This window comes from Engystomops pustulosus, chromosome 3 (genome assembly GCF_040894005.1).
Source record: "Engystomops pustulosus chromosome 3, aEngPut4.maternal, whole genome shotgun sequence".
Lineage (NCBI taxonomy): Eukaryota > Metazoa > Chordata > Amphibia > Anura > Leptodactylidae > Engystomops > Engystomops pustulosus.
The window spans coordinates 12,427,609-12,494,263 of record NC_092413.1 but is presented as its reverse complement, the minus strand read 5'-3'; the positions used below and the strand labels follow the sequence as shown (position 1 = coordinate 12,494,263).

Sequence of the window (66,655 nt, the reverse complement as noted above, 5' to 3'; positions counted from 1 at the left end):
ACACACAGGACATGGCAGCTCGCTGTGTATGGGGGATATAGTCACAGAGGGGTCAGAGTGCCCATGCTGACCCCTGACCACTACTGGCTATGATAGAAAGGTGTCAGGACACAGGACATGGCAGCTTGCTGTGTATGGGGGTTGTAGTCACAGAGGGGTCAGAGTGCCCATGCTGACCCCTGCTGGCTATGATAGAAAGGTGTCAGGACACAGGACATGGCAGCTTGCTGTGTATGGGGGTTGTAGTCACAGAGGGGTCAGAGCGCCCATGCTGACCCCTGACCACTGCTAGCTATGATAGAAAGGTGTCAGGACACACAGGAGATGGCAGCTCGCTGTGTATGGGGGGTGTAGTCACAGAGGGGTCAGAGCGCCCATGCTGAGCCCTGACCACTGCTGGCTATGATAGAAAGGTGTCAGGACACACAGGACATGGCAGCTCGCTGTGTATGGGGGGTGTAGTCACAGAGGAGTCAGAGCGCCCATGCTGACCCCTGACCACTGCTGGCTATGATAGAAAGGTGTCAGGACACACAGGACATGGCAGCTCGCTGTGTATGGGGGGTGTAGTCACAGAGGGGTCAGAGCGCCCATGCTGACCCCTGACCACTGCTGGCTATGATAGAAAGGTGTCAGGACACAGGACATGGCGGCTCGCTGTGTATGGGGGGTGTAGTCACAGAGTGGTCAGAGCGCCCATGCTGACCCTTGACCACTGCTGGCTATGATAGAAAGGTGTCAGGACACACAGGACATGGCAGCTCGCTGTGTATGGGGGGTGTAGTCACAGAGGGGTCAGAGCGCCCATGCTGACCCCTGACCACTGCTGGCTATGATAGAAAGGTGTCAGGACACACAGGACATGGCAGCTCGCTGTGTATGGGGGGTGTAGTCACAGAGGGGTCAGAGCACCCATGCTGACCCCTGACCACTGCTGGCTATGATAGAAAGGTGTCAGGACACAGGACATGGCAGCTCGCTGTGTATGGGGGATGTAGTCACAGAGGGGTCAGAGCACCCATGCTGACCCCTGACCACTGCTGGCTATGATAGAAAGGAGTCAGGACACACAGGACATGGCAGCTCGCTGTGTATGGGGGGTGTAGTCACAGAGGGGTCAGAGCACCCATGCTGACCCCTGACCACTGCTGGCTATGATAGAAAGGTGTCAGGACACACAGGACATGGCAGCTCGCTGTGTATGGGGGGTGTAGTCACAGAGGGGTCAGAGCGCCCATGCTGACCCCTGACCACTGCTGGCTATGATAGAAAGGTGTCAGGACACACAGGACATGGCAGATAATAGCAGATAGAGGCACAGCAGCACAGTGTTCATGGAGATATATTGACCCTTTAGGAAACGTATGACATTATGTTGGTGAGAACAGGACATGATAAGGGTGAACAAGACAAATAGCGGCGCCAAGCAAACATTGTGTGCAAGAAGTGGAGCCGCCTCCCGCCTCCGCACAGCAGAGCTGAGTAAGTGTCATGCACTTTGTGGGAAAGATAAAGGACATGTCCCTGGTTTGTGTATCTGATGTCTCAGTACGGCAGTTATCTTCATTACACTTTATCTTGTAGCCTATATTTTAGGACACGGCTGATCCCCCTGTAACAGACACCCCTGCGCCTCTATTCAGCTCGGTGTCGCCAATTGTTCGCAGCGATAGCGAATATCTCAGTCCCATTTACCAAGATCAAGATGGTCTTTCTTTGTCGGTCATCGGGATTACGTGATCACAGCCAATGACTTGTTCTCAGAAGAAAAGAGGGGGACACACTGCTCCTCTCTGATATCAGCCGCCCCTGCACGATTACACGGACTCACTGCGAGACAGTGACCGCACCGCGCTGCTCTATAATGTCACCAAATTTGTAGAAGTTTGCTATGGGAAAACTTTTTTAAATGTCCAAATGACACCTCTACGTCCATAGCGAGCTTCTTGCATCACTGCATGATCTGGCCAGTCTGTGTGTAATTCTGCCCTACCGAAAACAAGACAAGGGGGCAGATTTACTTACCCGGTCCATTCGCGATCCAGCGGCGCGTTCTCTGCTCTGGATTCGGGTCCGGCCGGGATTTATGAAGGTAGTTCCTCCACCGTCCACCAGGTGGCGCTACTGCGCTGAAAGTCATCTCATCGCGCCGGAATGCACCACCTCGGACCAGGTGAAGGTAAGCGCTCCCCAAGCGACACTTTTTCGGTTTTTAAATGCGGCGGTTTTCGTTCGGCCACGCCCCCCGATTTCCATCGCACGCATGCGCCACAATCCGATCGCGTGCGCCACAATCCCAGAGCAATTCAGGTACAATCGGCGCAAATCGGAAATATTCGGGTAACGCGTCGGGAAAACGCGAATCGGGCCCTTAGTAAATGACCCCCAAGGTGTCCAACATCACCACTTGGTGGTAAGAAGCAGTACTGCAGCCAAGATCATTATCCTTTAAACTGCTTAAAGGGAACCCTTCCCCAGGTTTTACCCCATTAACCCAGCAGCCCCTCAGGTAGGGGATGAAATGTCCTTTCTAAAATGTCCTCTTTTATGTAAAATCTTACCTGTTTAAAAATCTCCCTCAAAGCCATGTGATAATGAGCAGAAAAGAGTCAGATTTTACCTGATACGAGTCAAGTTTAGTGGTTAGCTTCATTTCAGAGGCTTATATCTTCGGTTCTTTAGCACCTAATAATAATTCTTTGAATTCATATTAAGGATAAGAATCTCAACTTTAAAATGGTATCAGACTTGTGGGTCTGTTAGCTACAGAGCTGAACATACAGGCAGTTAAATAATAAAAAGGAACAGGATCTTTATCTGCAACCTACATTTCCAACTATTTAGCTGCCCATATCTCTGCTTCTGTAGCTCATGAAGCCATAATCCTGGTGTTATCCTAAAGATTAGATTTTTATCTTTAATATGAAAAGGCATACAAAGCAAACAAAAAGCACCTTTTCCAATACTACATAACATAAGTTAGGGGCTTCTGAGGTGACACTGCCCCTGCAACCACAAAAGTTGACTCATCTCTTGTAAAAATGAGTTTGGAATAGTCATATATGTCTGGGGGGAGATTCTTTTGGGTAAGATTTCACATAAAAGAAGGAGTTGTAGAAGGGACATTTCATCCCCTAGTTTGGGGATGCTAGTTTAATGGGGTAAAACATGGTGACAGGTTCGCTTTAACCCTAAAAGGGCTTTTCTGATCACAACAAGAACAGGGAAAAACTCTATGGCACTGATGGAGATAGCGAGCTGTTTGTGCCATGGAAAGTGAATGGAGTGGTCATCCATCAGCTTGATTCTTTTGAGGTACAATGGATCAGCATTCCCTTCATCCGTTGGGATCACTGCTGGGAATCCCACCCATAAGCAGGTTCTCTTCTAACTTGTATATCACCGCATGGTGATGGGCAGGATCTAACCACATGGTGATGGGCAGGATCTGACCACATGGTGATGGGCAGGATCTGACCACATGGTGATGGGCAGGATCTGATCACATGGTGATGGGCAGGATCTGATCACATGGTGATGGGCAGGATCTGGCCACATGGTGATGGGCAGGATCTGGCCACATGGTGATGGGCAGGATCTGGCCACATGGTGATGATGGACAGGATCTGACCACATGGTGATGGGCAGGATCTGGCCACATGGTGATGGGCAGGATCTGGCCAGTAAAGATGCTGCAGCACATCACTTCCTACTTATTATAGCGACATACATCATTTAGTGTCCGTGCTGGGATTGCTACTATATTTACTAAAATGGGACTAAGCTGCAGACAGATCACATGAAAATGGTCACATAACAATTATATTTATAATACCTAGTTGCACATACGATTTTTACAAAAATAAATTTCTTATCTTAAAAAACTAGACATTTTGGGCCACATTTATCACTTTTGTGCGCCTAAGTGTAGTAGTTGCGCCTAAATTCTGGCGCACTGTTTTGCCAGAATTATCACAAGCTACAACCATCTGTGATAAGGTAATTTTCTGACTCTTATTAATCACTTTACTTTAACACAGTTTAGGCGCAATTTTGGCGCAGTTTAGGCACAATGTTAGATTCGGGCACTTACATGTGATCCTGCTACAAGCTCCTCTCTGCTTCTCCCACAGCCCAGAATGAAGATAACACTCACAGCAGCACCCAGGTGTGTGACACCCTGCACCCAGTGACCTCCTCAGCAGTGGCTTCTGGAGGGGATCCCCCAGTGCTGGTCTCCTGCTGCACCCCTGTCATTCTTCACAGTATCCCCCTCAGACACACTGGTGATACTGTGCAGAATTACATGGGGGACACTTGTCTGTAGTATCTGCAACATTCTGCAAAGTTCTGCAAACATTCTGCAAAGTTCTGCAGACTTGTGCAAACTTCTCTCCTGTCTTGCTGTGAGCTCAGGAGTTTGCAGAATATTTTGTAAATAGAAGGTGATGAACTGTAAATAGAGTCTGCAGCTCCTGTCTGCAGAGTATCTAATGTATCTATTATATGTTCCAGTGTCTGGCTGAGCTCTGCTGCTAGAAATGAGCTGTTCTGCAAAGGGGCTCAGTGCTTTCTTCTCAGATAACGCCACCTGTTTTTGCGCCCGTTTTTTGCGCCTAAATGAAAACGTTGCAAGTGATGAATATCATTAGGCGCAGCAAAACATCTGGATTGGTAAGATAGATGAGGGAAAGCTGGTCATTTTTGCTGCGTGGCTAATTTGACGTTTAATCGCAAAAATGGCGCAAAAACGGTGCGCCTGAATGAAAAGGCGCAAAAACAACAGAAAAAACGAGTGATACATGTGGCCCTTTATTTACTACATTAGGTTCAGTTACATTTGTGGATCAGCTGCCTGTATAATAATTCAGATCCCCCACTACCTTCTTCCTTAGTTGCTGGCCCCCGTTACTCTGCGGTGAGTGACCACTATAGTCAGTGATTGGCTGCAGCGAGGGGAATCCCCTGCGATGAGACTCCAACATTAGATCAAGAAGTGACTCAAGATAATGTCAGCTGCTGTAGAACCTCATAATACACACATCAGCAGCTGCAGAACATCATAATACGCATCACAGCTGCTGCAGAACCTCGTAATACACAAATCGGCAGCTGCAGATCCTCATAATCACATCTCAGTAGCTGTAGAAACCTATAATACACAACTACTTTAAGAACTACCTTAGGGTGCGGTCACATGTACCAGCTTGCATTGCAATCGGTAACCAGCACCCGGTGTTTTGTATCGATTAAATGCACGACACCGCGTGCTGGTCACTGATCGCATGCGTTTCCATAAAAACACATATGCGATCGGGCAGTAGCACACCTCTGTTCCCTTGCATTACGTGTGACACATTCTATAGCAGCTGAGATGTGTATTATAATGTTCTGCAGTAGATGATGTATGTATTATGAGGTTCTGCAGCAGCTGAGGTGTGTGTTATGAGGTTCTACAGCAGCTGAGGTGTGTATTATGAGGTTCTGCAGCAGCTGAGGTGTGTATTATAAGATTCTGCAGCATCTGAGATGTGTAGATTATGAGGTTCTGCAGCAGCTGAGGAACGCTACCGGGCCTGATTAATTGCACTGCTCCATAGTCCCAAATAGGGACATCTTTCCACCTAAGTTCGTGCAATTAATTCCCCACCACTAGGTGTCGCTGGAGTCCTGCAGCTCCCAGCAATGGATATTTCCCCCCTTCCCTGTCTGGGATCCAGGATATGATACAATGATATGAGATTGTTATATTCTTCAGACCTTTGTGCCCCCATTGTCCCCAAATCTCCTGCAACCTGGGACACTCTCAGACCTTACACAACTACCCCCAGCTCAGTGCAGAGCCCCCAGGCAGTCAGAGCTATACACATCAGAGCCCCAGGGGTTAATGCATTCATGTCTATGTAGTGGGCATGGCAGGGGGTCTCTGTGCAGTGGGGAGGGGGGTGCAGGGGATGCTGTGCATGTCCTCAGGCTGCAGGATAATGCAGGGATTACTCCAGTGACACAGGAAGCAGTCTCTCCATAGCTTCCTGTGCAGGGAGCAGAGGAGGAGCTGCAGACTCTGCTGCAATGTGCACCCACAGCTGCCTGGGAAGTGGATGTGGGGGAGAAGGATGTGAGCAGCCAGCAGCATGAACACCCAGGACACAGCAGGTAAGCAGCCTGGGATCTCCTGCCGCAGGTGCCTGGGGGACTACAAGTCCCAGCACTGCTGGCTGCACAGCACCTGTCCCTAGCACAGGCTGGAGGAGGAGGAAACATCAGGGAATCAGGAAAAACTTTTCCTTTTGTCCCAGAGTGAAGAAAGAAGAAGTTTGTTGCTCTTCTTGTGGAGGAAGTGAGATCTGATACAATGTTGCAGGGAGGATTCTAATCGACACAAATATTATTGTTATAAGGAGTGACAGTGTGTGCACTGAGGTGTACAACTACAACTCCCAGCATGTAATGGAAGGAACAATGCTGCATAGGGGACTATAAATCCTATCATGTTATTGTCTTCATGTATTGCCATTTGTGTTTGTGCATCTGCTGTACAACTACAACTCCCAGCATGTCATGGAAGGAACATTTAAATCCTATCATGTTATTGGTGTTTGTGCATCTGCTGTACAACTACAACTCCCAGTATGTAATGGAAGGAACATTGCTGCATTGGGGACTATAAATCCTATCATGTTATTATCTTCATGTATTGCCATTTGTGTTTGTGCATCTGCTGTACAACTACAACTCCCAGCATGTCATGGAAGCAAAACTAGAAACAATGCTGCAGCGAGGACAGTAAAGTGTATACATATTATATTATGTTTCGATATTGTAATTTGTCTCTGCTGTAGAACTACAACTCCCACTATGTCAGGGTAGGCGGCTGCTGGGACTTGTAGTCTGAACACTGGGAGAATGGAATTAATTTACAAAAAGAACAAAAATCTATCTCTTTTAGCAAGGATGATGATCCAACTACTGCTCAGGTGTCTGGGAAAGTTGGGTGGCAGTTTTTGTGGCTGGTTGTTGGATTGGTTTTACCTTGCTTTTCCTGCTCTGATGTTCACTACTGTGGGAAAGCTGGGTTTTTGTGGCAGGTGGTCGTTGGATTGGTTTTACCTTGCTTTTCCTGCTCTGTTGTTGACTACTGTGGGAAAGCTGGGTGTGTTAAGGCAAATACGGTCTGAATAGAATAGAAATTGCTTAAATTACAAATTTGTTAATGAGATTATGTTGAGTCTTTGCAGTTGTTCAAGGTGCATACACAGGGATTACGCAGGAGGTGTATTTTTTATTTAATACATTTATTTTATATTTCATGTATTATATCTTATATATAATAGTATATAGTATATTTATATACTTTAATATAGTCTTGTTCTCTTTGAGGATTCTGTACATTCTTTACTCCATTCTCCGTTCTACGGAGGGAAATGTTTTACGATTTTTGTATTTTTAACATCTGCTGCATTTTCATATGTGTTTTTGTTCTAAATAGTATTTCCTGGTACTGATATCATATGGCCGAGTGCCCCCTGCGTCTGTATCATCAGTTTCATATAAGACTTTGATTAACACTTTATCATATGGTCCTGTGATGTTCTGGCATGAAGGGACCTATGGTAACTATACGTTGTGGCTTGTGGTACCTATGTAATGATACAGGTACCTGTGATACCTACATCACCTGCAGCTACATGTTGCGGCCTATGACCTATAGTACTTATGACTGCTGGTGATAAGTAGACCCGCCTTCCGTGTTCTGGGGGTTGAGTTCTGCTGCGTGACCCGGACACGTTGCCAGATTGGTGGCCGAACAGCCAATCCGTCCAATTGACGCCCCTAGTAACCCATAGCCATGGCTGTGATTGGCCTCATTGATAGTTGCTATAAGTGTCAATTTGTCAGGTTGGCTGTTCGGCGCCAATCCGGTTATATGTCCGGATCGCTCATCCAAACCCGAATATCGAGTATGCTCATCTCTACTGACTGCACATTGCAATGATGATACCTAGGACACCTGTGGTACCAGAGCCCATTGATGTGTAGGGCACCTATGGATATCTACACGTTACACTATATGGCCACAACATGGTTCAGCCATTGTACCTGTGACTACACACTGCAATATGGTGGCAGGTTACAACTTGTCTATAAGGCCTCAGATATCCAAACTTGTCTTGTGGACATAGCAACCAAACACAGCACAACTTTGAGAAGAATGAAAGCTGCACTCTGATTGGTCCAACTTTATGTTAAAAACTTTCGCAGTTATAGGAAATCTAGCAGCTGATTTATAACTTATAAGGAATTTCACTGTCAATCACTGTGTGTGGGCGGGGTAATCAGGACTCTCACTGCCAATCACTGTGTGTGGGCGGGGTTACCAGGACTCTCACTGTCAATCACTGTGTGTGGGGGGGGGAGTAATCAGGACTCTCACTGTCAGTCACTGTGTGTGTGTGGGGGGGATAGTCGGGACTCTTACTGCCAATCACTGTATGTGGGCGGGACGATCGGGACTCTTACTGCCAATCACTGTGTGTGGGCGGGACAATTGGGGCTCTCACTGCCAATCACTGTATGTGGGTGGAGTAATCAGGACTCTCACTGTCAGTCTCTGTGGGTGTGGGGGGGGGGGGGTAGTCAGGACTCTTACTGCCAATCACTGTATGTGGGTGGAGTAATCAGGACTCTCACTGTCAGTCACTGTATGTGGGAGGAGTAATCAGGACTCTTACTCCCAATCACTGCGTGAAGGTGGGCTTAGTGGGCTTCTTACTGTCTCTTCTGTAAGCATTGACTCAACTTTTTACTGAACCAAATCACATATAACCCTTAATATCACAAGGCTCAGCTTCTTATCCTCCATTATTTTAGTGGTTAGCACTACAACCTTGAAGCGCTGGGGTCCTGGGATCAAGTCCTGCAAAGAGTTTGTATGTTCTCTCCATGTTTGTGTGGGTTTCCGATGGGACAGCAGACAAATATAAGGGAATCGCATGAAGTTCTGTATAATTTCTGTGCCGCCATTATATTACAGATTCCTCTTGATGTCATGCGCAATGACGCTGAGTTTGTAGGTAAATATTATCGCCTCCATCCTCTTGGTGCTGAATCTCTGCCCTTGTGTCTTGCAGGATCCCTCTCGATGTCCTGACTGATCTGCTCTGAGCCTCTGTGCGGACTCTCACATATCTGTGAATACGCCCCAGACATTCCTGGCAGGTACGGAATTCCTTGTGTGATATGAATGACAGGCGGTTGCGCGGCTCATGCGCCCATTGTCTGCGCTATTTGCTGATCCTGTGACATGTATATCTGCCAGGTGCATCTGCGGAGGTCGCTCCGCACCTCATTCCTGCCTTATCAGCGCCTCATCTTCTCCTGCGCTGCACATTATCGGACAGTAATAATATATCAGGATCTGAAAATCATGTAAAGAGCTTTTCCTGGCTGGAGACCTCTATCCCTGCCGCCCACATGGACTGATAAGATAATTTAGAAAAGCATGGAAAAAAATTCCAAATTTATGTGATGTCTGTAGGAGTCTGTAGAAATGTAAAATTCTACTAGATTTCAGTCTTGTCCCACTGTATAGGTAGAAAGCATGGAGTTCATCCAGAACTTCCTGGTTCACATGTGTAATATTTGTGTATCATGTAGATTCATACACAGTCCTGTTCTTTATGGTTGCCTGACTTATCCCTATTGTTTTTATGGTGCATCTGTAAAAAATTGGGACAGCACACAGATGGCAACCCATTGACATAAATGCTAGTCAGTGGTCCGTAAAACCGAGCAAAGTGTAACGTGTCCCCCGGGGGCTATACCACGGATCCACAGAATGCGGCCATTAAAGTCAATAGAGGAGATTTCCAAGTGTCGTTGCTCATGGCAACCAATCAGCGTTCAGCTTTCAATTTCCCACAGCTGTTTATGAAATGAAAGCTGAGCTCTGATTGGTTGCCATGGGCAACTAGAACAGTTCTGCTCTCAGACCCTTCTGATATATATCACCGCACACATAGGCCTTACTTTTGGTTAGGTTCACATCTGTGTTGACATTTTGGTTCCTTACTTGTCGTATATTGGGATCATGTTGCAGTAAATGTCTTTATATGGCATTCAGCATCTTTGGAAAGTTGGGTGATGGTGATTGTACACAGGTCATTGCGTGACCAAAGTGCGGCTATGATTTAGCTCAAAATGTGGTGGCGTTTTAGTTGCAAATTCTCATCTGCAGTTTTTTTTCTTTTACTGTTAACCCTATGCTTAAAGGGATTGTCCTGGGATTGAAAAAGATGGCTGCTTTTTTTCGAAAAACAGCGCCACACCTGACCGTGGTCGGTGCTGGTACTGCAGCTCAGCTGCATAGAGATAAAAGGAGATAAGTTGCAATACCCCGCACTAACCATGGTCAGCACTAACCACAGTGGCACTGTTTTTGGAATAAAGCAGCCATGTTTTTCAACCTCTGGACAACCCCTTTAAAAAAAAATCTACCATCACAATCCATCATGATAAACCAGGGGCACTTACTCATGAATATTATAGCCCCTACAAGTCTGGAATCACTTCCTACATCTGGTACTAAAATCTACTTTTTGGGGAATGGAGTACATGTCCCTTCTCCTGCTTTCTATCTGCAGTTTTAGGACCTTCGGAGAACCTTTAAAGGTCCTGAAATGGCTTTTGTGTACATGTGAATTCAGATCAGGAACAGATGGGTGAAGGTCCTCCTCAGTATAAAATGTGGTGGTGGCCATGGGCTTCCTAGGAAGCCTTGCCCCAGGCTACCACCCAAACCACTTATATTATAATGCACTATTGATGCTAATGAGCCAAAAGTGCTCTGGGGGGGCATTACCAGAGACCCTCAGTGCTGTAGCTTCACAGGGTTTTACAATGAACAGAACATGTCTCTCCCTCTGACTGTGCAATCAAGCAGCAGCAGGAAATACAGGGCGGAGGGGGAGATCTGCTCATTGTAACAGCCTGTGAAGCTACAACACAGAGGGTTTCTGGAAACACTTACCAGAGCCCTTCAGACTCATTAACATAATTATAAAAGTTTTTGTGGGGTTCCTGTGCCCCCGCCCCCCCCCCAACAATTTGTTTTCAGAGGATAAGTTGCCAAACTTTGGCTTGTGGCCCTTTCAGGGTGGGAGAGATGTCTCAAGGGTTCGTCTTTGCTTGTCACCCACGTGATCACGGGTGCAGTACTCCCACATGTCTGAGGACCCGTTACATCGTCCGGACGTCTATACATACAGATGTTGGCGCACGTTCCGCTTCTTTTGTCTCGGCCGATGACCCCGTATGGAACATGGAATCATCTGGTTTGTGTCTTTCCTGCGGCTTGTACAGGATGGGTTGTGTTTTCCTGATCTCATGGGAAGCGATCCGTGAGTCTGGGATAAGGGGAAGCTTGACTTATATATATATCGGATGGGAAGATAACGGGAGGACGTCTGTTAGCTGCAGTTGCTTGGAATGTGGAGGATTTGCCTGTTATTAGGCGAAATTAGATCATTAATTCTTCATTTTTTATGTAAAAGGTCTCCAATACTCTACATCCCTACAGAATACATTGAGCTGTTTGTGAAACTTTCTGGGCTGTTGCCTACGCTAACTCGCCCAGCGCCATCTATATCCACGTGACTGTATCTTCTGCTGCACAGCATCGCTCTGATTTGATGTGGCCGTGAACGGTACTGCACCTAATTAGTTATCTGGAGCTGAGCTGCAGTACCACATACAGCCACATGTGGCGCTGTGGAGAACACTTCAATACAGCATTCACTTTATCCAATTGCTTTTCCATCGGTGAGACGACTACTAATTTATTCTATTGCATCCATTATACATCTATTATATCCACCAATATTATCTTAGATAACTCTAATGTATAGGGATCATATTCCCAATAATTATTTTTTCGTCAGGGGAACGAAGCACTGTGGCCTACACGAACACGGCGCCCCTCATTGACTTTGTCTAGTACTGCAGCAGAGCTTTATTTAGGCTGTAGTACCCAACATAACCACATAGACAAGAGTGGCACTGTTTACCATAGTGGTCTTCATTTGTGGGGTTGCACTCCTACCAGTAAAGGTATGTACTAGTGACAGTCCTGCAATGGTAAAGGCATATTCTTGGATATTGTTATTGATCATATATACATAGGTTAGGTGATCAATATCAGGTATGATGTCTGGCTACCACGTCCGTCAACTATTTTGAAGTGTTCCAGTTCACATGCCTATGACATAAAGTCCATTCTTCATGTGGTCTTGTTCATGGACACGTGAGTGGGATTAAGGTGCAATACCGAGCACAACCACTACACAATGCACGGCGCTGTGCTTGGTGAAGAGGCCACAGCTTTCTTTTCTAAACCATGTGGGTTGATAGGTGTCTCCTCCCCCCACCAATCTGATGTTAATCACTGATCCCTATTATTGAATACCTATCCTAAAAATTCTGGAATACATTGGAAACCATCAGTATGTGATCTGTGGAGGTCCACTCTCCAGACCCTATATCCATTATCAGACCAAAGTGCTGCAGTAACCTACACAGTCTTATCTATGTCTGTATGTGTCTTCTATTGAAGTGCATGAGTTGGAGCTGCAGTACCATAATCGGCCTTAGGTACAAGAGGGGCGCTGTGTTATGCAATGCAATAAAGTGATAAAAATACACAAGTGACTTTGCCTCAGTAGCAACAACCTCCAGATTTTTCCTATTTCTTCCACCCCGTGTATAGATGCTTAGACACGGAGCTCTTAGTACGGTCTCAATTTTTTTTTGTCTTCCCAGTTTGCTGTAAGGCAAAAGGATTAAGTTACAAAAATGAATTTTTTTTTCCAGCCGTCTTTGTTATGAATTCCTTGTAGTGAATGGTTGTCATAATAAAAATGGGGGGGAAAAAAAGTCACTTCGATTAGATTCGGCCCTGTGTGCAATGCTGGAACATGTTACATTGTGACGAAGTCTGCAGCGAGCCTCATGTCGAGTCATTGTTCCTTTGTGTCTCTGATAAATCGGATAAATAATCCTGCGTTGGGCTTTCCAGGGCAGGGATGTGCGGTATAGAATGGCTGGGGAGGATTTGGCAGGCTCTAAGTATTACCCGGCTAACACCACTTAAATCTTTCTCTAGTGGAGCCGCGCGTTAGTGAGAAAATACCGCTGGAACCGTTACAAATTTCTGTTTGTCTAGCACTAATGGTCTGCAAATGTTACGATTTGTGCCGGCAAAATAATGTTCTTAAGTAATTTAAAAATTGTCTCAGTGTTGGATGAAAGCCTGAATTTTTGTCCTAAAAAATATGGCTGCTGTCTTTGTGTGAGCGCCCTGGGGGCCGACTGAGTACCTTACATGGTGAAAGTATAGTAGAGGAATGAGGGTTTTGTCATCTACTTTAGCAAGGGTCACTAGACTTGTGTGCAATGAAAAAATAGCTTGATTCTCTTGACACGGTCCCTCGGGGGCGTGAACAACAGTCATCATTTGCATAAAGTGGTCAATAATTGAACTCTTTGCACTGACTGTAAAAGTTTTCTTCTTCTTGTTGGTTATGTCACGCTGTATATGAGCACAGCCAAAGAACTTTGTAAGGATGTACAGACATTTGTGGCCTAGAACTCAGTCCCTGTGTTATCCCAACAGACCGGCCAAACCAGACTAATCTGGACTGAATTAATTAGTTGCGGGAGTTGAACAATATTAGGAAAACATGGCTGCTTTACTGCAAAAACAGCACCTCATCCCTCTGTGAATCAGATTTTGTATTGTAGCTTAGCTCCAATGTCTCTGTTCCTCAGGGGCGTGAACTTCTGTATGATTTGCATAAAGTGGTGACATGAATCGCCGTACTTTGAGAATATATTTATGCCTCGGTATTAAATAGACATATGAGTTTAGAAATGAATGCCCAATGTACAATACCACATCAGTCTGTGAGGTTTTTTTGTTTGTATTTTGGCTTTGCTTCATTGACTCGGTTCCTCAGGGGCCGGAACATTTGTATCTTTAGGATAAAGTAGTCACATGATACAACTCTGTATAGAGAAAGATTCTCCAACAGATCACCATTGATGTAGGAAGACCTATCTTACACCTTCCCATTTACAAAGAGTCTGTATTTACATCTCCATATTAAAGGGGCCATATGAGTTAAGAGGTTAATAGCTGTTGACTAGCACCAGACTGGTCTGTGAGTTTTCCTTTAAATTGTGGTTCATCTCTTCACATAAATCCGTTCCAAAATTTTAGTCAAGCCTGGAGCTTCAGGAGAAGTCTTACCTCACTAATGCCACACCAGGGAGGCAAGGTAAGCCATGCCCTTTAATTAAGCCACACCCCTTTTTAAGATAGGGGAGAATAGAATGTGAAAACACACAGATGTTTGTGTGTGTATATACCAGGTGTGTATACTGTGCCTATAGTTTATATTTATAACTTGTAAAGGGGTAAGAGTAGTAATAATAAGAGATTAAAATCACGTAAAACATGAAACATTATAGGGACCACAAAAACATTACAAGAGGGGCCTCCTTCCAAAATGATTGAAATATGAATCAGATCTGTGCAGGCATATATGCGGGGGCACTGTTCCATTACAGGCTATACAAAGTTTTTGAATATGGTTGTGGTCAAAAGTGGTACTGCAAGCTATAGATTTCAAGGAAATTTTGGATGAACCAGTCACCGATGACAGTGGGTTGTTATATTTTGGGAACTGAAGGCACATATCAGAGATAGGAGATATCATCTACTCTAGCAAAGGTTGGTGAAGCAGTAACAATACTTTTGTGTAATTAACAGCTTGATTTTGTTCCTCGGGGGCGTGAACACGAAGTGGTCACATGATTGAACTCTGTACTGAATTTGAAAGTTTTCTCCTACTTGTTTCCTGTTTCAGATTTATTTTAGCTACCTGGAAGCTTACATAGGTAGAGTTTTTTTAGTATTTTATTTAGTTATTTTTAGACAACATACACAAGAGTATACGCTGGAGAGTAGGAGACAGATGGATTGTGTCTTGGGTTTGTTCTTCCTGCGGCAGCGGGTGAACATGCTTAACCTATTATGTATGGCTTATACTTGTAGCGAGGAAGGTCAATGTGGCATTGGAGTGAATACTAATGAAATACATCGGACAGAATGTTGTAAGTCATTTCGCTTTACCACCCCCCCCCAACCCCTGGCCCCGCCCCTCCACTCGTCCATTGGGATGGTTACGGAAAAGTTGCAAGCTGTAAATAATTGAGAATAAAGTAAAAATTCACAATAAGAGATTTCTTGGCTCACAGCTGTGTATAATTTCATGCTATTCGCTTTATGCGTTTGGTTTACCAGCAATTGAAGACAGCTTTTTGGCTGGAGGAAATGGGGGCAAAGGAGCTGCCCCTCACAACTCGGCTAAGTAAATATGTGGCTCATTATGTCGGTCCAAAAAGAATTAGCCGCATGTCATAGATGTTTATGTGTGTATATACCGTGTGTGTATACTATGTCTATAGTTTATAACTTGTAAAGGGGTAAGAGCATTAAGAATGAGAGATTAAAATCACGTAAAAACATTATAGGGATCACAAAAACTTTACGAGAGGGGCCCCCTTCCAAAATGATTGAAATATGAATCAGATCTGTCCAGGAATATCAGCAGGGGGGCGCTGTTCCATTACAGCCTATACAAAGTTTTTGTATTGGGGTGTGGTCAAAAGCGGTACTGCAAGCTGTGGATTTCAAGGAAATTTTGGATGAACCAGCCACCGATGATGGTAGGTTATCATAATTTGGGAACTGAAGCAAATATCACATATAAGGGATAAGGATATTTATTAATTCTGACTGCAAATAGCAGTCTACACACATTCTGTGTTACCAAGATCCCTCAGATCCAAGTGGTTCCAAATTTTCACGTGTCTGTTCTGTTACTGATGTAAAGATTTAGGTTGCGCTTAAACAACATACATTGTCACAGTGCTCAATTAACCAGTACCATCACAGTACAGAACAAAATACCACCGCAGAAAGTCAAATAATATCTTGCTACAGCAATAAATACTACATCAGCAACCAAATACAGGCGGTCCCCTACTTAAGAACACCCGACTTACAGACGGACCCTTCTGCCCACTGTGACCTCTGGTGACCTCTCTGGATGTTACTATAGTCCCAGGCTGCAATGATCAGCTGTAAGGTGTCTGTAATGAAGCTTTATTGATAATCCTTGGTCCCATTACAGCAAAAAAATTTGAAACTCCAGTTGTCACTGGGACAAACACCTGGAATCGGCTGTCCAGTTCTGGGCACCGGTCCATAAAAAGGATGCCCTGGAGCTGGAGAGGGTTCAACGTAGAGCCACAAAACTGATAAGGGGGATGGAGAATCTTAGTTATGAGGAAAGATTAAAACAACTAGATTTATTTAGTCTGGAAAAGAGACGACTACGAGGGGACATGATTAATTTATATAAATATATGAATGGTCCATACAAAAAATATGGTGGTAAGTTGTTCCAGATTAAATCAAATCAAAAGACGAGGGGGCACTGTCTCCGTTTGGAGAAAACAAGGTTTAATCACCAGAGGCGACAGGGATTTTTTACTATGCAAAGCAAACCTTTTGCTTCTTCCATTTTTACTATGAGAACGGTCAATCTGTGGAATAGCCTGCCTCAGGCGCTGGTCACAGCAGGGACAGCAGAGAGCTTCAAGAAGGGTCTAGATGCCTTTTTACACCTAAATAACATTGATGGTTATGTTATATAGGATTGTTTCCCCTAAATCCCTTCCTCATCCAATCCCTTCCCTTCCTCGGTTGAACTTGATGGACAAGTGTCTTTTTTCAACCGTATAAACTATGAAATAAAAAAAAATTGTCTAGAACTTCAATTATAAAATATACAGTTTCGACTTGCATACAAATTCAACTTAAGAACAAACCTCCGGACCCTATCTTGTAGGTAACCCGGGGACTGCCTGTACTACATTCACAGCAGACTAGTATGGGCTTATTCACATGGCTGTCTGCGGGGACATGTACGTCCCCATAGACGGCAATAGCGGCATGGCGCAGATACGGTGCCTCACATGTGTGGCACCGATCCGGGCCGCACACCACAAAAAGATAGAGCATGCTCTATCTTTCGGCGTGTGTGCAGCCATGTCACCTCCTCCTCCTCTCCAGCACACAGCGGTATGCTCGCAATGGGGGGCGTACCGCGTGTTAATGTACCCTAATGCTGGAGACCCCGAGCCATCGCGTAGTGCTGGAGACCCCAGAGCAGGCAAAAAAACAAATCTTTTTCTAGATCCTTCTCTCCTTCCTGCACTACAGTGCAGCTTCTTCTCTTCCATGCTCTGGCATCAGGACCAAGAGCAGAACTACATCTGGAGCTGGAGAGGACCCGGGAGCAGTACAGCACAGCTGACATGTACTTACCATTCTTGGGTCCTCTCCTGCTCCATGTGCCCCCCCCCCCCCTTCCTAATTCTATAAGTTAATAGATGGCACAAGGGCCATGTGGCAGAGGTTGTCAGGTGGTCTTTGATTTAGGATGACCCTCAGGACCCCTCTATCTTAACATATTTTAGTACCTGGTGATGAGATTTATCATGGGCGCCTTTAGCATAGTTGTCATAGTTACATCATCGCACTGCGCTTGGTCTAATCCTATAATGGATCTTATCTCTGCTTTCTGTTTTTTGTCTTTTTCACGGCAGCCCCCCTCTGTTCTGTATTTATTGTGTGTTAGGGGCTTTAGTGATTTTTATCTGCTACTTTAGACCTATATTATGTTTTCTACTCCAATCACGTACAAAGCTGCAAGCGGAAATGTGAAAATTCTCTCACAACATTCATATTGATGGACCTGTCCCTATTAGACTACTACTATTGGATTGCTGGCGGTCTCAGATTTGAGCCAGCACCCTGGGGAACAGCGCCACCTACTGTATAGTGGCCAAACTGATGTACTGCAGCTCGGCTGAATACAGGCGGTCCCCTACTTAAGGACACCCGACTTACAGACAACCCATAGTTACAGACAGACCCCTCTGACCTCTGGTGACCTCTCTGGATGTTACTATAGTCCCAGACTGCAATGATCAGCTGTAAGGTGACTTTAATGAAGCTTTATTGATAATCCTTGGTCCAATTACAGCAAAAAATGTTTAAACTTCAATTGTCACTGGGGCCAAAATTTTTTTTGTCTGGATCTACAATTATAAAATATACAGTTTCCACTTACACACAACTTAAGGACTGCCTGTATTCCTACAGTTCAGCATGCAACATACAGCGATTTAGCTGGCAGTGAGCAGCAGGGAACTTCCAGAATCTGTGCAGAATTAGGAATAAGGCTCTGAAGGTAATGGATTGTAATACAGTTTGTGATTTAGGACTTGTTTACCACAAATTTCTATATACAGGCAGTCCCCGGGTTACATACAAGATAGGTTCTGTAGGTTTGTTCTTAAGTTGAGTTTGTATGTAAGTCGGAACCGTCTACTTTATTATTGTAACCCCAGACAAAATCTTTTGGTCTCTGTGACAATTGGATTTTAAAAATGTTGGGTTGTCATAAGGATTAACAATAAAGCTTCCTTACAGACACATTTGTTAACTGTTATAGCTGATTATTGTAGCCTAAGACTAAAGTACAATAATTACCAAAATCTAGAGGTCTGTTTGTAACGAGGGGTCGTATGTAAGTCAGGTGTTCTTAAGTAGGGGACCGCCTGTAATAGACAAAAAGTGTTACCCCTCAGCTACAGCCCTGTACATAATGCATTTTCTATCAGAGTTTGTTTTTGCAGCTGAAATTTGGCTATCATTTTGGTTAAAAGAAAATAACCCCTTTCATGAAAATTTTTAAAACCTCAATTATCAAAATTGCCTATGGCAACTAATCCATCCTTGGCAACCTGGGATGTAGGCCTCCGGCATTTAGAGGTAAATTCTTTTTGGTGACCACAACCCCTTTTATATAAGAGACTCCATTTTGGAGCATGGCTCTACCCATTTTGGGGCGAGGGCACTCCATATGCTGACCACACATCTTTTTTGGGATGTGACTGTCACGTGAGGTGCTCTCATTGTGGTGGAGTTTCGTCAGGCTTTCCTCAATCATTTGGGACAGTTGAGGCCTACACTTTTTTTTTTCCGGGAGTCTCCCGGACATTCAGAGCAAGTTCACAAGTTTGAACCTATCAGAACTTGTCTTTTATTGAAAAAGCTGCTCAAAAAAGATGTTAGCTGAAATGTGATTGGTTGATGTGGTTAAAAGAGAAATGAGGCCTACTTTGCGGGCAAAATGAGACCTACTCTGTTTACTGCAACCAATCAGAACCTGGCTTGTTAGATGGTATTGATAAACGAGGCCCAGGGCAACCAATCACTGAACTGCTTTTATTTCTAATGGCATATTCAGAATTTGAAATCTGATCTGTGATTTGTCACTACTGGCAGTAAAGACTAGTAGGTTTTAAACAATTTTTATAGTGTTTTTGTATAAAAACGCTCAGAAAGATGTAAGCTGAGCTATGATTGGTCGTTGTGATAACCTAAGACAATGTTAGGTTGCGTTCACACGATGCGTTTACTCTGCGTTCACATTGGGTTTACACTATGTTAACGTATGTTAACATTGCAAGTTAACATACGCAACGTGTGGACGTTGCCTCAGTGTTCTTAATTTTGACAAATGAGGCCTATTTATTATTCTCATAGCTTTTTCATGTGTGCGCTCCTGGGCCGACATCACAGGGTTAACAGTGACTTGGCGCGGTAGTCTCAGGGGCGCACGGAAACTGCTCAGTAGTCGCATTCACGTAAGCAGAAAGCTCCACCACATCTGTTATCAGTTTAGGCAAACAATGAAAAAAAGTGAAAAGATTATTGGAACCAAAATTGATTTTCCCAGAAAAAAAAAATGGAAAAGCGTTACGATTTAGCGGAGAGAAGCGGCGCCTGTTAATGAGCAGCTGGGTAATAGGTGCTAAGTATCATAGAGCAATATCTGATCTCCGGGGTCACAGGTCAGCGTTTGATCTTACAGCCTGTCTGGCCGCACCTCGTTATATCCGGAGGGGCTCCCCCCCTACCCAGTGCTGGGCTTTAATTCTAATTTAAAGGGGTTTTACATACTGAATTACTTAAAAAGGAATCCCCCTGAAAAAAACTTCTTCTGATACATGTAATTAAATATTTGTATTCCTTGTACGGTTCTTTATTGTATTGTTCCTCAGTTATTCCTCCTAGAAGTGTACGGAACAATGGACATCGGCGTGCTACCATTACTACTGTGATAGTCTGGCATTCCGCTAATGATACAGAGAATTCTAACGGCCCATTGTTAATTTGTACAGTCATTTCCAAGAGGAATAACAGAAGGACTGCTCAATATCGTTATAAGAACAGAGGAACTTACATTGTTTCATATGGGAATTGTAAGTTTACATTATAACAGAAATACACGCGGTCCCCTACTTAAGGACACCAGACTTACAGACAACCCCTAGTTACAGACGGACCCCTTTGCCCCCTATGACATCTGGTGAAGCTCTCTGGATGTTAGTATAGTCCCACGCTGCAATGATCAGCTGTAAGGTGTCTGTAATGAAGCTTTATTGATAATCCTTGGTTCCATTACAGCAAAAAATTAAAAAAACTCCAATTGTCACTGGGGCAAAAACATTTTTTGTCTGGAGCTACAATTATAAAATATATAGTTCCAACTTACATACAAATTCAACTTAAGAACAAACCTATGGAGCCTATCATGTACGTAACCCTGGGACTGCCTGTACCAGGAAAAGAGTCGGCTCCTCTATACAACCCATACGGATTCTGATCTTCTCGCAGCTGAGGGTTTGTTACATTTGTCCCTTGTCTAGGTATTCATGCTTTATCTTTAAAAAATTAATTAGGGAACATATTTCATCTCTCAAGACATACTCCTATTTACCATAAAAACAATTCTAGAACTCTGTGAGATGCTGTCCCTCTGTTATCCCTCCTGGAAGAGTGTGGATAACCAGCATTGTGCTTGCTTTACCTTTGTCTGGAATCGTTCCCTTTGGACAAGGGAATCATAGGGACCGGTTAGCTATTCATTCATATATTTCCAGGAGGAGTAACTGAGGGAAAGCACAATGTAGTTATCAAAAAACATCAACCTTCATTGTTATATTGCAAATGCAAGTTTGAAAAAAATCAAGTTCCCCTTTAAGACGCCACATATCCTCAACTCACAGTAGAGGGTTTGATACCTTTGTGGCCAGTGGTGTAGGTGCTGACACATCCCCTTTAATTAAGTAACTTAAAGTAGATCTGTCACCTTTCCTGACTGTGACCTCCCATTATAAAATAGCAGTTCTTTATTTCTGTATTGGGTTGTTAGTCCCTCTGTTAGTCCCCCTGGAATTTTATGAATACATTTATTGGGGGTTATCATTAGCTTATGTCTCAGAAAAGATTAAGTAGAAAAAAATGTAATTGAAGAGTAACCACTGCAGGGAATCAATTTAGGTACACATTTCCAAGAGGAATTCCAGAGGAAAATCAAAATGCTGAATGATAAGATACTTTAGATAAGATATTTTAGTAAAAAGACAAGCCCCGAACAAACAACATTTTAGATCAAGTAGCCGGGTTACAACTCTGAGGTGGAATGTGGCCATATTTGTTGTCACCCAGCTTTCCCAGAAACTGATAAAGAACTAAATACTTTCTTGTGATGCCAAAGAATGGCTTAAAGGGGACCTCTCACTCCCTCCATCTCTTTGCATCCTTTCTTAGCTGCTGCTTCACTGATTCCCATGCAGTTGGAATTTTTTTTCTAGCCCCCACCATTCCTGAGAAAACAGCGATGTTCATTTTGACGCCCAATATGCAAAATAAGGTGTAAAATCGGGGGAATATCATTGGTCTAGGACCTCCCACCTGACATTGATGAACCCAAAAAGCATATCGGGAGCCTAAACTATGAACAGTGATTTCTCTGGAATGGTGGGGGCTAGAAACAAAATTCCAACTGTATCGGAATCAGTGGAGTGATGCCTATTACAGGATATAAATAGATGAAGGGGGTGACAGATCCCTTTAAGTCATTCTTTGTCATCTCTATACAGTATATAGTTATTTATCTGCTTCTGGGAAAGCTGGGTGACAACAAATATTGCCAAATTCCATGTCAGAGTTGTAGCCCAGCTACTTGGTGTTTTGTCTGAAGCTTGTCTCTTTTGTTTTGACTTTTTCAGTGGGGGGAGGAAGCCTGCATGCCCCCTGTAGCCATCTGACTACTTAAGTAGTCCACTACAAAGGAACGACTTGTCAGGTTGTGATCTGGGCGGATAAATATTTACCAGGAACACAACAATGGTGGAGAATCCAGGAACGGAACGGCTTCCTACAAGACTCCTGACCAGACGGAGCTGTCACACTGTTGTGTTTTATGTCTCTTTGGATGTGTTTGGAGTAGATGGTGATCGATGGGGCTTGTGGTGTAAACTACCGTGTACAGGAGGAGACATGTAGATAGATAGGAGGTTGTGTGCGGAATGCAATGGGTTTGTGGATAAGAGTCTCTTGATACATCCCCTTTAAAGGGGTAGTCACAAGTTAGAACAATATCCCCTATACACCGAATCTGTAGCATCTGACCCCTGGGACCCCCACGATCACGAGATTGGACTCTAACATAGATTGGAGACTATTCCCATACACTCTGCATATAGATGTCCCTCTGTTATTCCTCCTGGACGTGTATGTATAACTTGCTCATAGGAGATGATGCAGGTCATTGTCCTGTTAATAAGAGGAATATTTCCAGGAGGGATAACAGAGGATGCAAACAATGTAATTCTTAGGAAAATCATCTTGCATAAGTGTTTCATGATAAAATGTTAGGAGAGTTGACAAGTCCTCATACAAATCCCAAAAATCTGAGGATGTGAAAACAATTGCACCTGTGGTTGGTAATTTATAAGCTGAACAGGCTGACACATTGTTACAAACTTGTAGAACAGGGGAGAGAGTTGATTAGATGTAATTGTATCATTTATGTGTCGGTTGTGATGATAGTTCTGCTACAGGTTTCTACACTGCGCAGGATGGTGCCACGTCCACGTGAATGAGGCAGCTGTAGTACCTGACGTGGCCACACGTGCAAGAGAGGCGCTGTCTTTGCTTTTTATTAGGATCTAAAAGGTAGGAATGGTGTCCTGCTAGTATATTCTGTACGTGAGTATGGGGGCTGGGGGTCTCAGTGGATCTTCAGTGGTTTCATGGTTTCATGTTGTCCGTTTCCCTATGGAAAAAACATCACCCCCCACGTGGAGCTCCGGGAGAGGAACGTCCTGAGATCTCTCCAGCTTAATTATCACTAATTGGAAACTGACACTGAGCGCCAGGTGGACGATCTCACCGCGGAGCCTGTGCCCTGCCCAGAGCGCCACATCTGGCCGAACACCCACAAGATACACATTCAGTGAGGGACTGAGTCTCCCGTACAAGAAGCACTGTACCAGGGGCAGCTGATGGCACGGGGTGACAGGAGGAATAACCAGAGGCCCACAACCCATATCAGACATGGCAAAATACAGCACAGCACCCCTCCCCCCTCTCCCGGTGCCCCCCCCCTGACGGTGCGCTGCTTATCCCTCTCTCCCAGTGCGCTGCGCATCCCTCTCTCCCGGTGCCCATGGCCCCCCTCCCCTCTCTTACTCCTTCCTATGCACAGTAATACTCCTTCCTATGCACAGTAATACTCCTTCCTATGCACGGTAATACTCCTTCCTGTGCACGGTAATACTCCTTCCTGTGCACGCTAATACTCTTTCCTGTGCACGGTAATACTCTTTCCTGTGCACGGTAATACTCCTTCCTGTGCACGGTAATACTCCTCCCTGTGCACGGTAATACTCCTCCCTGTGCACGGTAATACTCCTCCCTGTGCACGGTAATACTCCTCCCTGTGCACGGTAATACTCCTCGCTGTGCACGGTAATACTCCTCGCTGTGCACGGTAATACTCCTCGCTGTGCACGGTAATACTCCTCGCTGTGCACGGTAATACTCCTCGCTGTGCACGGTAATACTCCTCGCTGTGCACGGTAATACTCCTCGCTGTGCACGGTAATACTCCTCGCTGTGCACGGTAATACTCCTCGCTGTGCACGGTAATACTCCTCGCTGTGCACGGTAATACTCCTCGCTGTGCACGGTAATACTCCTCGCTGTGCACGGTAATACTCCTCCCTGTGCACGGTAATACTCCTCCCTGTGCACGGTAATACTCCTCCCTGTGCACGGTAATACTCCTCCCTGTGCACGGTAATACTCCTCCCTGTGCACGGCAATACTCCTCGCTGTGCACGGCAATACTCCTCGCTGTGCACGGCAATACTCCTCGCTGTGCACGGCAATACTCCTCGCTGTGCACGGCAATACTCCTCGCTGTGCACGGCAATACTCCTCGCTGTGCACGGCAATACTCCTCGCTGTGCACGGCAATACTCCTCGCTGTGCACGGCAATACTCCTCGCTGTGCACGGCAATACTCCTCGCTGTGCACGGCAATACTCCTCGCTGTGCACGGCAATACTCCTCGCTGTGCACGGCAATACTCCTCGCTGTGCACGGCAATACTCCTCGCTGTGCACGGCAATACTCCTCGCTGTGCACGGCAATACTCCTCGCTGTGCACGGCAATACTCCTCGCTGTGCACGGCAATACTCCTCGCTGTGCACGGCAATACTCCTCGCTGTGCACGGCAATACTTCTCGCTGTGCACGGCAATACTCCTCGCTGTGCACGGCAATACTCCTCGCTGTGCACGGCAATACTCCTCGCTGTGCACGGCAATACTCCTCGCTGTGCACGGCAATACTCCTCGCTGTGCACGGCAATACTCCTTCCTACGCACAGTATACACTTAACAAAAAAAACATTTTTTTTAACCATTTCAAGAAGGAGTTCTAGTTATTCTTCACTGAAAGAGATCAAAGACACAAAGTAACAGAAAGCAGCTCTGCAGATCCCCCTCTGTGGAAGCAGGAAGAGCGGAGAAATGACATGTCACCTCCATATCCTGACTGTGTGACCCTGTGTTCTCAGGAGGCTCTTCCCATCCCAGCTGTTACCACTAAGCACATAGCCCCCGGGGCTCCGGCCCCCCCTGGCCCAGCCCCTCAGCCCCCATCAGCAGCCGCTCTGCATGTGCTGTCAGTCTGGCTGCAGGCGGCAGCGCTGGAGGAGCCTCATCTATGATCCGCAATGCCAGGACCCCTCCGCAGGACAGACCCATGACCGCCCGGCACCGGGGCTCCGCAAGGTACCGGCACAGGACGGATACTGCTCCGCAAGCGGGGGGATAGCGGGAGGGTACAAGGGGGTGCAGCGCTACTACAACTATCTCATATCCATCTACTGTATTATGTATCTGTCTGTCTCATATCTAAGCTTCAACATATATTGTTCATTCATTTCTTTCATGTCTATGTTTCTATATATTTTATATCTTTCTATCTCACATCTAATTATCTCTTTGCTTCATATTTCGTATATATCTATCTATCTATCTATCTATCTCCTATCTATCTATCTCCTATCTATCTATCTATCTCATATCTATCTATTTCATATCTATCTATCTATCTCATATCTATCTATCTATCTCATATCTATCTATCTCATATCTATCTATCTCATATCTATCTATCTCATATCTATCTATCTCATATCTATCTATCTCATATCTATCTATCTCATATCTATCTATCTCATATCTATCTATCTCATATCTATCTATCTCATATCTATCTATCTATCTATCTATCTCATATCTATCTATCTCATATCTATCTATCTCATATCTATCTATCTCATATCTATCTATCTCATATCTATCTATCTCATATCTATCTATCTCATATCTATCTATCTATCTATCTATCTCATATCTATCTATATCTATTTATGTATCTATCAACTAGTCCACATCTATTTCTCTCTCTTCTGTCTTCATACATGATGATACATTTCGCCCTCTCCCCTTCCCCTCTGTCACGGTGACCCCGTACATAGAGGACAGGTAGCAGCTTGTACCAGCTTCACCCCCTTACTTGCCCCGTTCTGCCACCCCTTACGTTGGTTAAAGGGTGACCTTCCATTTTGGGACAATTATTTACCAAAGATTATCCTTTTGTATCACTTTTGGGCTTCTGGTTTTTTGTTTCCTTTGTTATTTAGAATTCATAGTTTTGCCTTTTTTATCCCCCCCAAAATTTTGAGGAATTGTATCAGACATCTTTAGTCTTGTAAATGAAGAGTTTCTCAGCCCTTTCCTTGGTGGTTGGTGGTTGTGGACGTCCGTGGTCGATGCGCTATTGACGCGTCTGTAATTGTTACTATATTGGTGCGCGATGTATCCGGATAAAGGGAACGTTCCGTCTGTAGATTCTGTGCTGAGTCACTGGAGCTCTCACTAGAGGTAAATGATCCGTTTCATTTGTTTTCGTAGCCCGTCACAGTCTCTTCACTCTTTCCATTTCGCTGCTCATTACCGTCATGGCTTCCCACCTTAAAGGAGAGGTGACCGAAGCCTGGATAGAGATACATACAGATAGTAAAACCCTTTCATCCGGAACCCCGGGGCATCCGAAATTCTGGATTGGCAGGTTATAAAAACGGAATATGAAAACGGTCTGCTTTCCACAGCTGATGGTTTGTTACTATTGCATCCCGTGTCAGTAGGGACATGCATGGAGTCGTGGGGGGTCTCGTCCTAGCAAATAGTTAATAGTAAAGGGTTAATTCTCTAAGAAGTGGGTCCTTGTACGTGTTTGATCCTTCTGCTGCACATAGTAGAGCTGGGTGAGTTACATATAGATTTATATTTTAGGTTTGTAGTACTGGGGGGTGTCCTCACACTGCTGTGCTCTTAGCTCTCTGCAGTAATTTATTCCTCTGCCCCTCCCAACAACTTTGGATGACACATTTTAATTTTAACTACAAGCCTGCAATAGCTTTTACTATACTAGTATAGCAGCTCAATGTAAAGATCTAGGAACACAGCAGTGTGAGGACACTGCCTCAGTATAACCCTTTATTAGAAATCCATATATCACAGTGCTGCTGCTACTAACGACCTACACAAAGGTATTATTACACATCTCTCCAGGGACAATACCTGATACTGTTGCAGAGAGCACAGAGCACAGCAGTGTGAGGATACACCACCACTACAATCCTGGAATATAAATCCATATTTCACAATCCCGCTGCTAATAAAAAAAAAAAAATCCAAACATGATTGCACATCTCTCCAAGGACAATACATAAGAAAGAGAACACAACTGCAAAGAAAGAGAACACAGCAGTGTGAGGACACATCACTAGTACAATCCTGGAATATAAATCCATATATCACAGTCCTGCTGCTACTAACAACATACACAAAGATTTGATTACACATCTATCCAGGGACAATACCTTATACTGTCTGCAGAGAGTGTGGTGCACAGCAGTGTGAGGACACTGCCCTATTACAATTCTAAAATATAAATTACATTCCTGCTATTACTAACCACATGCACAAAGGTCTGATTACACATCTCTCCATGGACAATATCTAACACTGTTTGCAGAGTGCACAGAGCACAGCAGTGTGAGGACATGCCTCAGCGCACTTGGAAAAGCCACAATCCTAAAAATATAAATACATATAGATCAGTAATGCTACTACTAACAACATACACATATCTACGATTACACAACTTTTCATAGCTAATACCTAAAACTTTGCAGAGAGCTAAGAGCACAGCACCACCACTACAATCCTGGAATATAAATCCATATTTCACAGTCCTGCTGCTACTAACTATATGCACAAACGTCTGATTACACATCTCTCCAGGGGCAATACATAACACTGACGGCAGAGAGCACAGAACACAACAGTGTGAGAATACAACTGCTGTACAATCCTGGAATATATATCCACATATCACAGTCCTGCTGCTACTAACCATATACACAAAGGGCTAATTACACATCTCTCCTAGGACAATACATAGCGCAGAGAGCACAGAGCACAACAGTGTGAGGACATAACTCCAGTACAATACTGGAATATAACTCCGTAAATCTCCAGGCACAATACATGGCACTGCCTGCAGACTGTATGGTAAAAGTTACCCCTATCTTTTTGGAACACCATTGGGACGTTCCACCCTGAACATGAAATAGTTAATTTTTTAGCTCTCTATCTCAGGTGCTTTTCTTCAGTCACCGTCTCGCTGCCAGGTTTCTCTATATTTTGTGGAAAACTCCGGGTCATGGTGTTTGGCGTTTTCTCCTGGCGGCCGGTGAAGGAAATGAAATCATTGTAAAGTGGTAGAGGCGCTGGCGGGGGGCCAGGAGGGGGGGGGGGAAGGTTTCGGGGGCTGTTATAGACGTCGGCTCCGGCCTATGGCTGCCGAGATTTTCCGACATGAAAGAGGCGAGACGTGTAGCCGGAGATCACTCGTACATTTCCTTACAGAAACCCCATTCATCTGCGAGAGGGGAATGTGCCGGGTCCTGTGCGCAGAACAAACACGGAGCGTCCACAGGAACCGCCGCACACGGCCCGCATTCATTATCACGGGTAACATCTAGCGGGTGCGACCTCTGTATTACACTCTGGGTGTTGTACTCCGCGGGGAATCATCACCTGCTTATCATCTGTGCATCTCAGCCTAAATTATGTTACATTAGATATAACATGCTGCCTGCAGATAGGACACTATGTACAATCTGCTCAGCTCCTCCTGCTCTATAACATGCTGCCTGCAGATAGGACACTATTTACAATCTGCTCAGCTCCTCCTGCTCTATAACATGCTGCCTGCAGATAGGACACTATGTACAATCTTCTCAGCTCCTCCTACTCTATAACATGCTGCCTGCAGATAGGACACTATGTACAATCTGCTCACCTCCTCCTGCTCTATAACATGCCGCCTGCAGATAGGACACTATGTACAATCTGCTCAGCTCATCCTGCTCTATAACATGCCGCCTGCAGATAGGACACTATGAATAATCCGCTCAGCTCCTCCTGCTCACTAACATGCTGCCTGCAGATAGGACACTATGTACAATCTGCTCACCTCCTCCTGCTCTATAACATGCCGCCTGCAGATAGGACACTATGTACAATCTGCTCAGCTCATCCTGCTCTATAACATGCTGCCTGCAGATAGGACACTATGTACAATCTTCTCAGCTCCTCCTACTCTATAACTTGCCGCCTGCAGATAGGACACTATTTACAATATGCCCAACTCCTCCTGCTCTATAACATGCTGCCTGCAGATAGGACACTATGTACAATCTGCTCAGATCCTCCTGCTCTATAACATGCTGCCTGCAGATAGGACACTATGTACAATCTGCTCAGCTCCTCCTGCTCTATAACATACTGCCTGCAGATAGGACACTATGTACAATCTGCTCAGCTCCTCTTGCTCTATAACATGCTGCCTGCAGATAGGATTGTTATTTTCAGTGTGACATGCTCCCTCTGTCTATGATGTTCTGCTTTAGCTACAGGAATCTGAATGTTTCTTTGATTCTTGTGACTGAAGTCCTAGCATCTTCTTGAGGACTATTCTCTTCCTAGATCCTAATTGTATCTGCCCGGTTTGTGAATTATGACAGATTGCAGAGATTGTAAGGAAACACACTCGCCCACACAAGTCTGGGAGACTTGTCATGTCTGAATCTTTACACCCACAGGGACTTCATTAACTCTGGGAGGTGTCCATCTCCGAACTTCTCATCCCTAAATGACTGGAAAAAAGCATCTAAATGACTGTTCAATGTGGAGCTGGCTGTATACATCAACATTTGGCCAGCGGCTATATAGTCTGACATCCTCATCAACAATGGATCGGCTGATCGTGCCTGGTTAATTCAGTGGAGAGTCTGATAAGCGGTGACAGATGTGTATGGCGGCTGCTTATCACCTAGAAGGCATTCATCATCGCCCAGCCTTCGTTATCTTTACACCAGGGACTACATACTCATTAGAGTCAGTATTTAAAGGGAACCTCTCTCCCTTGTAAAATTGCTAAATGACATGCCTCATATGATTGCCCCTTTGCCCGTGATCAATTTGAGGTTTGTTTTTTAAAAATCGGCCCACCCATTCAAAAGATATGGCCTCCAGAAGTTTATATGTGAATTGGCACAGCCTTTTGCAGCACAGAGACACGCCCACAGAGAAGATGAAAAGGTTACCGCCCACTAGTACAAGCTAATTGACATATAAGCTTCTGAAGGCCTTATCTTTTGAACGGATGGACGGATTTTAGAAAAACAAACAGCAAATTGATCAGGGACACAGGGGCAATCACAGAAGTTATATCATCCAGAATTTTATACTTGGCGAGAGTTCCCCTTTTAGTATAATATGTATAGTCCACGTTAACTAGACTTTAGTTTTGTTATTACTGGTTACAGTCGATTGGGCAGAACACTTACTATCAAGGCTCAGTGGACGCTGTTTGAACATTGAAGTAACGTGAAGAGACGCGCACCGAACTTTGAGACCACGCCCATTATGCGCCAGAATATTCCCTTTCACTTAGAGGGTCATATATTTAGTATATACGGGGAGTACAGGTTTGCAGGATTAGGTGCGGTTCCACTGGTTGGGGGTTCCTTACATCCATCTTTCTGCCATTTTTTTTTTTTTTTTAGGAATGTGGGATATTTTCTGATGTTTCTCCATTTGTCCTTAAAGTCCACATGCTTGGCATTCCCTGAAACCTGCTCTGTGCATTACATCACATCAGGGTTTGGCCTCATATTTGCCCAGAAGTTTTTATTGTGGCAAGAAAATGTCCTCTATACATAGATGTTTGAATTGTCTTTGGTTAAGTGTTTTGGGGTCTTCTTATGGAAAGTGGAAGAGATTTTCTATTAAGATGGAATATTGTCTCTGCTGAGTGACGGGTCTGCCTATTGATTGTGCTCGGTATTGTTACTTAGCCTCTTCTCTAGTCACTACCAAAGCAGCATTCAAGAGTATTATTTTGCCCTCTCACTTTCTGCGAGGTCTCGTATCTTACCTTGGCTGTAATGAACCCCTGCAGGATATTCTAAAATTTCAGTGGAGAGAAACAGCTTTGTATGTGACTTGTGCATTATCAAAGTATTGTAAAGGGGTCAAATATACAACAGGGGAGAAGTTTTATGTAAAAAAAAAATGTTAAAAAATAACACATGAGAAGTCATATGAGGGCTCTATGGCCTCCAGAAGACCGGAAGTTCAGATGTCACATACATTGTAGATGTGACCACTGACCCAGTCCATGGCCTCCGCAGTCATATGGCGTAAGACCAAGCATTGGCTTGTACACAGAAGCACCCTGGAGTCTTGGGGGACCCTCGAGAGAGACTTTGATTACTCTTTCTGTTGTTAATCAAAAATTTTTTTTTTAAATGTCCGAGAATCCATTGAACTGCTCTACATTACTCATGGCCATGTCTTTTTTTTTTCTTCCGTAGACTCTTCCATGATTGTAAGGCGTTGACATGATGGCAGTGAACAGCGATTCCGTGACTCTGGGCAATGGCAGCCTCCCATCCAAACCCAATTGTACAGGTCCAACCACATCTAACGATGGAGAGCAAACCCCTCCGACCACAGAAGATCCCAAACTTAAAGTGAGCCCCAATGGATGCATCTCCCACAATGGCGCAGCCAAACCGTGCCCTACGTTCCTAGAGCACCAGAGACCAACGATTGTCCCCCAGTGCTGCCACCATTGCTCTTATCACCCTCCCCTGGCCACCCGGCAAGACTGTGCTCCTCATAATGGAGGGACCACCACGAGCTGTGCGCTGAATTCTGGCTGTTCTCACCAGCACTCGGAATTCTCTCCAAACTCTGTCTGTCCAAACCATCCGCCTGTGTACCATCCTGTCTGCGGAGTGCAGCCCCCCGCCTCCTTCTGCCTCCACCAATGGCGGGACCATTTCCAGCACCAGCAAGTGCCGCCTCACTTAGTCAATATGAGGTTAGTGGATCATTTATGACCTTCTTGCTCTTGTCTATGTTCTTGTCTTCTGTTCTTGTCTATGGTAGGGGTACAATCATTGTTGTTCATGCAAGGAAATAGTAGGTTTTGTTCCACTGGTTCTGGCATATTTGGAATTTATTTGGTAGCCCCCAACATTCCCAAGGAATTAATGTCAACATTCCGAGCTTTCTGGCAGATCGGCAGGGCCAGATTGTCTGCTCCAGCCTAGGACTACCCATATCACAGTAGAGAACCCAGTCTACTAATCAAGTTCTCTTCTGTCAAGTATGAAGTCCTAAGCTAGAGAAGACACTCTGGCCCCGTCCATTTGACCGTAGAGATCCAAAATTATCATCATGATTACTCTGAAATGTTGGGAGCTAGAGAGAAAGTTCCACCTACCCTGGAATTAATGGATAGTTGGGGTTCATGGAGGTGGTGAAAGGTCCTCTTTAAAACCAAAGTTTCCTCTTCTAAGAGGAGATCCTGATGAGCGGACCCAATGTTTCTGTTTGGGTTCGGGCGTTCCGATATGTCTTGGATTTGTCCCCCTAGCCAATCATAGCCATGGCTTAGCTGCAAGTGGTGTCAATTTGTCCGGATTGGCTGTTCAGGTCCAAGTAGCAGTAGTTGAACCCGAACACCAAACGGAAACATTAGTTGCGCTCATATCTAGTCTTAACGGTATCCCTAATACTTATGGTATCACCAGATGTTCAAATGATGTCTCAAATTGTGCTCTCCTAGAAAAAATGACTGTAGAGACCAGAAGGTTCCTACATACAACACATATCCTCTAGAGCAGTGGTTCTCAACCTGTGGGTCGGGACCCCAGCGGGGGTCGAACGACCAAAACCGGGGGTCGCCTAAAGCCATCGGAGCCGAAATTTTACTGTGTTTTTATTGCAAATTGCATGGTTTGGGGTCACCACAGCATGAGGAACTGTATTGCGGGGTCACAGCATTAGAAAGGTTGAGAACCACTGCTCTAGAGAATCTTCTGATGTCTACAATAGAAGATAATACTGTAGACACTGTCATTTTTGACCCCCCCCCCCCCACCTCCCATCTGGGAAGAAACTCAGGTCAGGATTTTGTGGAGGAGATAATTACATGTTAAAATCAGATTTCACTTCATTCTCTCCAAACAAAAAGTGGGAGAACTTGATCCTGCCGAGCTCTTCCCGGGTCTTTGAGGTGACTTAATTCCACACTACTTGGGTGAGGCGTCTTGTGACTTTTTGTCCTGGTTGTATCTCCCTTCTGCTCTGGGAATTCTCAGGACAATTTGTAATGGGGTTTAGTGAATAGTTAATGGGTCTGATCCCGTTAGTCTCCGGTTACAGTACACAAAATATGTTGACAGATTCTTTGTGTGGTAAATATTTCCTTGCCGGAGAGTCCGGGGGAACCGTCTGGTGAGGAACCTTCCCAGGAGAACTTGATCATTCCTGGCTGATGTTCTCTACATTGACTTGTCCATTCATCAGCCAGGATTATGTAAAAATGTGAGGCCCCAGACTCAAATTATTTAACCCTTAGTGATCCCCTGGAGTCATCTCTCTCAAACAGACGTCTCAGCTCGCGAACCACCCCTCAAGTAAAACCAGCATTGTGTAGAGCACTTTACAAGCTTTGGATATATGCCTTTCCTCATTCCCAGTGATCTGTGATCTTAGAGAGAATGCAGTTTTTTATATTTATGCAAATTAACCTCTGTACCAAGGGGGCGTGGCCATATCTGCTGGTGCACCGATTTTTCTTTTTTAAATGTTACCCATCACTGTCCCTAATACATTGAATGATATCCCAGTTACAAATCAGATGTGGGTAGAAGAAAACGGGTACACGGCATACATGACCCCGCCTCTTGTGCACAAAGAACCTCATTTGCATAAAAATAAAAACTGCATTTGCTCTAAAATGGCAGATCTTTGGAAAACAAGAATGGTAGATATACTTGAAAATGTAATACAAGAAAAGCCGTTTTATTAAGTCAAGCCCCCACCCCAGTGCCTGGAGCTGATGACCCCCTCCAGAGATAATGTCCCTCAGATATTACAGGGAACCTAATATGGTAGAAGATCTCAGTTTCTCCATCTGCTGCGGCAGAATCCTGTTGCTGGTTGTCGTCCAGGCCTTGTCCTGCAATTATTTTGGCAGACGAATAACAGACGATGTAACGGTAATTAGTGGGGGAACCGGTGACAGCGCGGAGCAGCGTATCCTTCCAGAGATTAGATATCATTGACTTTGCTCATGTAACGTTACAGTAATTGCCGACTCATTATAGGAAAGATTACATTTTAAAGGCAATTTCTGTCCCCAGATAATTCAAGTGAACTGACAATAATACCCGAACCGACGGTTATCCAAAAATATAGAAGTTCTTTGGGTCTTCTAAAACCTGAGGTGCAAGAATGAGGGCAAGAAAGTCATAACGAGTAGTAGCTCCATCTTCCCATGGACACTCTGTTGCAGTTTTCTTGCCTCCATGAGGTTTTCCAAGATTCCAGGGAAAAAAAAGACTTAACCCATTCCGCTCCATTTTGGACACTCCTCAACACCCAACCACTTCTTGATCCATGGATGAACCAGCAAGGAGATCACTGACTGTAGCGGCTCTACCGGAAGTTCAAGGCAAGTTCAGTGGCTTTGAGAACCATAGACTACTTTTTTTTAAATTTTCATTGAAAACCACTTTTAATGGCCAAACGTTGGACAGGTTTGGTCACATAGAAGCTTAGGGAGGACCTTTCGCCCCCGTTAATGACCACATTGGGGCTCATTTACTAAGGGTCCGAATTGCGCACTTTTGTTGGGTTTCCCGACGAATTTCCGATTTGCCCTGAATTGCCCTGGGATTTTGGCGCACACGATCGGATTTTGGTGCATTGGCGCCGGTTTTCGTGCGACAGAAATGGGGGGGGCGTGGCCGTCAGACAACCTGACGGATTCGGAAAAACTGCGCAATTTAAAAATAGAATTGTGTCGCAATATCGGCACTCACATGCACCAGGAAGAAGGAGGTGAACTTTGACGGACCCTGGTGCAGCAGCGACACCTGGGCGCACGGACCTTGGTGAATCCCGGCAGACCCGACTCAGCATCAGACAACGTGCTGCGGGATCGCTACTGGACCGGGTAAGTAAATGTGCCCCAATATTTCTAGAGTAGTTGGAATTTTCTCTAGCCCCCACCATCTGACAGAATGGAGTCTAATTAGCATAGATTAAGGGTAGTTCCAAAACTCAAAATGCTAAGTAGACTTTCTACTGTCTATTGATGGGTGGTCATGGGCTGAAAAAGACATCCTAGTCCTGCCCATCTGACAGCATAGAGTCAAGTTATTTCTTGGAAATGGCGGTGCCTATAGTCTAACTACTCCGGAACCAAGAGGGCGGCAGTAAAGAATGCAAAAAGTTGAAGGTGGTCAAAGGTCCTCTTTTCGGCCTACCTTTGGTGTCCTTCATAAGGACGAATGCCTGTAATTTATTTCGAACATTTCAAACTTCTAATTTGCAGTGACTCTTATGGAAACTTCTTGAGTAGACGGAGCACCTTGTAGTGTAGGATCTCCATACCGGTGGATGGGTCCTATGAGGAGAAGGCTTCTTGGTGGTGAATTATGAGCGGTGCTGCTCTGCCCTCTCGTCTAAATTCTGGCTTCTTTTCAGAAACTGACTCATGTTAAGAAGTATTTTTTCATTGTTCCTTCAAAGCTTTTTTCTGACTCTTGGAGCTCTAGGCCGCTCTCCCGATGAAAGTGTTTGAGAAGAGGAACATTCCTGTGCGGACTTACACGATGACGTCTGAGTCTGAAAAGTGACAAGAAGCAAAGTCCATTTCCTTAATCTTCTGCACTTTGTTTTATCAGCTTCCTTCGAGGGCACTTGTCATATGATCTAATGGAAATCTAGGAAACAATGAGAGGATTGTGTCGTTATGGGACTGTTTATAGACTTTATTACCGGCAGATTTATCACCAAAGCTTCTCTGATTCAAGATTCTCAAAACACTTAATATATTACTGGAAGAGAACGAGACCCGGAGAGATTATAGCGTGGATGTTGTGCATGACACCACTGACTTCTCTATAATCCCCTCTCTAGGGCTACGCACCCCCCAACAGGCACTTCAGCCGTATACAAAAACACATCCCATGTATTCCACCGGGCTCAGGAATGGCCATAGTGTCTATAGCGCCGTGTGTGAGCCGACTGCCAAGGCTAAAAACTAAAGGGCGGCTACATGGAGCAGTATTATAGTAGTTATATTCTTGTACATAGGGGGCAGTATTATAGTAGTTATATTCCTGTATATAGGGGGCAGTATTATAGTAGTTATATTCTTGTACATAGGGGACAGTATTATAGTAGTTATATTCTTGTACATAGGGGGCAGTATTATAGTAGTTATATTCTTGTACATAGGGGGCAGTATTATAGTAGTTATATTCTTGTACATAGGGGGCAGTATTATAGTAGTTATATTCTTGTACATAGGGGGCAGTATTATAGTAGTTATATTCTTGTACATAGGGGGCAGTATTATAGTAGTTATATTCTTGTACATAGGGGGCAGTATTATAGTAGTTATATTCTTGTACATAGGGGGCAGTATTATAGTAGTTATATTCCTGTACATAGGGGGCAGTATTATAGTAGTTATATTCCTGTACATAGGAGGCAGTATTATAGTAGTTATATTCTTGTACATAGGGGGCAGTATTATAGTAGTTATATTCTTGTACATAGGGGGCAGTATTATAGTAGTTATATTCTTGTACATAGTGGGCAGTATTATAGTAGTTATATTCTTGTACATAGTGGGCAGTATTATAGTAGTTATATTCCTGTACATAGTGGGCAGTATTATAGTAGTTATATTCCTGTACATAGTGGGCAGTATTATAGTAGTTATATTCTTGTACATAGTGGGCAGTATTATAGTAGTTATATTCTTGTACATAGTGGGCAGTATTATAGTAGTTATATTCTTGTACATAGTGGGCAGTATTATAGTAGTTATATTCCTGTACATAGGAGGCAGTATTATAGTAGTTATATTCTTGTACATAGGGGGCAGTATTATAGTAGTTATATTCTTGTACATAGGGGGCAGTATTATAGTAGTTATATTCTTGTACATAGGGGGCAGTATTATAGTAGTTATATTCTTGTACATAGGGGGCAGTATTATAGTAGTTATATTCTTGTACATAGGGGGCAGTATTATAGTAGTTATATTCTTGTACATAGGGGGCAGTATTATAGTAGTTATATTCCTGTACATAGGGGGCAGTATTATAGTAGTTATATTCCTGTACATAGGAGGCAGTATTATAGTAGTTATATTCTTGTACATAGGGGGCAGTATTATAGTAGTTATATTCTTGTACATAGGGGGCAGTATTATAGTAGTTATATTCTTGTACATAGTGGGCAGTATTATAGTAGTTATATTCTTGTACATAGTGGGCAGTATTATAGTAGTTATATTCCTGTACATAGGGGGCAGTATTATAGTAGTTACATTCCTGTACATAGGGGGCAGTATTATAGTAGTTATATTCTTGTACATAGGGGGCAGTATCATAGTAGTTATATTCTTGTACATAGGGGCAGTATTATAGTAGTTATATTCTTGTACATAGGGGGCAGTATTATAGTAGTTATATTCTTGTACATAGGGGGCAGTATTATAGTAGTTATATTCTTGTACATAGGGGGCAGTATTATAGTAGTTATATTCCTGTACATAGGGGGCAGTATTATAGTAGTTATATCCCTGTACCTAGGGGGCAGTATTATAGTAGTTATATTCTTGTACATAGGGGGCAGTATTATTGTAGTTATATTCTTGTACATAGGGGGCAGTATTATAGTAGTTATATTCCTGTACATAGGGGGCAGTATTATAGTAGTTATATTCCTGTACATAGGGGGCAGTATTATAGTAGTTATATTCTTGTACATAGGGGGCAGTATTATAGTAGTTATATTCTTGTACATAGGGGACAGTATTATAGTAGTTATATTCTTGTACATAGGGGACAGTATTATAGTAGTTATATTCTTGTACATAGGGAGCAGTATTATAGTAGTTATATTCTTGTACATAGGGGGCAGTATTATAGTAGTTATATTCTTGTACATAGGGGGCAGTATTATAGTAGTTATATTCCTGTACATAGGGAGCAGTATTATAGTAGTTATATTCCTGTACATAGGGGGCAGTATTATAGTAGTTATATTCCTGTACATAGGGGGCAGTATTATAGTAGTTATATTCTTGTACATAGGGGGCAGTATTATAGTAGTTATATTCTTGTACATAGGGGGCAGTATTATAGTAGTTATATTTTTGTAGCAGTATTATAGTTTGGTATTATCCATATACTTATGAGGTTTTCATACATGGTCGACAGTATTAGAGATGCACAGGATGATATTAGATTAAAATTCCATATCCTGCATAGATACTTTCAATATATCTGTAATGAATACCATGAGGCCTCCTGCAGGACGTTCTATATCACTCCGGCGTCTCGTCCGGTTGAGTCATTCCCGGGGTGTTGTCATTCTGTCCTTGTCTGAACACTCTCTTGCTGCATTGCAGGGGATTTTGGCACAGAACACTCTCTTATTGTGCACTCACTTAAATTGCACAATTTTAGACAAAGCCAAAAGTCGCCTCCTGTGTAGCGTGTCGGCTCCGCTCGCTGTTACATTTCCATAATGTGCCGGATCAGTTTTCACTTGTTTTACAGACATTTAATAATTTATGGAAATATGAAACTTTCTCTCTGTGTGCAAAAAAATGGAAGGATTACAAATAATTTCTGGATCGGAGTGGGGTGGATGGAGGTTAACGCTGCCCAAAAGTGGTGTGTGCAGAGGGAACACTAAAGGAGAGATCATCTTCTCAGATTAAAGGAAGTCCTCATGGGGCCCGGAAAGTATAAGAAGGATAAAGCCTGGGGAAGAAATACACAGTTGTATCATATCTGTTGTTTGTGGCTTTAAATTTGCTATATTGTCGGTGCTGGTGGGTGGAGACCTAGCTGCTGTGACTTCTCCTACCCCTCCCCTCTTCATAGACTTTTATGTAATCTTCTAGCAGCTGTGACTCCTCCTCCCCTCTTTATAGACTTCTATGTAATCTCCTAGCTACTTTGATACCTCCTCCTCCCCTCTTCATAGACTTCTATGTAATCTCTTAGCTGCTGTGACACCCCTCCCCTCTTCATAGACTTCTATGTAATCTCCTAGCTGCTGTGACTCCCCTCCCCTCTTCATAGACTTCTATGTAATCTCCTAGCTGCTGTGACTCCCCTCCCCTCTTCATATACTTCTATGTAATCTCCTAGCTGCTGTGACTCCTCCTCCACTCTTCATAGATTTTTATGTAATCTCCTAGCTGCTGTGACTCTCCCTCCTCTCTTCATAGATTTTTATGTAATCTCCTAGCTGCTGTGACTCCTCCTTCTCACCTCCTCATAGACTTCTATGTAATCTTCTAGCTGCTGTGACTTCTCCTCCCCCTCCCCTCTTCATAGACTTCTATGTAATCTCCTAGCTGCCGTGACAACCCTCCCCTCTTCATAGACTTCCATGTAATCTCCTAGCTGCTGTGACTCTCCCTCCTCTCTTCATAGACTTCTATGTAATCTTCTAGCTGCTGTGACTCCCCCTCCCCTCTTCACAGACTTCTATGTAATCTCCTAGCTGTTGTGACTCCTCCTCCTCCCCTTCTCATAGACTTCTATGTGATCTCCTAGCTGCTGTGACTCCTCCTCCTCCCCTCCTCATAGACTTCTATGTAATCTCACACCGCAGTGAAAGATTTCACCATTTAAAAGCAAATATGGTAGAAGGATGAGAAGAGCGAAGTAAGTGGAGAAGAAACCAATAAGATGTACTACAGGGTTTCTCTTATTCCCTTTTTATTTTTGATTTATGCAAAGTTTTTTGAAGGGTAAGAAACCATGGAAGGAGCTCACAAGTTGGTGAGTAGGGCGAGTATAGAATTTCATGACATCATTGGAGAATAGGAGAAAGATGAAGCTTTGCCATAAAACAGAGATAAGGTTAATATAAAATATAAAGAACAGACAGGACTGGAAAAAGAGATAATGGAAAGTGTGGGAGAGACGTGACCGCGATCCAAAAAGTAACTCGGAAGATGTAGTACATCAGGTCTCCGAAATGATATGAAAGGGGTCGTCCTCTTTCAGAAAATAATTGATATTGTTCATGCAATGAAAAGTTCTACTATTTTCCAATATGCTTTCTGTATCAATCCCTCTTGGTTTTCCAGATCTCTGCTTGCTGTTATTGTTTACTTCTAGTGGAAAGCAATCTGACTATGGTCAGTAATCAGAGCCTTGTGATACTAACTGCCTGTGCGCCTGTGTAATATCACATGACCACAGATATAACGAGCCGTGCACCTGTGTGACCTCACATGACCAGGGATATAACGAGCCGTGCACCTGTGTGACATCACATGGCCAGGGATATAATGAGCCCTGCACCTGTGTGACATCACATGGCCAGGGATGTAATTAGCCGTGTACCTGTGTAATATCACATGACCAGGGATATAACGAGCCGTGCACCTGTGTAACATCACATGACCAGGAATATAATGAGCCCTGCACCTGTGTGACATCACATGTCCAAGGATATAACGAGCCATGCTCCTGTGTCATATCACATGACTAGGGATATAACGAGCTGTGCACCTGTGTGACATCACATGACCAGGGATATAACGAGCCGTGCACCTGTGTGACCTCACGTGAACATGGATAAAACGAGCCGTGCACCTGTGTGACCTCCCAAGACCATGGACAAAATTCTATTCACGGGAAGTAAACATAGAAGCTTCCTATAGAATGACAGCAAGCAGAGATCTAGAAAACCGTGAGGATTTAATGCAGAAAGTATATTAGAAAATTGTAGAACTTTTTATTACACAAACAGTATCAATTAATTGCTGAAAGTGGACGAGCCCTTTAAGGTTATGATAAAGATATGAACCAAAAAATGAGATTCATGCACAACGGGCGACTACATTAATTAGGGGAAACGGGACCCCTAACAAGACTCCTGATTGGTGGCACCCTTCTAAACCAGCATCTTAACCTCTGTCCTTGGATAACTGTGCACTTAAAGTTACATAGAGGGAAGGAAGTGGGAGGTGATGCTGGACGAGAGGGCGGGGCTTGGGGGCGGAGCTAGCTAAGAGATCGTTTTGGGATTGACATGTGACCTTTATTTTCTTTTCCTCTTGTATATATTTATTACCTTCTGAAACCCAAACCTTTATGTAGATGCTTATTAAAACCTAATATCAAATTGGTAAAGGGATGTGAACACTTTCGCAACCAATGTTTTTTATGGCAAAACCTTGTCATGTGTCTTTGAGAATAGAATATCCCTTATCCAAAATCTTTCGGATAAAAAAAATATATATTTGGCAATCTGTATACAGAAAGAAAAACCTCTTGCCGTTTTGTGTATACAGCTCCCATGCAGGTTAATACCTCCTAAAAGTTCATCTTCTCCGACTTTGATCTACACTTTCTCAAACAGGCATTTGGGATCTCAGGATTTTTTTTGGCTCCGGGACCTTCCCACATCTTGGACGGTTGTTGTTGCGCTCTACCGGCTCTAAAACAACCCAGATGAGGAGATTGCGTCCCACATGGAGAGATATCTCTAAAACTGTGGGTGAAACCCAAAACATGACCAAACGAGAACCATGTGATGGTCGGAGAAGAAGCGTGTAATCCCTGTGAGGATCCCCCGCCTGCTGTAATCTCATCCCCTCCGCTCTTCTCTCGCTGTGACCATTCAACCTCTAAACAAAAGTCTCTGGTCCCCTCCGGCCGGCTGCTCGCAGGAATTTCATTTCGGAAAGTCAAATATCTCTTTCTTTAATTTAACCGCATCTCTTTGATGCCACAGGGTAGAAGAGATTGTTTTGGGACTGGGCGAGGAATGTGACGGCTGTCTGTCCACAAATGGAGGAAGCTCCGCAAACAAAAACTACTTAGAAACTAGAAACTTTTTGACTTGGCCTGAAGAGAAACTTGGCCTTTACCGTAGGGTCTCACCATGAGGTCACCACCCACTACACTCCTGTAATCATGTGTTCTGGTGTGAACTATCTAGTCATAGTATTTTCTAGATCAAGAGATTTTGAAGACCTTCTTCTTGTGACGTGAAGGACATTGGTAAATAGTAGACCGTGATTCTGTTGTGTTGGATGGTCTTGATTTTTTTTTGGGTCTGGTGGTTAACAAACTTAAAAAAAAGTAATTATAGAGAGAACGCGGTTGAACGTGAGGTGGTATGGTCCTACCTCTGGTCACGTCGTGTTTAATTATGGTATGGTTAACATTCTTTGGATTTTGACGACCATATTTGGAGTCTGGAAAGAATGGGAACCCTCAATGATGTACTGAACAACGAAGTTTCTGCACTGAGAAGATGCCTGTGATTAGGGGGGCCTAAAATTTGTGAGTTGGGTAGTCTCTTCAAGGAGATAGTATGCTGCTTGAGGCATGAACTTGAGACTTCTTGTGACATGAAGAACCTTGTTGAATAGTAGACCGTAGTTCTACTTTTTTGGATTTTTTTTGCTTTTTGTTGGGTCTGGTCCTTAACAAAGTTGTTATAGACAGAACATTGAAGGATGTGAGGTGGTACAGTCCCAGCTCTGGTCACATCATGTTTGGAGTTGAGGACCAGAAGAGTCCACCATAATTCAGTTGTTGTTGAGATGATGGCCATCAGAAATCTCTAACATACGACCAGGGAACAGGTTCTAGACACCTGTGTAGCCAAGATGAAGGGTCTATCCGCTTTCTCCCCCTCTTTTGTTTATATCTATGGGTCCAACCCCTGACTGGTTTATTCTGTATTGGCTAGATACTTCCGATGGGTAACGTTGTGATTTTCTCCGGACAATTTGTCAGAACTGTTCTCTGGTAGTAGACGTGACCTATGTAATAGTCCACCCATTGCACTGGTCATCGCACTGGTGACTGGTCACAATCTGCTGGACATTTTTTTGGGTCCATGGACATAGAAGACTTATGGTTACAAAACTAGATACAAGTAGGGGGGGGGCAACTTTCCCACCAGATGTAACGAGGCTCCTGACAGGTGGAGATTTTGAGAAGCCTCCGGTTCCTGGGACAATGTCATGTTATGTGAGAGGCTCAGACCTGCTTTATGTGGCCTGTTCACAGCTCGTAAAAACGTGTGAGATGTCGCAATGCAATCTTTTCACATGAGGCGGCGGAGACTTGGCATCGGGGCGGTATGATGTCATGTTCACTTAGCAGCTATACATTAACTAGATTAAATCATGACTTTATTTTTCCTTACAGTCTGACTTTTTAGGCAACTTCGTCATCGAAGGTGAAATAGACTCGTTAAGAGTAGACTGACTGACTAGCCCCCCTATATTAAAATTTTGTAACATATTCTGTAATGGAAAACAAATCTAACTTTTTGTTAACTGAAAATTTGGGGATTTTATAGGGTTTTTTTTATAGCACACATTTTTGCAGAATTGCTGCAAAATTTTATAGTTCTACATCGAGCAAAACTGATGTAGTGGGTGCGTTGGCTATTCATGTGTAATAGATCGTCAAATTTAGTTTTGTTGGTGAAAATTGCTCTAAAACCTAGTTATTACCCTAGAATTTATCTGGTTCCCCTCCCTTCTATTCACTCTCTCGGCTTCTCTCATGTCAGAAATAGATGTGTAATGAGCGAGGACTCGCAGAAGTGCTAATTCCAAAATTACAGATCTGAAGTCAAATTGCCGGGTGCCTGCTCTTTTTGGTGAAACTCCTCCATTGTGCTGGAGGAGGAGATGGACATCGCTCGGGCATTTCTCAAGCATAGCGAAATAATTTCTGGAGATGGTTTCGGGGATAATATTCCTTATTGAGGTCCAGGCCCCTGATAACAGCTGCAGGGGATTGGTTTCTGGGCTGGAATGCCTTTGGTGCGGCACATATTGTTATGCGTCCTCTCAGAAGCAAAAATATTTAACGATAGCAGGTGTGACCTCTGACCCCGGGACTAGTGTCAGGGCTTGTCTTACTCCATGGTATATACAGGTTACGCCGGTGCTCCCCATAACATGTCAATGAGGATCACCAGACCGAACGTCCACAATATTGAAGTTGTCCATATATGGCCCAGGGGGTAAAATAAACTATTTTTGAGATGAGCTCCTGGTTTGCTAATGATAAGAAAGGTAAAATGATGTTTCCTGTGAAGAGTTATAGAAGCTTCTGACAAAAATTTGAGTTCAGACTCTTTTTAGGTTTAGCCTTCATGAAAATTTTTGAAGCTCATTGGTAATTTATCATTCATGTTCTTCTTGGATTACTTTCAGAGCTGAATTCTTAATTCTGCTTAAAGCATCTCGGATTAGAATCCGTCAATACTTTGTAAGCTGAGGTTCATTTTAACAATACATAAAATTCGTGGGAATTTGGTGAGAAGAGCATTTCCTCCTTAGGATTAGGTAACACTATGCTCCTGAAAATCCAAGATACTGAAATGTGAGGTCAAAACTAAGAAGTCCATAAAAAGTTCTTAAGTTCTAAAGATATTGATTATGTTCTATTGAAACCATTAGTGAGCAACCATGATCATCAGTGGTTTTGGTGTTGCTATGTGGTCATCACTTGTAGGTGCTCAGACCAACAGGTTATGGTAACTAAATTCCTGGGAGACGTCGATCCAGATATTCTGAGGACCATATTTGGAGTTGGGAAAGAAAGGGAACCCCCAATGATGTACTGAAGAACTAGGTCCCTAAAATATGGGAGCCTGGTAGTCTCTTCAAGGAGCAAGTATGTTGCTTGACGCTTGATCAACTCTTGGATTTGAGACCTATGTTAAGATAAGATCTTCTTGTCATGTGAAGGACATCGATAAATACTACTTTTTGCTTTTTGTTGGGTCTGGTCACTACCAAATTTAGAAAGTTGTTCTAATCTAGACAGAACTTGCTTAGATGTGAGGTTGTACGGTCTCACCTCTGGTTACGTCATGTTTGGTGTTGAGCAAATCAACTGTAATCGAATTGTTGTTGAGATAATGGCCAACAGAAATCTCTAACATATGTTCAATATAAGTTAAAGGTCATGTGTATCCATAATAAAGGGTCTATCAGCTTTGTCCCCTTTTTTTCTTTTTTATATCTAAGGGTTCCTAGCTCCAACCCCTGAATGGTGACCATCTGACAAGTCTAAATAGAATATTGATAGAACTGAAACCAATCTACCCCATATGGTCCATCTTTTGGCCATGTCTCCTTCTCTCAGGAATCAGTGGGAATATAAGAATTCCGGACGCTCCACTGCTTGGATCCCGTCCAGCAGTCGGATATTGATGTCCCGCGCTCTCGTTGTTACAGTCCATGGATTGTGTTCTGGAAATTGTAGATGTCGGCAGCCGCTCGTCTTCTTCTCTCGTCCTAGGTTGTTATTCTTCCCAAAATAAACTGCAGTGGAAGAAATTCCCGTAAATCTAACGCTCTGCTTAAATGTGAAGCTAAACAGTATTTATCTCCGAGGGTTTTCTTGCTTCTTCACGGCCGGTTTTGTAGATATTTTTATCTCTGTAATTTAGTTTGATTGTTTTAGGTAATTGGTGGCGTCTGTATTATGTTTTTATGTGTGATGCCAAATGCAGAAAAAACACATTTAATGTTGTCCTTTCCGATGCTGGGCTACTACTATTGCCAAAAAAAATCTCCCCAATTTTTCCTAATTTAAAAGAAGCAACGATGGATTTCAAACCTGTGACTGCATGACTGACTGAGAAGATAGGGATGTCTCTTAATGGGCATATGACTAAATTTGGGCCAATGTCTGGTGGCCTCGTTTACCAGACTGAACCTGGCTCAACTGAATGAAGCTCTTTCTGTTAGTTTCATTCAATAGAGCCAGGGGTGGGGCCGGTAAAACTGCCCAAATGGTCCAAGCTGTCCCACCCAAATTTGGTCGTATGGAATTGCCATATGTATTGGACAATGCACTGGGATAGCTATATCCTTATTTGTATTAACATTTCTGTATATTTTTTTAACAATGCTTATCCCCTATCTTTCTGTCAATGGATGGCCCATCCAATGCCCCCCATCCCTTGAGTTGCAGATGGGAACACCACTTTAAAGGCTATTGCATATGACTAGCTTTGGGTTGGTTTGGCAGCCACATTTCCTAGTACGAACAAACCTGGACTGGACACCACATGTGAGTCCAGTTTAGTGGGGCCAAGGGTGGGTTGAGAAAACCGGCCTCACGGATGAAGCTCACCTCTCCAAATTTGGTTGTATGGAGATTTGAAATTGATCTGGTATCGCGATGAGTTTTCTACCTCTCGTAACATATTGACATTAAAGTATTTTTATGCTGGTCCCGAAGACCCCCTCCACCCATTGTGTTTCAGAATTTATAGTGTAATCTAAGAAGATGGGACATTTTCATATTTCATAAAACAATGATTGGTCTGAGAAATTGGCCGATATCTTGGCCCCATTTACTGCTCTGTACCAGGCTCAGTTGAACTGAACACTGGGGGCTGGTAATCAGGCCAACAAATGGACCAAACTTGCCCTTCGATATTTGGTCATATGGTGGTGGTGCCCTTAAGGAATATATTCATTTGGTATCACAATGAGTTATCTACCTCTCTTAACATATCTCTCGATCTCTCTCTCTACATATTGACTTTTAGAGTATTTTTGATGCTGATCCCCTACCGTTCTTTCGATGGACGGTCCACACGGGCCTCCCACCCCCCTGCTAGGGGTGGCGTAATCTGCAGTCTAGTAGCCATTTGGATCTTCAACAAAGTTCTTAAGTTTGGAAACTTAAATGATTAGGGGAAACGAGATCCTCAAGTTCCACCTAAAGCTGTTTAACATCTGTTGGCAAATTCCCTGAAATCTTCAAAGGAATTTTTTGGTCTGGCGGGGTTATTCCGTCCAGTTATGATTCGCATATGTGCTGTCTGTTTTATTACCTGCGTAACGAGCGGCCGCCATTGATCTGGTGCCCATGGAGATCAGTAACGTGGCACGGGAGGGCACATTTCCAGCTTGTTGTTTTGTTTGTATTGAAGTCTCGGGGAAGGAAGAGGAGGATGGGGGGAGGGGGGGCCCGGAATTACACAATGTCATTCCCAGGCTACGACCTTCCATTTGTTGCTGGGAACACAACAGGTTTGTGACATCGACGGCAGCTGGGATTTATTGGTGACTGGTGCCATGAAACACAAATGGCAGAGACATTTGCAAAAACTTTCCACGGTATTGGGTGACTTTAACAAGCCGTGTGATATCTGATGGATCCTCCATGCCTATAAACTGTTAGTGTTACTAATCTTGTCCATTGAGTGTTACAGTATTTTAGCCACATGAACCATTACAGTTTTGGGGGGCATTAGTGATCAATTTGAGATCCAAGGGGGTACAACACCAAGAACCTCCACCAATTGGTTGTTTTAAGGGGGCAAGTCCTGCTCCTGCATAACCCGTCTGTGACAACACATTCTTCAGTCACATGGCTATTTGCAGCTCAGTCCCATTCAAGGGAAGTGCAATACCATGCTCAACCACTGTGCATTGCATGGCGCTGTGTTTCATAGGAAATGAAGGCACTGCTGCGGCCTCACACAACCTCTTTGATCGCGTCCTGTATAGTTGCGTAATTAACAATTTTCTCTTTTCTTTTGGGTTTTTAAAATATTTTTATTTAATATTTTTTATCTTTTTTTTCCACAGAACGAATAAACCATTCCAGCTCCCCAAAAGGTAAAGGATTATTTCATTTTACATATTATTTTATATTGTACAGTAATAGAAGCTATTTAATCTGTTCTTTTTTGGTTGGTGGTCACTGCCCCTCCCAGCTTAACATTTTTTTTTTTAAAAAACTCTATCTCTATTGATCTTCTCCTTGTAGTTGATCTCATGTCTGGAGGAGGCTCCTGCGGCAGACAGCCCTGTCTGCCTCCCCCGACAGCCCTGTCTGCCGCAGGAGCCTCCCCCGACAGCCCTGTCTGCCGCAGGAGCCTCCCCCGACAGCCCTGTCTGCCGCAGGAGCCTTCCCCCATGGCTCGTGGCCATTGCTTATTTCTACCTGTTCTCTGTTTGTTCTTGGTCAAACAGCTGATTGGTGCAGTGACCAGGTATCCATCCCTACAAATCAGACATTAATGGCCTATCCTGCTGCAGCACCTCTTTTGAAAAGTCCGTAATGCCTCATCTTTCCACTGCCTGTAGGTTATGCTCTGTTTATGAGTAATACACAATAGTACCAACCTTTGGTCCTCCATGGCCTGACACTCTGTGATGCTGCTGCAGCACCTCTTGTTTGCACGTCTATCAGTGGTTCCGAATAGCGAGTCTCCAGGTAGACCGCCACAGGTCAGAGCCCACTGATATTTAGCCATCACATGTGATAGTTAAGCCAATATTTACTGAGAGTTATTCAGGGCCATGTTTCTCCTGCCGCTGATCTGTGACTAACGTGACGTGACCGCCGCGGCCTGTAAATGTCAGCTGAGAGGATCCCGCATGAGTGGGCGTCACAGCTGAGCGTTTTATGTGGGAACTGGTAATGTCCCACCGGAATTCACACTTGGCCGTGTCATTACACCAGCGATTCGTAATGTTATTTCAGCATTTGTCATAGTTTTCCAGGATGGGTCTGACAGAGGGCGTAAAGTTGTCACTTACAGTACAGATTTTCAGTATTAAGTAAACTATGCCCTCGGCCTTTTAACTATTTAGTGGGCTGCGATGGTCCTCCCGGTGCAGTCTCAGGCTCTTGGTCATCTCGCTGCAGTCCCATTTTTCCCATCTGTGGACTCTTCCTACTCTTGTAGTCTCTTTTTTGCAGATCTTTCTCATTTTCTGTGGACTCTTGGTCCTCTTGGCACAGGCTCTTCTTGAAGATCTTTCTCTATCTGAAGTCTTGGTCATCCCGCTGTAATCTCTTCATTTAGCTCTTACTCCTCCTCTTGTAGTCTCTTTTTCTCAGATCTTTCTTATTTTCTTTGGACTGTTGGTCCTTCTTGAAGGTCTTGGTCATCCCGCAGTAAACTTTTCATTTAGCTCTTCCTCCTCCTCTTGTAGTCTCTTCTTGCAGATCTTTCTCACTTTACGTGGACTCTTGGTCCTCTTGGCACAGGCTCTTCTTGAAGATCTTTCTGTCTTAATTCTTGGTCATCCCAGTGCAGTCTCATCTTGAGGATCTTTCTTGCTCTCACGACTCTAAGTCCTCTTAGCACTGGCTCTTCTTGTATTGTAGATATTTTTCTCTCTTGTTCTCTTTTCTTGCATATCTTTCTCCATCTCTATTTCTCTATGAACTTTGTCCTCTTGGTGCAGTGTCCTCTCTGGTCTCTTGGTCCTCGTAGTGTAGTCTCAGGCTCTTGATCCTCCCAGAGCAGTCTCTTCTTTCAGAGCTTTCTCTCTTTCTCTGGACTCTTGGTCTTCCTGGTGCAGTCTCTTCTTTCGGCTCTTTCCCTTTATCTGAACTCCTGGTCATCCCAGCTCAGTCTGTTTATGGTCTTCCGAGCACTGGCTCTTCTTGCAGATCTTTCTCGATCTCTATTTCTCTATGAACTCTTTGTCCTCTTGGTGCAGTGTCCTCTCTGTCTCTCTCTGGTCTCTTGATCCTTGTAGTGCAGTCTCCAGCTCTTGATCCTCCCAGAGCAGTCTCTTCTTTCAGATCTTTCTCTCTTTCTCTGGACTCTTGGTCTTCCTGGTGCAGTCTCTTCCTACAAATCTTTCTCTGTCTGGACTCTTGGTCATCCCAATGCAGTCCTTTATTGCGGATCATTTTCTATCTCACGCGGCTCTTGGTTCTCCAGTTGTAGTGTTGTCTTGCAGATCTTTCTCTCTCTCAGGACTCTTGGTCCTCCAGTTGTAGTGTCGTCTTGCAGGTCTTTCTCTCTCTCAGGACTCTTGGTCCTCCAGTTGTAGTGTCGTCTTGCAGGTCTTTCTCTCTCTCAGGACTCTTGGTCCTCCAGTTGTAGTGTCGTCTTGCAGATCTTTCTCTTAGGACTCTTGGAACTCCTGGTACCATCTTTCTTTTAGATATGTTCCTATCTTGTCCTCTCGGTACAGTCTTTTCTTGCAGGTCTCTCTTTGGCCTCTGGGTCCTCCCGTTGCAGTCTCTTCCTACAAATCTTTCTCTTTCTGGACTCTTGGTCCTGTCAGTGCAGTTTCTTCTTGCAGATCTGTGCGGTCTCATGTTTGTTTCATGTATTAATAGAGCTGAATTCATGGAACTTCCTGATGGAAATTGTTACGTTTGTAGAGAAGAAAGCGACGACAAGCCCTGACTACCGAGTCTGTTCTCAGAGCGCAGTGTGTGGGATCAGATCGGGAAGCGTGTGGCCTATATAACACAAAGGGCCCAATGTAGACCCAGTGACCTAAGAAGGGAAATGTTGAAGATATAAAAAAAGAAACTTTGGCTCCGCTAAAGAGAATGAGCACCATTTTTTTTCAGAGAAGATAGCCGACCTGTTTTTTGTTTTAAAAATTTAGATCAATTCTATCTGTGTATCTACTGGATAAAATGTGGGATCCTGAGTGTTCAGGTATTGGTTTGGTCTATATTTGGGTCTCATACTATGCACGGTCTCTTCTGTACTTTGGCTGATCCTTCCTCACATTTCAGTCATCTGGATTTCGTAGCTATCACCTCTGTCAGTATTTGAGCGCTGCACAGTACAGTCAATCCCTGGGATGAGTTCACCGGCGACAATGTAACGCCAAGTTATTGTGCGGCCCAGAGCAATGTGCACTGGTGTTCCAAGAATGGAGTGACATAAGACGAGTACTGACCCTACGGTCATTCCGACATTTGGAAAAGCCATCACATGCACCTAACACTCCATTGAATTCTGTATTTTTTTTACTATAGGAGTTCAGTTCAGATGTTAAATGGGGTTGTCTAATCGAAAAACCCATCTCCTCACTCTCTGTTCCATGTTCAGAATTTTTCACCTACAAAGCAGAACAATGTCATTCTGGAAGGACCCGGCAGCACCTCGAAGACCTTTTATGTTTCGGCATAGAATGTGTAATTCTTAATAGGGGTATTGCTTCCAAACATTTACAGATTACGGGGAAGAAGGATGCCCAATGATTATTCTCAATATCTTGAGGTTAGAGACAACTTGTCTAAAGTTGTCCTTCTCCATCGGAGACCCAAACACAATTTTCCACTATTTGAGATCTAAAGTTTGAGGTCTGATGCCATCAAGATTTACATTAACCTAATGTTTCATTTAACTATTTGAGGGCTTCTAATAAATGTAAAAACCTAGTTTTGGAACCTAGTTGGAAAACCTCTCCACCTACTTGGCCTCATACCAACTTTATTGGCTTGTAGAAGAAGATTAGAAACTTGCCCTGAATTGCGATTTCCTTCAATTTCTTCTTCTCTTTCCCTGGGATCTAATCTGCTTACCCAGTATAAAATAAATTGGGTTTGGAATCCAAGAAGAAGAACCATGCTTGGGCTGAGTTGTGTCTTCCTGACACGATCACCACTTATAATGGTATTTTCTTATGTCAGCAGGAATTAAAAAATGTTGGAGACTTTTTGAGGTCTTTCATAAGAGGGAAGATCTGGTTTCTCAACCAACTTGGTCTAATCTTTATACTAGTGTAGCACCAAGTTGAAGGAGAAGTTCACTTCTTGTATCGTAGAAACAAGTCTTCAAGCGACTTCTGTCTTCTCCATGAATTTTGACCTTCCTTCTTTCCAAAAACTTACCATAAGTCCACTGAACTGATTTTGCACTTCAAAAGCAGCTCTGGCAAACATCCACTTGGGTGAAGGTCTGTATGGCCTCTGATTAGAAGGTTGATATAGAAGCTTGTAGGTCAACATGTCTCGTAGATGGTTGTTACGCAGTCTAGCCAACTTCTTCTAACTCAGAGTGGAGTAGGGACTCGGGAACCTACTCCATAACTTTAATGTCACATGTACTGGGGTTGTCCAGATGGAAGAATGTGCTAAATGTAAACTTTTTTATATTGGCCCGTTAGATTCAAGTTCTGATGACAGTATCTCTTCTCTTCTAGTTATGCAGCTTTAATAGCAGATTGGCCGGTGGTGGTCCTCGGAATGTGTACGGTGCTGATCGTCGTCTGTGCCCTGATTGGCATCTTAGTGCCTGATCTTCCAGATTTTTCTAAACCGCTCCTGGTATGTATATTTGTATAGACATTGCGTTCTGCAAATGTAATTTCATTAGAATTGTTAAAAATTGTAAAATATTTTTAAATAATTTTTTCTTAAAATCCAGTCTTAAGTTTTATGCAAAGCTTTTGAAGCATCACCTTTAATAGGTCCTAGGTGTGACGGGTCCTGCTATGTTCCCAATCAGAAGGAAAAATTAGCAGTTTACATTGTGTGGTCAACAACAAAAAAATAATAATTTTTTTTTTAAATGTAGACTTTGGCCAATCTCTGGATTTGATAAATTTGTGTTTTTTGCTGTCACAGATTAGAAACATGCAATCTGTCAATGAAAATATTTAGCAAAAAAAATCCCATATTTTTAGAAGTTTGTTATTTTTTTGGTATTTCGTAACCATGGATGGTTTCGATCAGACGTCTTCGCCCACCAAGATTCGTTTGTTAGGAAATAATTTCTAAAGTGGATGTTGTTCAATTTCTTGAAAAAAAACTTCTGGTAGAAGTCATCAAATTCTTTCGGCTTGAAAGAAAACCATAAGTGTTAACACTACACAGGACCGTGTGAAACATTCCCCATCCGTTTTACAATATTATGGCCAATATAAAGGGGCTGGAGTAAATTAGAGAAGCTCGTCTGCGGGTACAGCGCCCCACCGGTGTGTGGGTTGTTTGTGGTAGTGCAACTCGGCCTCAATGGGGCAGATTTACTTACCAGGTCCATTCGGAACGCACTCAAGTTCACAGGCCTATTCCTGGTGAAGGTAAGTGCAAGCGCCGCAACACTTTTCTTTTTTTAAATGCGGCGGTTTTTCAGAATCAGTCGGGTTTTCTTTCGGGCCCCCCCCCCCCCCCCCATTTCCGTCACGTGCATGCCAGCGCCGATGTGCCACAATCCGATCGCGTGCGCCAAAATCCCGGGGAAATCGCCGCAAATCGGAAAATATTCAGCTAAGACGTCGTGAAAACGCGAATCGGCCCCTTAGTAAATGACCCCCATTGTAGTTGTTCTACAATACCAGACTCAACCCATAGACAACTGTGGCCCTATTTTTGGAAGATACTAAGTATGCTTTTCTAATTCAGCTTAATTACTAAACCTCCAACAAACATCCATGGGGTAATGGAAACATCTACTATGTTGGCTTCTCGATTCTAAGTTCGCTAGACCATAGGCCTCCATATACATTTTGTGGTTACGGGGAAATGTAGATTGGTTGAATAAGAAACTTGAACTTTGTGATCCTTCGAAACTAGGAATATAAGACACCACCAGAAGATTATATACCTTTTTCCATTCTTCTGGATTGTGTATGAGGGAGTATAGAGAGGTCAACGTCGTACAAAGCATCTACTATGTACAGGGGCCTTACATCTACGTGCAAGACTTTGCACGTTGTTGTTCTTATCACATCAGCTCCATGACCTGCCGGTGTATTGGGTTGTCCCAGACTTGACCTTGTTCTCTTCCACCGGCTAGGTCACATTGTACAGTAGTCTACCATACCATAGTAGGTACCATAGCAGAAGAATATAGGAAATACACAGGTGGTAAGTCTCTTCGATACTCTTATCCGAAGGTCCTATAGTACCCAATTATTTATGGTTCTGTCCCAACTTTTACCCCGGCAGTAAATGTTGGTGGAAAGAAGGATCAGGTATCTTAGATTTCAGATGTCAGATGTTAGATTTCAGATGTCTACCATAGACTTGTTTCCATTTCCATGTTGAGGACACATACACACTCAACAATTCTATCTAACTGACGAGATGAAGAGAGGAAGAAGACAAATAGTTCTATAATATTACGCTTCAGCCGGACACTAAATGGATATTAGACTCTTGGGTGATGATCAGATCTTCTTGAGCAGGTGATGAATAACAGTCAATGGGAGTTTTGTTGTGGGGGCTTGATGGTGATGGTAAAGTCTTCTATGTCCTTGGTAGTGATGACATCTGTCCATCACTTTAGATGATCAGCAGTTGTAGCTCCAGGCATTTCTGGGCAATGCACAAAGCTCTTCTCCATCTCCAGCCTGGAGTCATCAGTTGTCACCCACCTGTTAGGAGGGAGTAACCTTTGACCTGTCTCCTCTGACCTCTTTCTGCACATTAGATTGTTTGTGGTTCTTTTGTTGTCTTCACTAACATTCCTTTGATCTTATCTTGCAGGGGTTTGAGCCCAGGGGGACTGCCATTGGCCAAAGACTAGTGACCTGGGACAATATGGTGGATAACACAGGATACAAGGCAACGCTGGCCAATTATCCATTCAAATATGCAGATGAGCAGGCAAAGAAGTAGTTAAGTCGTTTTTATTTATCTTGGCATATGTTCCCTTCTCTTTAACCATGGCATCGTCATGCAGATGTCTCGAAAGTTCATCTTGTGTTCTGAAGCATTTGGATATTGACACCCAACATCTATGTGCACAATCCATGTAGCGGAGCCAAATATTCGAATTACAGCAAATGGAACGTGCAAAGATTGACCATTGACCACCCATCATAAGCCATGGTCATTCATAGATGATACCTAACCTTATTCTTGGAGGATATTTTTAATTGTCGGGATGAACCATTCTCCTGGAGAAGTAATATATGTGATCACAATACAAAAATCCTCAAATACCTTATTCGGTTTGCTCAACCACCAAAACATGGGTGCTTCTGGTACCTCTCTACCCCCTGGATCTATAGCCCTGGTTATAGAAGCCAGCCTTACATTGTAGGAATATTTGTTTAGCCAATGGCTATATGGGTGGATTCTCCAAATACCCATTCAAACACATGCATGCTCGGAGATGCCAAGAAGTGCATATAGGTATAGGTGGTAGTCATTGGAGAGCATTGGCAGCGGCTTATCTCTCGTGAACATACAAACACCCAATCTGCTGTTGGGGTAGTGTCGTAGGACCCCAAACAAATAATTAGCCAAAAGTCTAAATGGATAGCTTCGTTTTCACTCCTGATACATTGGCTACTTGACTCCTGGGATTGATCTGCCATGAGATTCAAAATCATTTCATAAGGACAATTTCCTCTTTTGTGGTACAAGTTTTTGCCATACCAGTAATTTTCCAGTTTCTTTAGATTCATGCTGAGTCTTGCAATAAGAGATGTTTGTCAGCGTCAGTGGGGAGGGGGGGTCTTCAAGAAGGGACAATGCCTCTGAACACACAAAAGCTTGTGCCCAAAACAAAGAACAAAGGCATCAACTTCTTCCATCCTCAAAGTATACGAGAGCTTACAAATGCAAGATGATTTCCAAAAAGTCTCCTGCTGCCTCCCACCACTGAGGTTGGCTTGGAAACTGCCCATATTTGGAACACTTCTCCGTAATTTAAGCTCTCGAGCCCAGCGGGCATGAAAGACCCGGCTATAGAAGTGTCTTTGATAACTTATCACTTATCCCAAAATGTATTTATTTATTGTATTCATCATATTGTCTTCTATTGCAGTCATCAGGCCGATCGATGGTCAGATGATCACTACGAAAGGGAAAAAAGACAGGTAGACTGGGACTTCCACAAGGACAGCTTTTTCTGTGCGGTGCCAAGTAAGTCCTCAACGTTTACACTTGGTTAATGTTATTCTGGGGGGTGAAAAGAAAACTTTTTGCAAAGATCTTATAAGATTGTGTTGTCCCGAACCTTGAATTGATTTTGGTGGAGGCCATGAGTTCTTCTGTGATGTTGGCATTGGATGGTCTGTAATGGAGATAAGGTTAATGAGTATAGGCCCAGTATTGAAAGTTTTGATCACTTTTATGCTGTAAAATTTCAGAGAAGGACAGAGACCGTTGGAATGTTGTTTGGGTCTGGTCCATATGACGTGGAGTTAATTAGCATAAAAATGTGTCCTTCATGGTCTAGTCTGACGATCATTGGTCTGAACACTTGATAGGCTACCCTCATGAAAGGCCATCAATGTCTGGTCCATGACCAACGCACCAATCAACATTTGTCCCTGCACAAACCAAGAGCGTGGAATCGGTAACAGTTGGACCTACTGTGTAGTCGCTGGAAGCCATAAATACAGCCATGGTTCCTCTAGAAGTGAATTGTATCTCCTTTCGGTGCTTTACCTCATGTCTACACCAGGATGAACAGCTGATTGGCATTGGTAGAAGTTGTCGGTCTGGTCACCGATGAGACTTTGATGGACCTATCAATAAGAAATTATGATCAACCCCATTAGATTATTGTGAAAAGGCAGTGATTGGCCTCTGTTATTGATTAGTCTCAGTCCGTTGTTCCATGATCGGTGAAGTGGCCATTTCTTCTCAAGGTGGCACCATGTATGGACCACCATGTTTCACCAAGTCAACCTCAAAATGGGATAGACAGGGAGTGGTTGATCGGTGATGACTTTTCTGTTTTATGTAAAGAGGTTTTCCACGGGTGGGACAGGAGTGGACAAAAGTTCTACTGATGTCACCAATAAGATAACATCCAATAAGTGATCTAATGGTCCAAATCGGGTCCCATGATCCTACTGAGCTTGCATCCTGGCACATGGCCAGGGCCGGCGCTATGGGTAGGCAAAGTGGGCGATTGCCCAGGGCCCCCTGCCCCCTGGTAGAGGAGAATCTCTTCTTTCAAATGAATCTTGAATTGTGTTTCTAGGTGCTCTGGATCCAGAGATATTCAGGTTTAAAGTGAGAATATCAGGTGGCATTTTTATACATAAAAATCACTGACAACAGCCGTTAAACAGTTAATATATCCATTTTCCTGACACTTCGAAACACATTTTTATAAAAGAGGAGACTCTCTACTTTCATAGGAAAAAAGAAGTGAGGTTCTATGTGTCACAGAACCAGAGATACAGCCCCCTGAAGTGCCCCCCCTACTCCAGATTCTTAGCCATCAGGCTGTAGGGAGAATGTACTGCACACAGGAGCTGCTGCACCTCACAGATAATGGAAATATTCACTTTATATGTTACTACATTTTGAGAAGGGATAATATCAACTAATATTCATGTTTTTAACCCTTCTCTATGCAGAACTATCTGAGAACACACTTTCTCTCTTATTGCTTTTATTTGGTGACAGTTCTTTTTGCAAAAATTGACTGATATGATGAACATTCGATCCTCTTCGCCTAATGTCGCTACATATTAACACCGCAACCCAGAACATGTCCATAAAGTTATATGTAACACCAAAAACACACACGTTCTGGAATGAAGTTATTATTTCCCACCATCCTCCATTACTTACACCGATGTTATGATATTCTCACTCAGATTCTTATGAAGCGCGGAGGGCTCTGTTATTGTTCAGATAATACATTGGCGCACATCTAAACGGGACTTTTATTATGTCATAAGAGGGGTTTATGGATATAGAGTTATTATTTGGGTGACCATTGTGTAAGGAGCATATAATGATAGATCTGTGTGACGCTCACGTAGTTTGGTGTCCCCTGTGGATGTAACATTCCCTTTGCTGCATATTTTGGTGAATATACACATGTGGGGTCTGTATGATCTCCTCACATCTTACTGTTTTAGGAAAGTAGATTTTCTTTATACAAGTATCTGGATTTGTACATATATTAGAGGCAATTTTGAATGTTAATTGCCAAATGCATCGCCTGGTTGTTGGATTTCAAAATTCTATAGGTTTTATGTCGCCTTTACTGTTTATTCTGTTTTATTGCTATATTTTGCAGGTCTTGACTGTCTTAAAATTTCTTGCTGAAAAGCAGATATCTAGTTATTACAGTTTTAGTGATATTATGTGGATTTATATATGTGAACATATCACTATGGGACATTTGTGAACTCTACACATGTCTATCTATTACATTTAGGAGATGTGAAGGGAAATATTTTCTGTTTGGAGAACATTTTTTGCCATCAAAGTTCAAATTTTAAGTATTTTTTATAAAATGTTTCAGTTTGAATCAAATTTGCATGAAGGCGCCTATGTCTATAAACTGTTTAATGCAATTTTGAAAATGGGGCAAAATTTTATTTTTTAAACGTCAAAATTGTGAAAATTGCTCTGGTCGATAAGGCGACAAAATATCCAGAAATGTCTGGCGGTGAAAGGGTTAATAGCCCTTGGTTGAATTCCTGGGTGAAGGTGCTTATATCTATCTGTCTAGCTATCTATATTATATAATCTGACCATTTATATATCTCCCTTTTTCTCTATCTATTTTTTAATCAATCTTCTATTTCTCTTCTACTGTATTTATCTCTCATCCATCTCCTGTATATATACTATAACTACGTTATAGTTCTGCATCTGGAAATCATCTTTCATCTTTCATTCAACCTACCAGTCATTTTGTGGAGTGTGGGAGGAAACCGGAGGACCCGGAGGAAACCCACGCAAACACAGAGAGAACATACAAACTCTTTGCAGATGTTGACCAGAGCTGCAAGGCTGTAGTGCTAACCACTGAGCCACCGTGCTGCCCATCAATTTCCCTATCATCTATCATCTCCTATAAAATAGTCCCATATTACAGTTTGTTTTACCATACAAAAGGGAGCCTCTTACTGACTGACTGGTCATAAAATAGTTTTATTTTGGGGCCCCACTTTTAGTTTTGCCCAGGGCCCCACTTTGTCTAGCACCGGCCCTGCACATGGCCATCCTATGAATCGGAACACTTTCTTATTATTTGCCACCCCAGCCCCCACAAGGTTTTCCAGATTTCCTGGAGTACTTTTTCTAACTTTCTACTCTTTTTTTTTTTTTCAGATAACCGCTATTCACGCATCGTGTTTACCTCAGTGAGTGGACAGAGTCTGTGGAATTTGCAAGCCATCAAGTCAATGTGCAATATAGACAATACAAGGGTAAGTCCAAAAATGTCAATTATTTGGTGCATTCCTGAAATTCTCTAAATTGAAGTTATGTGATTTTGAAAACAAAACACCCTGGTGCCACTCTATCCATTTCAGTGTGTATGCGGGGGTTTGGGATATTTGGATAGCCTCTGCTGTTTACATGGGTTACATGGATAATGTTTGAGAGTAAATAGGGGGGAGGGGTGGTGGAAGACTCCATTAGACATCTTTCTATATGTCTCCAGGGTAAGAATGAAGTGGAGGGGCAAATGTGTGATTCCCACTGTGATTTGGAAAATCCCATTAAATTGCTAAAATCCTGGACATTCACACTAGGACGTGGCATTCCTCAGGGATTCCTTAGGGCAAAGATGGGGGTGGGGTAAAATCGGTCATGAAATAGTGGAATGAGATGCTTGCAGCAACTAGATTCACCACTTCTGCCCTGTTAGATGGGCCTTCATAATGTATGGGTAGGGTATTCTAACATATAGAACACTATTGCATCCAAAGTGGAGGGTCAGATTAGAGGGTTTCTTCAGTTTATGAAATTGGGCAATTCGAGATTGAGAAAGGTTGGACTCCCCCCTATTCCAGCATTCCCACATCTTCCGGTGCTGGAAGAGATAGCTCTCCTCGAAAGTGTAGGACCAACTTTGCGTCTACCTACCTCAGACTTCACTTTGGGTTAGTTTTGCTCCTAGAAGTCTGAGAGTTATTGGATGAAACTGCTGAGTTCCCAGGCCGGGTAATTGGGGGAAAGTCACTAATGGAATTCAGATGCCGAGAATTCCTAATTAAAGTTTTCTCAATCAGTGGAGGACACACAGGCCATTAAACATGAAATACACACTGCTCCAGCCTTTAGTTATCGTTCACGCCAAGCCGTAAAACAAACTCATTATACAGGATGCTGGAGCGGTAATCTAATTATGGAGGAGATGGTGTTTAACCCCCCGATGTGTACAGTTACTCAACAACTCCAAGTACTGAGCTAGCATATCATTATTGATGGTAATTAAAATGTCATAGCTGATCTATCCAGATCTCTTCATGGTAATTTTATTAAAAAACAAAAAAACATTAAAAGGGGACAAAACTAGCCAACCCCTGGTCAGCAGGAATGGGGCAGGGGCTGTTAAAAAGGAACCCACCTCACTCCAACAACTGGTTCCTTCAACTCGATGTTCTGGTGGTTGGGTCGGGAGAATTGGGAGAGCTGATGTTCAGCAGTGACCTCATGAAACACATGGTGATCTGTTTTTGAGAAGCATGGGGACACTTTGGAAGACTCCACCCTATGAGTGTATACATGTTGATGTCATGTTGTAGTTTGACCTCAGAAGAACTTGGTTTTGATGTTCTTCTTTTCTTCTCTACAGATCAGATCCCACCCGCAATTCCTAGACCTGTGCCAGAGGACCACCGCAGATTCATGTTGCCCCAGCTGGACCCTGGGAAACTACATTGCTATTCTCAACAACAGATCTTCATGTCATAAGATTGTAGAGCGGGACGTGTCTCACACGCTAAAACTAATCCGTACCTGTGCCAAATATTACCATAACGGAACTTTGGGACCAGACTGCTGGAATATGGCTGCCAAAAGGAAGGACCAGCTGAAGTGTACGAATGTGCCTCGAAAATGTACCAAGTACAATGCTGTCTACCAGATCCTTCATTTCCTGGTGGACAAAGACTTCTTCAATCCAAAGAATGTGGATATCTCCAATCCAGTTTTAAGGCACAGTATGCTCTTCTCCCCAACCGAGAATGGGGAGTCCATGATGAACATTTATCTGGATAATTTTGAGAACTGGAACTGTTCTGATGGTGTAACCACCGTCACGGGAATTGAGTTTGGAATCAAACATAGCTTATTTCAAGACTATCTCTTAATGGATACCGTGTATCCGGCCATTGCCATATTAATTGTCCTCTTGGTCATGTGTATCTACACAAGATCAATGTTTATCACACTGATGACCATGTTCGCCATCATTAGTTCACTGATTGTATCTTATTTCCTCTATCGTGTCGTATTTAACTTTGAGTTTTTCCCCTTCATGAACCTCACTGCACTGATCATTCTTGTCGGAATTGGGGCTGATGATGCTTTTGTCTTGTGTGATGTCTGGAATTACACCAAATTTGACAAACCTCACGCGGAGACCTCGGAGGCGGTGAGCATCACCCTACAACATGCTGCTCTTTCTATGTTTGTCACCAGCTTTACCACCGCAGCGGCCTTCTACGCCAACTACGTCAGCAATATTACCGCAATCCGGTGTTTCGGAGTCTATGCTGGCACCGCCATATTGGTCAATTATTTCCTTATGGTCACATGGCTACCTGCCGTAGTTGTTCTACATGAACGTTACCTCCTGAACATTTTTACCTGTTTTAAAGGTTCCCAACAACGACCTTATAACAAGAAGAGCTGTTGGAATGTCATGTGCCAGAAGGTCCAGGAGTTTCTCTTCACAGTTTCTGAAGCATCAAGAATTTTCTTCGAAAAAGTATTGCCGTGCATTGTCATTAAATTCAGATATGTCTGGGTGTTTGGCTTTCTGGCCATGACTATTGGTGGAGCGTATATTGTTTGTGTCAATCCAAAGATGAAACTCCCATCGTTAGAACTTTCAGAATTTCAAGTGTTCAGGTCTTCCCATCCTTTCGAGAGATACGATGCCGAGTACAAAAAGTTGTTCATTTTTGAGAGGGTCCATCATGGGGAGGAGCTCCATATGCCCATTACTATTGTCTGGGGAATCTCTCCTGAGGACAATGGAGATCCTTTGAATCCAAAAAGCCGAGGCAAGCTGAAATTGGACAGTAGCTTTAACATTTCCAGCCCTGTCTCACAACAATGGATGTTAAGTTTTTGCCAAAAGTTGAAAAACCAAACTTTCTACTATCAGACGGATGAACAGGACTTTACCAGTTGTTTCATCGAGACCTTTAAACAGTGGATGGATAATCAAGACTGTGACGAACCTTCTCTTTATCCGTGTTGTAGCCAGCAAGGATTTCCATATAAACAGGAGGTATTCGAGCTCTGTATCAAAAGGGCCATCATGGAGCTGGAAAGGAGCACTGTTTACCATTTAGACAGCAAGACTCCCGGCCCAAGGTTTGACATCAACGACACCATCAGAGCTGTAGTATTAAAATTTAAAAGTTCTTACCTTTTCACTTTTGCATATGAGAAGATGCATCACTTTTACAAGGAGGTTGATGCTTGGGTTTCAAAGGAACTCCAGTCCGCTCCGGTTGGCCTAAGCAATGGGTGGTTCGTGAGCGACCTTGAATTTTATGACCTCCAGGACAGCCTTTCCGATGGGACCTTGATTGCCATGGGATTATCGGTTGCTGTTGCGTTTAGCGTCATGCTTCTTACTACGTGGAACATAATTATAAGTCTCTATGCCATTGTTTCAATAGCAGGCACTATATTTGTTACGGTTGGCTCCTTGGTTCTTCTTGGATGGGAACTCAATGTTCTAGAATCTGTCACTATATCTGTTGCCGTGGGTCTTTCAGTGGATTTTGCTGTACATTATGGTGTTGCCTATCGGCTTGCTCCCGATTCGGATCGAGAAGGGAAAGTGGTCTTCTCTCTCAGTCGCATGGGTTCTGCTATTGCCATGGCTGCACTAACCACCTTCGTGGCTGGAGCAATGATGATGCCTTCTACTGTTCTGGCCTACACCCAGTTGGGCACGTTCATGATGTTGATCATGTGCATTAGTTGGGCCTTTGCTACATTCTTTTTCCAATGCATGTGCCGTTGTCTCGGGCCACAGGGAAGTTGTGGTCAGATTCCGTTGCCAAAAAAGTTGCAGTTCAAAGCCTTTTCCCAAGCATTGTCATCGAGTACCACCGAGAGAGGACAAAACAAGGCAAACCATAGTAATAAGTATCAGTTAGACACACGAGGTACAAAGACGGAGGTGGAACATGAACATTATGAACTGGAACCTCTAGCTTCACACAACAGTAGTACATCTTGAAGGACACATTGCAGCAAGAACCTTCTTGAGATCTTGTTTGTGCTCACAATTTTGCGTCTTCACCACCCTTTACAAATTGTGCACCTGTTCTTGGCGGACTAACATATGCCTTTATTTTCCATTGTTTGCCACAAATCCATCCATGCCTCATGCAAAATGTCCAATTCTATAGCTGACACCATGTCATTGCCTGGTCAAACCTAATCACTAATAATAAGATGACCTTCACCCATAATCTGGTACTGTGTGTGGTATATTCGTCAAGTGTTATCTAAGAACACATCATGGTTGAGTTATTTTAAGTATAGTGCCATCCCTGTCCACAGGTTATGTGTGGTACTACATCCTACCACCATTCTGAATCCTGGAGGTGAATTGCAGGACACAAATCTGTGGTCTGATGTTGACCCTGTGTCTAAAACAGAGCTTCCTTATTCAACCGGATTGGTGGTGGTCACAGTAGGTTCTGCCCAGAAGACCAAGGTTTTTCCTGGTGTTTGTTGAGTATTCTTTGACCAGTCTGTGTACTGATAAGTTTTTAAAGAAACACTCTGGCAAAAATGATCCACTACATCACGTCTAGTCCTGGGCCTTAGAGGATGTTCTTTAGCAGGTCCAGTAGTGGACTATAATATAGGACGTTTGAGATGGCGCCCAGGGCCCATTACCACCTGAACCAATTGATACTGGGCTACAGAGATAATAAAGAGAAGGACCTCAAGCCATGAAATCCTCAACACGTAGGGTCCTTCCAGTTAGACTTGTAATGGCCCACAATTGTCTCAGGCCAAGGGCCTATGGCCATCGTAATCCGGCCCCTGGATCCCCGGGTCATGTTTTGCCTAATAAGTCCCAACACCAGGAATAAAAAAAAGTGCTCTAGGCTTCTGAATTGACTTTAAAGTGCCAGTATAACAAAGTAACATGAAGGTGCAAACAGAACCAAGTGACATGAAGGCACCAGAAAAACAACATTTTCTTTTTACAGAATTTTTTTATTGTTTTTTTTGCCTTAAAAGCAATCATTGTCGAAAGATGTGTGTATAGGGAGAGAGACGCAGGTGTGAGCGATACAAATAGCACTTCCGAGCACCACAAATGTACAATGTCCCTCAATTCTGAATGTCGTAGACCAAAATGTCGGGAACCTGACACTAAATCTGTACGAGCCACAAAGTGATGTAAATCTGTCAAGGTCAAGTGCAATTCTTCTGGTTGTCTTATGCCAAACATTGATGCCGACGTGCCTGCTGTACGAAGAGAGATCAAAGTCTATGTCAATAAAACCGTATAGAATATTGTGGCCGACTCTGGTTTTCATTTATTTTTTTGGGGGAAAAAAAATGTAACAGCAAATTATTTCTTTCCTATAGGAGGATCAGGAAAGTTTACATTGAACTATAAGCCTATAACTGATGTAGCTAGGTAGATAATATGGGATAGAAAGATGTGAGATCGATAACAAATAGATAAAACAGATACAAAGGCTATAGAAAGTATTCAGACCCCTTTAAATTTTTCTATTGGTTTCATTGCAGCCATTAGGTAAGATCATTAATGTGCCCTCTGCCCCCAGTAATGTATACTTTGCCCCCATCTTATCAGAAAAAAACAAAAATATAGACATTTTTGCTAATTTATTGAACAAGAAAAATGGAAATATCACATGGTCATAAGTATTCAGACCCTTTGCTGTTACACTTTTATATATTACCTTCTGATCCTCCTTGAGATGGTTCTACTCCTTCAGTGGAGTCCAGCTGTATTTACTTAAATTGATTGGACTTGATTAGGAAAGGCACACACCTGTCTATATAAGACCTCACAGTGCACGTCAGAACACATGAGAATCATGAGGTCTAAGGAACTGCCCAAGGAGCTCAGAGACAGTATTGTGGCAAAGCACAGATCTGGCCAAGGTGACAAAAGAATTTCTGCAGCACTCAAAGTGCACAGAGCACAGTGGTCTCCATAATCCTTAAATGGAGGAAGTTTAGGGCAACCACAACTCTTCCTTGACCTGGCCGTCCTGCAAAACTAAGCAATTTTTGGACAAGGACCTTGGTGAGAGGGGTAAAGAAGATCCCCAAAAATCTTACTTTTCGGATCTTACCAATTGGCTGCAATGATACAAAGATTGAAAAGTTTAAAGGGGTCCGAATACTTTCCGTGCCCCCCTGTATACTAGACGGATAGATGTGTGTGTGATACTTCTTCGTGCCCCTCTGCCTGTACCCACCATTATTCTACCCTCTATCCCTGTGGCCCTGGGACGCCGCTTCCTTATCCCATCTCCTGTTTCTATTTATTCCAGACGTCTCTCCTTCCTGTTGGATCTGTTCCCCAGATCTGATCCCATGGCGGCGTCCACATGACAGAGCCTTTCCTTACAGACTCCTTTAACTTAATGCTGGGCCCTTCCTTCCGCTGTCATTGTCTGATTACCAGCCCCAAGAGACAAGATCTGTCCAAACACCAGGAAATAATATTTCTTTATGACATTATTTTGTCAGTGGACTTCCACTGTCACCACAATAACAAGGGTGGAGAACGTACCATGATGTCACCGTCACCACATATACACAGGGGGTTATCTGTATTGTATATAAATAGAAGCACTGCTGCTCCTATATACTGCCCCCTATGTACAGGAATATAACTACTATAATACTGCCCCCTATGTACAAGAATATAACTACTATAATACTGCCCCCTATGTACAGGAATATAACTACTATACTACTGCCCCCTATGTACAGGAATATAACTACTATAATACTGCCCCCTATGTACAGAAATATAACTACTATAATACTGCCTCCTATGTACAGGAATATAACTACTATAATACTGCCCCCTATGTACAAGAATATAACTACTATAATACTGCCCCCTATGTACAGGAATATAACTACTATAATACTGCCCATATGTACAAGAATATAACTACTATAATACTGCCCTCTATGTACAAGAATATAACTACTATAATACTGCCCCCTATGTACAAGAATATAACTACTGTAATACTGCCCCCTATGTACAGGAATATAATTACTATAATACTGCCCCCTATGTACAGGAATATAACTACTATAATACTGCCCCCTATGTACAAGGATATAACTACTATAATACTGCCCTCTATGTACAAGGATATAACTACTATAATACTGCCCTCTATGTACAAGGATATAACTACTATAATACTGCCCTCTATGTACAAGACTATAACTACTATAATACTGCCCCCTATGTACAGGAATATAACTACTATAATACTGCCCCCTATGTACAAGAATATAACTACTATAATACTGTCCACTATGTACAGGAATATAACTTTTATAATACTGCCCCCTATGTACAAGAATATAACTACTATAATACTGCCCCCTATGTACAGGAATATAACTATTATAATACTGCCCCCTATGTACAAGAATATAACTACTATAATACTGCCTCCTAT

At 43.3% G+C, this 66,655-nt stretch overlaps 1 protein-coding gene across 3 annotated transcripts; it reads left to right on the top strand.

Annotated features, from left to right (window-relative positions):
• Positions 1 to 5,987: 5,987 nt before the first annotated feature.
• Positions 5,988 to 64,484, top strand: DISP1 (dispatched RND transporter family member 1). 3 transcript variants are annotated; one of them, XM_072140069.1, is made up of 9 exons: positions 5,988 to 6,156; positions 9,132 to 9,219; positions 31,572 to 32,083; positions 47,918 to 47,947; positions 52,244 to 52,367; positions 54,531 to 54,661; positions 55,819 to 55,916; positions 59,082 to 59,179; positions 60,553 to 64,484. In XM_072140069.1, exons 3-9 carry the CDS (start codon positions 31,599 to 31,601, stop codon positions 63,181 to 63,183), a joined length of 3,597 nt encoding a protein of 1,198 aa, XP_071996170.1. In that variant the 5' UTR covers positions 5,988 to 6,156; positions 9,132 to 9,219; positions 31,572 to 31,598; the 3' UTR covers positions 63,184 to 64,484. The 3 variants fall into 3 exon arrangements, with proteins under 3 accessions (XP_071996170.1, XP_071996171.1, XP_071996172.1); XM_072140070.1 differs by lacking the exons at positions 5,988 to 6,156; positions 9,132 to 9,219 and adding an exon at positions 25,250 to 25,347; XM_072140071.1 differs by lacking the exons at positions 5,988 to 6,156; positions 9,132 to 9,219 and adding an exon at positions 28,656 to 28,676.
• Positions 64,485 to 66,655: the final 2,171 nt, after the last annotated feature.

What these genes read in the sequence shown, in the direction of transcription:
- DISP1 (XM_072140069.1), top strand. Translation starts at nt 31,599, where the DNA reads ATGATGGCAGTGAACAGCGATTCCGTGACTCTGGGCAATGGCAGCCTC. An exon ending in CCATTCCAGCTCCCCAAAAG is followed by an intron (nt 47,948 to 52,243) that starts GTAAAGGATTAT and finishes CTTCTCTTCTAG; the next exon opens with TTATGCAGCTTTAATAGCAG. An exon ending in GATGAGCAGGCAAAGAAGTA is followed by an intron (nt 54,662 to 55,818) that starts GTTAAGTCGTTT and finishes CTTCTATTGCAG; the next exon opens with TCATCAGGCCGATCGATGGT.